The sequence below is a fragment of the Pinus tabuliformis genome, chromosome 9 (genome assembly GCF_031772625.1).
Source record: "Pinus tabuliformis cultivar Carrire ecotype Pingquan chromosome 9, CPIR1, whole genome shotgun sequence".
Classification (NCBI taxonomy): domain Eukaryota; kingdom Viridiplantae; phylum Streptophyta; class Pinopsida; order Pinales; family Pinaceae; genus Pinus; species Pinus tabuliformis.
Window position 1 is genome coordinate 848,111,932 of NC_142307.1, and position 72,089 is coordinate 848,184,020.

The following is a 72,089-nucleotide window of genomic DNA, read 5'->3' on the forward strand; positions in this document are numbered from 1 at the left end:
AGGTAAGATGGAGATGGAGCTTGTGATGGCTCAGGAGCAGAGAAATAAGATGGAGAAAGAGTGCACGAAGTTGGTTGGTGGATAGAAGGATGGGAGCAACGAAAGGTCAAGAAAATGGAGCTACGTGGGCAATGGAGGAGTTGGAAGGTAAACGAACTGAACAGAGGTCGAGTAGATGGCTTTTAGGCGTGGCTAAGAAGAAGAAGAAGGAAATGGAATGATACTGAGCAATGTAAATAAAACAAATTGCTTATGTCTTGCACCAAAAACGAGAATCCATTAACCTGTGCTACCTGTGCTATTTAACCAATGAACAGCTATGTAAATCGTGAAGAGAAGTCGTGCATGGAGTTAGAATGAAGAAGTATGGTTCTAGAGAAAAATGCATGGAAGGATCTACGATTGCAATGACTGTGTGGCAGCTTGCATGAAAGCATAAGACTGCGTTTTTGGTGGTTGGTACAGCCCACACCCCCAATCTCTAGACAGAGATGGCAGCGAGTGCACTATCAACCTTTTTTGAGCTCTAATGAATTACAATCCTCCTACTCTAATCTATGCAACTGAAAGCACTTGAACTGTAAATGAATCCTACTCAATCACATACAAGAAATCAAATCAGCAGACTGTAAATTCTAAATGCATCTCAAAACAGAGGAAATAAAGTGCTGCAAGGAAACAAGTAACAATGCAACAAAGAGGAGGTCTATTGCTCTCAGGTTGGGCCCTAACCTGAGAGCTATAGCTCCCTTAAAAACTCAGAATTAGATCCAAATCTGCTTGCCTTTATTCATAATCAAGAGTCTAATGTCATGCCAAAACTGGCTTACAAAACAAACAAACACCGAGCTGTAACTTGTGCTTAGAAATTACAATAGTAATTCGAAAGGTCAAAAAGCTCCTATCAAAGGCTACGGCCTTCATATTTATACACAATGAAGATCAAGTTGGCTTCCTCCATTCGTGGAGCTTGGATGTCCAACTGAAAGTTAAACAGCTGATCCTGTAGAATCTGTTGGCTGCCTTTAAGCTCGGTGGCGAGAGCTGTTGGAGCTCGGAGTTAAGGTGAAAATCACGAGGGAGGTTATTTAAAGTTGTAGACAACCTCCCTATAAACCTGCAATGCCACCTTTGCTGTCTCCTTGTCTCCTTCTGCGTGGTCTTTTGCTCTCTTTAATGCCAAAAACCTGAAATCATCATGTATTAGCCACATAGATATAATGCCTGCCCTTCTTCCTACAAATAACACGAATATACTAAGAAATGAATGCATAAGTGATAAAAGATGAATGGTTGAGCAAGGTAAGTAGGCCAAATGAGCCCAAATTGTACCAAAAATTGGGGCTCATCACTTACTGTTAGGGCCACAAGACACATGTTCATGTCCTTATCGTTTTAGTTAAATTTAATGCACAACCAACTCATTTATGCTTCTCGGCCAACCTATGGTTAATGTATTTAAATCAACCAATTCCTCAAGCAACTGGAATCCATGTCCCTTTCTCTCGGTTGTTTTAAATAATTACAATTATTCACAATGAGGGAATATTAACCAGGTGCTATCACAGGGCTCCCCCTCGATCTCCAATGTCTTAACTTCCAACACCTTGATCTAGGGAAATAATATAAATAGTAATTAAGTAAAAAAAAAAAATGAATTAAAATGAAAATGAAAATTTCCTTTATATTTTAAGAAAATAATAAAATTAAATAACATAAAGTTCACAAAATTATTATATTTCAATTTGATTTTTTTAATATGAGTATTTTTAAATTTGGTGAGCTAGCTTTAATGATTAGTGTTTTACACTTAACATAAAATGTTTTCAATTCAATTTTCAACTTATGTCAAGGGCCATTATAGCAAAATTTTCCTAACTGTGTAGAATTTTTTTAAATAACTTATTTTGACTAGATTCAATAGTAATCGTAATGTAAATGATATAAACTCTAATGATCTTGATATCGAGTATATTTTTTTAGAGGCTTATAATAACATTTCATCTAGAGAAGATCACGTTTAGAATGTAGAAAAACAGGACCAATATGAGAATTGGAAAATTGATAAACCCCAAGATTATGTCTAGTCCAATATACATGAGACCCTTATTTTGGTATAGATATTCCATGGCTCATGCAAGAAATAGTGACTGTAATTGCACAAAAGATGTGATTCTTGTTATTTGATTAACTTCATTGTTCCTCTATTTTTGGAGTAGTTGGAAGTTCTTCGTTATTCTTGTTATTTAATTAACTTCAATGTTCCTCTCTTTTTATTTGATGAACTTCACCATTCCTCTATTTTTTGAGTAGCTGGAAGTTCCTCATGGTAGTATTATTGCTATATTTCACTTTGAGGTTGTATTTCCATTAATAAATAATCCAAATAAAAGTGGTAAAGAAAATATCAATGTCTCTTGAGCTTGACAAAAACGATGGTCAAGAATAACACATATAGGAATTTTGCGGTGAAATATCATCAAAACTGAAACAAGGATATGCAATCAAGTATGGTAACAAACCTTGAAAAACACAATTGTGGATGTTTGTAGTGTTCTCTTGAGGAGAATTTTTTTTGTTTATTTGTTTGTTTTTCAAACATGTAAAATGATTATATATTCCAATTTAATGAATATATTTTCTTATTATTATACATGGCTTTATACATTATCAAGAAATTTATGATGTTTTATAATTTAGTAAAATATTCATTGAGACTAATTACAAATTTTTATAATTCAATGATCGGTTCACTAAGAATTTACAATATTTTATAATTCAGTGAAAGATTAGCTTATATATTTATATATATTTATATCTATATCTATCTATATATATATATATATATATATATATATATATATATATATATATATATATATATATATATATATATATATATATATATATATATATATATATATATATATATATATATTATGATAAAATAACCTTAAAATTTTCCTACGTATCATATGTATTTACCTATTTAATATACAACTAATTCTAATAATAGTAGTAATAATAATAATAATAATCTAATTTTAAGGTCATGGCCAAGCTAGACACCAAATTGGTGTATGATACCCCATTGTTTGTGGGAAAAGGGACCCACCTTCGTACAACTATTTGACTGCTAAAGTCTATGGAGGTGTACATAGTCTATCCCCCTCTGGATTTGGACTTGTGGCATATTAAGAGGAGCCACATATTCTTAACCATTAAGCCCAATCAAGTTGCACAAGAATCAGGGGGTGGGGGGGGAGGGGGGATGTTGACTCTTAATTTTTTACTTAATCAATAATGGTGATGGGACTTATTGATAAGGAATTGATATATCCAATGACTATGAAAAATTCTTCTGGATAAAATTGGTTGTGGAAGTGGTAGCAATAATATTCTTGGAAGAGAATTCTATGCTATTGCTACAAGCTTTGCCCTTGACTTAATGATGTTGGGATGAGGGAATGATTCCATCTATATTTGTAGAACCTACTGATGATAATTTATTTCATTACATGTCAAGAATCATATACTATGGAGTATGTATTACCTCTAGTTAGTGATAATCTAGTAATCGATTATTTATGTGACTACATAGACACGTGGACTAAAACCAATTGAATCACCTACAAACTTTGGGAGAATCTTGAGAATTTTTTTGGAGCAAGCTTATTTGAGTATCCAAAGATATTATAAATATCTAGTGCGGAAAATTATACACAGAAATCGCAAGGAGCCATTTTTCACCCATGTAATCTTCAACCATGAAAATTCATATTTGACAATAAATGTAATTTGTACCTTTTCACACTAGAGTCACCAAAGTGAGTTTTTAATGCCTTCACAATGATGCTTATCTCATCTCACAAGTATCAAGTCTTCAAAATATTCAAAGAACAAGGTTTTCATTCTTCCAATGGAGTCATGTAGAAGAGATCATTTCTAATTTCGCTTAGGTATAAATAGAAAGGATGGCTCAAGCACTCTTGTAGTTTGAAGAGTATACCTTCTCTCAAAATTCTCATTAAAAGTCTTCTTAGACATTATGGCCCTAGATTGTAGAAGCATGTTGATACATATCAGGAAGGATTAGTAGTCGTATGGGAAGAGGGTCTTCTTGGTCTCTTTGCAGGTCATAACGACATTGTTTTGGATAAAGAAGAAGCATTAGAAGAAGGAGATCCTCTTGAATTCCTTCAAGATAATGTTGCTCTAGATTAAGAAGAAAATTCAAAAGGTGAGGTGACAATTTCCGCTTTTTAATTACATAGGGTCTCACACTTGAGCCTTAGGAATTTATCTTGATAAGTGTGAGATTTTACTAGAACATATTTATAATCACTTAAATAAATAAAAGAATAGGTGATATTAATTAGAAAAAGGGATGAAGGAAGTTAATTATTGTTAAAAGAACTATGTGGACCTACATGGAATACCATGGGAATTCAACATGTAAGAGACAATTTTCAACAACACAAAAGATTAATTAAATAGGAAAGTAGTAAATTAGCACCTATATATGGTGTTTGTTTTGATAATTATATTAAAAGAATTAGCCATGATTCGTATTGATTAGATTTACCATCTACACTGGCTAGTATTTATAATGTCTAAATCACATTTTTATTTTGGGAGAATATCTACAAGATATTTCACATGTTTTGGACTAATGTGATGTGAAGGTACAAGACCCTATAATGTTTGGAACTAATCTAGATATGGACAAGTGACTCTTTCGTCACAGAATCCTACCATAAGATAGTCTAAGGTTTAGCAGGACCAATATAACATAGAGGATACTACTTCAGATGATTCCCAATTTTTTAAAACATTAATTAGACTTGATTATTTAAGTTTGAGGACAAGGATTGGTTGATGGGGGCCAAAGATGTCACAACCATTTTTAGATCTCAATTTCTTATTTACTTTTAGTGGTGCTAGTATTAGCATGAACGTAATTATATTAACATGTTTTTTTATTGTGTCTTAACAATTAAAAAATGTTGTGTGATTGTGTAGGAAACACTCATAAAGGGGACCAAGGAAATCAAATATGTGTAGGTGACACTTTGCTCTTGAATTGACCATGAAACTGCAAATCATGCATGAATTGATCCTTATGATTTTAGAGATTAAGATTTTGAAGTGTTGTTGCATAGTGTGCTTGAATGTCTTGTGAGTAAATTGAGTTTATGCACCCTTTCATTTTGGATGATTATGCTTGTGCATCATGGTATGGGAATGTGTTAGGCCCTTTTTGGGGTTTTAGGATTGGGTTGAATTTTACTTGTAAGAGCATTCCCACATGGAAATGAAATGTTTAAAATGACTACATTTTTAATATGCTTCCATAATATCATTGTTAAGAGAATCCATCACATCTCAAGAGGTGGGATGCCACTTATACTATGAAAGCCACATAACCACTTAGCACAACTTAAAGACCACTGGTGGGATTAATGATCCTTTTGTGAGTAATGTATTTTCAAGGTTATTATGAAGATCAAACAAGTTGGTGGTGGCTATAAGGACATCCTAGACTAGTGTTTCAACAAGCGTCCTCTTTTTATGTATGATATGTTTACACATGAGTTAGAGGCTAGAGTTCATATGTGTTTAGTATCATTGTATAATGGTAGGGGTAAGGAATTGAAAGATAAGGTTGGTTGAGAGTATTAATGGTGACATGAATTATAAGTTATATGGAGTAAAACTATAAGAGTTAACATATGCATATTAGTACTTAGGTGTTTAGGGGGTTAGGGATTAGGAATTGTAAGAGATATCATAAATTATAGATATTATGGGATATAACATTTATTATTTAAATATTTTTCTGTTTGAACATATGTATTTTTCTAAACTTTACTCTACCTTTAGTTTAGAGCACAAATCTCGTTCCAAACAACTTGAAAGACTCATTTAGTTCTCAAATGAAAATTTCCCCATAATTTTTTTTTTTGGTGTATATATATATATATATATATATATATATATATATATATATATATTTTGGTGATATTATTAAGTAACGAAACCATTATTAGAAAAACTTCAAATACCAATGGTTTCAATTGAGATGGATAAATCTACCACTACATAATTTAAAAAAAAAAACAAAACAAAAAACAAAAACTAACTTTCCAACTCACACTCAATTTTAACCAAATACTCTCTCCATTTCATCTCCCAAATATTCTTTATCACTGAAGAGATACCAAATATATGTTGCATAGAAAAACCCTTGTGAATTTAAAAACTTAACGAGATGAACTTGGACAACCCAGGGGGATATTACTCATTTCGGGGACGAATGATTTTAATCACCATTTTTCTAAGTTAATTAAGTTGTTTAAATTCTTACTCTTTGCATTATATAATATCAACCGAGGGGATATGATTCATTTTGGGGACAAATGATTTTAATCACCCTTTTTCTACGTTCATTAAGTTGTTTAAATTCTTACTCTTTGCATTATATAATATTTTTATATGATTAAGTTATTTAAAAAGTAAATAATTACAAATAAAAATAAAAAATAAAATATTATATTTATATTTATATTGAAAATAAAAAACACAAGAATATTAAAAATTATAAAATTTGTGGGTTAGTTTAAAGGGTCGAGTGTTTATAGTTAAAGTATTTTTGTTATCTAGAGTTTATAAATTCAATTTTTTCGACACTTTTGGGACATCTTAAGGTTAGGCTTTTTGGTTAAATCGATATAAAATGATCTTTTCAGATAAATTTGTCCAATATAAATATTCCATAAACATAACTATATATATATATATGTAAAAATTATTACATCACGTAAAAATAAATAAATATTATTATTATTAATTATTATTAATAATTTTTTTAAACTCCCTGTAACGACACTGGGTTGGAGGAGGAAGTCGAGAAACCTGAATTCGATTGCCTGCCTACCTATTGCACTGGCTGGGGAACTCTTGTCCGCCATTGGATATTTTCTAATAATTGTTTTGTTACTTTCTAATATCACCAAAAAAAATAATGCATATCACAAAAATTTCTTATGGGGAGACTCTCATGTGAGAACCAAATAGGTCTTCAGGTTGCTCGGAGAGAAATTTGTGTTCTAAAGCAAAAGTGGGGTTGGGTTTAACAAAATACATATCTTTCAACACAAAAACCCTTAAATAATAAATATTATATTTCATAGTATTTATAATTCATGACCTCTCTTACCATTCTGAATCCCTATCTCCCCTAACACTTAATTACTAACATGCATATGCTAATTCTTATAATCTTATTCCATATAACTTATCATGCATGTCATTATTATTATTATTATTATTATTATTATTTTCTTGAATTGGTCTACTTCTATATTGATACAAAATATGCTTACAGCAAGGCAAAGGCCTCGAGAGTTCTAGCCCATGAAATGGCATACTGACAAAAAACGTTTGACAAACTGTCCCGAGGACTTACATAAAGACTAGCTTCAGGACTTGAAATATCTGAAATCCATAACGAAAGACTTAGTGTCCGGACAGTGACCAAAATCGGACTTGTAGACCACCTTAGCCAAGACAAATACCAACAGATAGGGAAATGCCGCCCACGCAGGGGAAACTGGCCCTCAAAAAGTTGAAAAAACCTGATACTGGGAGCTACAAACATCAGATGACCTTGTATCCTGAGAGGATTGAACAACCGCATTCATCATTTGAACAAAACCAAAAAAACGCAAACCTGTTCAGTCTTCATGCTGTGTTGAAGGCTGCTCTTCAATAATGCGGCACCCATAATGATCTGGTTCTTCAAACTCCGCGGATTGACCCTCATTCCTTGCAAGTTCTTCTGCTACAAGAGTGCTCGGGCCAGCAAGAGTGGGCGAATCCTAAATAGCAAAGCCCCCAATGTCCCGTCTCTGCGAAGTTACATTCGTCGAGGGAACATTCTGGTGTTCCATTCGTTAGCGCTGAGGAACTCCTGAGCTGACTATCTCCGAACCCCCAGCATGCTCACTCAGCGCTACAGTGACCGAAACAATGAAGGAGGAACTGCCCAAACTACAAGGGAGGCAGAAGCGAGCCGTGTGCGTTCTGGAGTGCTGAGAGCTCACCTCTGACATAAACTGCCTCCTTCCTCTGCCACGCCCACTTCTGGTCGCAGGATAGCAGTAAAAACTGAAATCCGAAGCCTCAGACGAAGGGTCCGAGGTTGTTGAGGACGCCTGGCGAGGGACCCGGCCACGAGAGTTGCCTCTTCTGCAGCCCATTCTGGTGCGCTCTCTGGGCATGTTGAATTGAGCTAGGGAAGCAGAACAAACAGTCAAAGAGGGGAATGCGTAGTGGCAACAGAGGAGAATGCGAAACGGATAAAGTGGAGCATGAAAGCCTGGAAGAGTGTTAGCTCCTCGAACCAAAGCCAGACAGTGCCCTGAACTGTCTCTAGCACAAGAAGCGACGACCTTTCTTTGCCAGCATGAGAAGATGGGAAGGGTAAAAATGAGAACCGTGCCGAGCGCCATTGCAGTTTGGCTATCAAAGAGATACCAAATATATGTTGCATAGAAAAACCCTTGTGAATTTAAAAACTTAATGAGATGAGCTTGGACAACCCAGGGGGATATTACTCATTTCGGGGACGAATGATTTTAATCACCATTTTTCTAGGTTAATTAAGTTGTTTAAATTCTTACTCTTTGCATTATATAATATTTTTATATGATTAAGTTATTTAAAAAGTAAATAATTACAAATAAAAATAAAAAATAAAATATTATATTTATATTTATATTGAAAATAAAAAACACAAGAATATTAAAAATTATAAAATTTGTGGGTTAGTTTAAAGGGTCGAGTGTTTATAGTTAAAGTATTTTTGTTATCTAGAGTTTATAAATTCAATTTTTTCGACACTTTTGGGACATCTTAGGGTTAGGCTTTTTGGTTAAATGGACATAAAATGATCTTTTCAGATAAATTTTCCCAATACAAATATTCCATAAACATAACAAAATATATATATATATATATATATATATATATATATATATATCTATTTCAAAATCATTTTTTAACAAAACTTAATAATAATATGTAAAAATTATTACATCACGTAAAAATAAATAAATATTATTTATAATTAAAAATAAAATTATATATTATTATTTTCATTTTATTAATAATCATTTTAACTAATTAAAAATAAAATATATAAAAATTTAAAATATAATTTAAATTAATTATTATTAATAATTTTTTTAAACTCCCTGTAACGACACTGGGTTGGAGGAGGAAGTCAAGAAACCTGAATTCGATTGCCTGCCTACCTATTGCACTCGCTGGGGAACTCTTGTCTGCCATTGGATATTTTCTAATAATTATTTCGTTACTTTCTAATATCACCAAAAAAAATAATGCATATCACAAAAATTTCTTATGGGGAGACTCTCATGTGAGAACCAAATAGGTCTTCAGGTTGCTCGGAGAGAAATTTGTGTTCTAAAGCAAAAGTGGGGTTGGGTTTAACAAAATACATATCTTTCAACACAAAAACCCTTAAATAATAAATATTATATTTCATAATATTTATAATTCATGACCTCTCTTACCATTCTGAATCCCTATCTCCCCTAACAGTTAATTACTAACATGCATATGCTAATTCTTATAATCTTATTCCATATAACTTATCATGCATGTCATTTTTCCATATAACTTATCATGCATGTCATTTTTTATTTATTTATTTTTCTTTTTTCTTTTTTCTGAATTGGTCTACTTCTATATTGATACAAAATATGCTTACAGTGAGGCAAAGGCCTCGAGAGTTCTAGCCCATGAAACGACATACTGAAAAAAACGTTTGACAAACTGTCCCAAGGACTTACATAAAGACTAGCTTCAGGACTTGAAATATTTGAAATCCATAACGAAAGACTTAGTGTCCGAACAGTGACCAAAATCGGACTTGTAGACCACCTTAGCCAAGACAGATACCAACAGACAGGGAAATGCTGCCCACGCAGGGGAAACCGGCCCTCAAAAAGTTGAAAAAACCTAACATTGGGAGCTACAAACATCAGATGACCTTGTATCCTGAGAGGATTGAACAACCGCATTCATCATTTGAACAAAACCAAAAAAATGCAAACTTGTTCATTCTTCATGCTGTGTTGGAAGGTGCTCTTCAATAATGCGGCACCCATAATGATCTGGTTCTTCAAACTCCACGGATTAACCCTCATTCCTTGCAAGTTCTTCTGCTGCAGGAGCGCTCGGGCCAACAAGAGTGGGCGAATCCTGAATAGCAAAGCCCCCAATGTCCCGTCTCTGCGAAGTTACATTCGTTGAGGGAACATTCTAGTGTTCCATTCGCTGGCGCTGAGGAACTCCTGAGCCGACTATCTCCGAACCCCCAGCATGCTCACTCAGCTCTACAGTGACTGAAACAATGAAGGAGGAATTGCCCAGACTACAAGGGAGGCGGAAGCGAGCCATGTGCATTTTGGAGTGCTGAGAGCTCACCTCTAACATAAACTGTCTCCTTGCTCTGCCACGCCCGCTTCTGGTCGCAGGATAGTAGTAAAAACTGAAATCCGAAGCCTCAGATGAAGGGTCCGAGGTTGTTGAGGACGCCTGGCGAGGGACCCAGCCATGAGAGTAGCCTCTTCTGCAGTCCATGCTGGTGCGCTCTCTGGGCATGTTGAATTGAGCTAGGGAAGCAGAACAAACAGTCAAAGAGGGGAATGCGCAGTGGCGACATAGGAGAATGCGAAATGGATAAATTGGAGCATGAAAGCCTGGAAGAGTGTTAGCTCCTCGAACCAAAGCCAGACAGTGCCCTGAATTGTCTCTAGCACAAGAAGCGACGACCTTTCTTTGCCAGCATGAGCAGATGGGAAGGGTAAAAATGAGAACCGTACTGAGCGCCATTGCGGTTTGGCTATCAAATTGACGTGCCTAAGAGAGTCGCATTAATTCAGTGATAAAGGAAATTGTGTGAACCATTAACTGCTGCATCCTGCAGCTCCATCTGGCTGCGGTAAGCGGCCACGCGCCCGCCCGCCAAGCCATCATCGTACTATATTCCAGATTGTTCACCCGCATTCGGGATATCATGCATGTCATTACTAATACGTTCAACTAATTTTATCTTTCAATTTTTTACCCCTATCATTATATAATAATAGTAAATCAATAAATAATTTTCTTTATAAAAATAAAATTATTTTAAATTAATTATACTAAAACCAAAATAGCATATCAAATAATTTATTTTTATTAATAATTTGAAAAACAAAACTTAATAATAATATTTGAAAATGGTTAGAGCTTAAAATTTTTTTTTATTAATTTTAATAAAAAATAAAATTATTTATTAATATTTACATTTTATTAAGGAATTGTTTATAGTGGTGTTTTTGGAAAAAATTGAGGTGAAATCTTGATTTGTGTTATTTAAACCCGGGTTTTCACTATATATATATATATATATGGATTCAACACCCTCAAAAACTAGTAGGACACTTCAATTGTGCAGGAATTACCTATCAAGCTTGTGATTTCAATAAATCCCTGCCAGATTTTAAAGAAATTAGACCAGACAAGCTTCCAAAAAGTCTCACTAAAAACAACTAGTTTAAATTGTAATAATCATTTAACAATGAAATATATAAAATTTAAAATCGTTTATTTTTTTAAACACAAAATTTAATAATTTTAAATTAATTATTATTATTGTCATTATTATTATTTTAAAACACAAAATTTAGAAAATTTGTGATACCATTTAACAAAAAATCATATATATATATATATATATTACAAATCTAGAAGATCAATGACTACCATATCTACTAAATATTTGTACTAGGAAGATCTATCCAAAGATAAATCCAGCATAAGGGCTAGCTCTCTGCAAGCTCAACTACATAGCCTAAATCTAACCTAAGAGTTTAAATAGAATCATACTTACTAACTCTTAATAGAAAAAGTACTCTTTGCACGCTCAACCACATAGCCTAAATCTAACCTAAGAGTCCAGATAAAATCATACCTGCTAACTTTTAATAGAAAAAGTACTTTAATAACAGGGACTCGACCAATTAAACAAATCCTCCAAACTAGAAAAAAATATTTATTAATATTTACATTGTATATTGAATATATCTTTAGTTAATAAAAATAAAATATATAAAAATTTAAAATATTTTTTTATTTCAAAAATAATTTAATCAATGATATTTACTTAAGAAAAAATAGAAAATGAGTACACGGGGTCAATTTCTGACCGCTACCTCTATAACCACTGGGAGCTGCGCCCGCCCCTCTATACAGCTGCAGGGTATGTCCGAATAAGCCTAAGTGATTGACCTGTGACTGACACAGACACACAGTGGGAGGTGTCGTCTACTGTGGGTGATGGTACATTTGATTTGTCTTGCTGTCACATGGTTTATTTTAAAGGGGGTCTACGAAATTTTCAAATGGGACCTCATGGTGTGGAAGCCACTCAACTCTACCCAGATCTCAAGTGCACTAATGTTGTTGAAGAGTACCTCCGCCCTTATGCTTCCGAGCCTATGAAATGTAGCCATTAATGGATGTGTAGCAACTAGTCTCTTAGTTAGTTTAGATATGGCTTGTGCCAAATTTAAGTCGAATTGTTCAATAATTTGAACTTTATGGTCTATTTTGATTATTTGAGAAAACCAAGGTCGCATGAGTTAAAGAATATGATATATAATTGATAAATTTGCTGTAAACAATAATTTCAATTTCATGGTTTATTTGATTATTATAATAAAAGAATTGCATGAAGCAAGAATATATGATAAATTTGTTTAATTTTTTTTTTTTTTCTTCAGATTATATTGTTTTGTTTACACATTAGCAAGGTAGGAATTTCACCTCTCAACCACCCATCAAATTTAATGGTTTAGCCAACTCTAACACTCGTTTTAGTCATTTTAACCAAAAATATTGAGGGTTATGAAAAATTTTAACTAGCATCACCAATAAAATAATGTTGAGTATTAGAATAAAAGGAAGCCACCCGACTTAAGAATATGATATATATAATTATATTGAAGGTGTCTTTTTGAAATTGGTTAGGCTAGGTATTGTTTACCTTTTTCATCTTTTTTTTTGAGATCCATCTTCTGTTTGTGGTTTTGACATATGCTTTGTAATTAATGAAGAAGCAACATTTGCCAAACATGCATCGGCACAAGTGTGACACTGTTGCAACCTTGAACACATTTCCTCCCCTCCATACTCCACCCTTTAAATTTGCTACAACATTTTTGCAGTAACATCATAGGCATATTCAAATCCTTCGGTGTATCTTTACACCTTTAGAAACAATTGCTAATTGACAAATTTACTTAAAAAATATTGTCAGAATATATTACTTTACTTACTCACCACATCTCCAATAAAACAATATTTAGTATCAATACAATAAATATGAATATAATAAGTGTCAAATTAATTATTTTTATATTAATTAATAAATTTTAAAAATACTCCGATTGATTTTTTTATATTCTCAAAATTGCTTTTGAAATAAATATAGTAATTAATATCAAAACCACTATTTTTTTAACATCATATTAAAAAAAGATTCTGTTATATATGGATAAAATAAAGTCAACTCTTCTTCATTGAAATATTAAAAAAATTAATGAAAACTTATAATCAATAAAACCAACTATAATAAAATTAAAATATTCTTATAAAATATTTAAAAAACATTCCACTTAATGCGCATGTGATATTCATATAACGTCCATTGAACGTTACATTCAATTATTTGGCAGGCCAGAAATAAATATTTATAGATGGCATAATCTCTTTCAAACCAAACTCATATCACTTCACGTCAAATCGATTATTATATTATTTTTAATAATAATAATTTTTTTTAGTTCGTGATATTATTTTTAAATAATAATTTATTTTTAAAGGTATAACTAAATATTAAAATATATATGGGGTAAGTTTATGGTAACTTATATAAATTTGAATTTTGACTTTATAAAAAGAAATATATGTATTTAATTATTAAAATATATGTATTTAATTATTAAATCTATTCAGATGGTATATATAATTAGTATACATTTATTTTAACTATAATTTAGCATACATAAATTTAAATTTTTTTGAGATGCAAATTATTTTTATAATATTAAATTTGAAAAATTATTTGTGTTTCTAGAGATTTGATCTTTTTGGTGCATAATCCTCTCTCTATATAATTTTCATTATTTAAATTGCATTTTTGAATGTATAAATAGTTTTAATGTTTTGAAAATCTCTTTGGTACTTGATTGTGTAATTTCAACAAATCTTTGCCGATTTTAAACAAAATTTGCCAAAAAATTATACCGCTAAAATGTAAAATAGTAAGATAAGAAATAATTTTTTCCAATTGCTTTATATATATAATTACATTGAAATCAAAGAGATATTTTATTTACAAATTACATCATACACACTAAAATGCTTTTATGTTATATATATATAGCTTGGCAACACTACATCTTCATTATGTCCAATATATCACCTCATTTAGACCAGTGGCTTCACATCACCCTCTATCCAAGCCTCGTGGACAAATACATGATAATATTATCTAATTATGTGTATTGAATTTTTTATTATTTATGATTCATATTTAATTTTACAATCCACTTAATAGAACATGTGGGATACCACTTGAGATGAATTCCTTAGATTTTTTTACATGATAATATTTTTTAATGCATATTAATTTTTAATTTTTAAATTTTAATTTGATTTATGACTTTCATTGAATTTTTTATTATTATTAATATTTTAAATGTAACATATTAATTTTGTATTAAAAATTTGAATAAATTACACATCTCCATTTTTTTTTATAAGAATGTAATTGAAATTTTTTCCTTACACATCTCAATTACTTCCTCTTTGCAAATTGAAATATTTTATTATGGTCAACATTTTATATGCATATAATGTAACTGAAGATTTTTCCTTACACATCTCAATTACTTCCTCTTTGCAAATTGTAATATTTTGTTATGGTCAACATTTTATATGCATATAAACAGTCTTTTAACACTCTCAAGAAAAATATAGGATTTTTATTTTTAATTACTCTATCTCTTATAAAAGCATGTTTTTTTATTCTTCTTAAGTTAGGCATTGGTGAGGCTACATCATGGTCAAATCTAAGAATTGAACTGTGACTTAACATCTAGGAGTGCCTTACAAGGAACCAGGTCACTGTCTCTCCAATACCCCATGGACCTCTTATAAAATTATGTTACTTCATATGGATATCGAAATATTTTATTTATGGCTGAGAGTGAGTGAATTTTTTTTACATCTCTTTAATACTGGCTAGTAATATAACTAACCTTGCTATATCAACTCAGTGAGAGAGTAAGTGAGATAATTAAATTTAACAAAAGTTAAAAAATGTATATTGATTATTATTTTTAGCAAGCGTGATAATTAAATTTAGCCAAACATGTATATTCATTATTATTTTGTATTATAGGCGAATTCATATTTTTATTCATAGAATTATTTATTTTTAAATCGCACATTGCCCTCATATTAGGTTTTAGGACCTCGGGTTGATAATCTAAGTTGGTAGCCTTGGGATTTGTAGAATTCTTGTTGCAATATTGAGGTTCATCAAACCTATATCCAATCACCTTTCCACCTGGTCTAGGTTCCATTGGTCCCAACCCTTGGTGAAAAAACAAAAATTCCATGTTATAATGATTTGGCCCCTTTTTATGGTTTCCAGCCTTAAGGTCTCCATCCCTATAATTTCCATCATTAATTGTGTTTGGGCACCACCACACAAGCCTGAGGCCTGAACTTAGCGATCATTAATTGTGTTTGTAGATGAACTCAGTGATCATTTATCTGCAGCGCTTAGAGGTGATCATGGAACATACAAATCAATTCCAAGGTTGAATACGTGAATAATAGACCCAACAATGTCACGATGAGGAATTATACAAGTTACAGACATTTAACATGGCCAGTGAATGGCACCGCTCCATTCACTAGTTCATGAAAATTTCCACATCATCAAAGAAAAGCATTACGGTTTCAACAACCCTACTCATTCTCCTCACAATTACTCTTTTGCCAATATGTACATACTTCTCATCATAATTCCCACATCTATGTATAGATCGATTTGGGCATGTAACAATCATTTGGATGGAGAAAGAAGTGGCTAAGCTCAAGAGTCATGAGGGTAGTTGAATGGGCATGAGGGGAGGTCAAAGGTCATGTAGGTGAATAGTCACCTCATCTCTATGTGCCCTCATGCTTCATTAAGGAGGGACTTTAGCACTTGAGTTGAGGTTGGAATTAGATAGATGATTTATGCCTGAGAGCTAGAGACACTCGACTTTTGGCAGTTAGTATAATGGAATTGCAGTGAGGCAAGTTTTTTTTTGCATTGGGCAATGGTATGTATAGTCCATGTTCCACTATTGGGTTTTGACCAACTGCAAGGTATGTACCTGAAGTTGCAAAAAAATTAATAATATTTTCTTCATCTTTAGCATGGATTCCCATGCTTACTCATGTTGGTTTTATTGGTTGTCTAGTATTTTCATTGTATTTGTATGTGTGATTTCATGTGTGCAATATCTTATGGACTAATTCATAGTTGCTGTGTGTATGTTTTTCTTTCAAATCCATGTTTACTTAGTTCTTGCCATGTTAGTGATCTATTTTGAACTATTTTGCAATTAACTTCTCGCATGTTCCTGTTTATTTCATGTCTGGTTGGGTTTTAGCTCACTAATCCCTCTAATGGCATACCTCTTATTATTGCTACTAAGACTTGTTTGTACCTCTTTTTGCAATATGTCAGCCTTGGGTTGATTTTTTTCACTGTCTGGGCATTTCTCCCTTGTCCCCACTCTAACACCTTCTCATTTGATAACCAAGAGTAGAAACATTCATGGTGGCAGTCGGGCCCACATACCGAATGGGGCTGCTATCCCAAATGGTGTGAGGCCTAATTGGGACTTCACACAAGGGAGACCCCCTAGTTGTTGGCGATACATTTCAACCCATCAATAGTAGGTAAACCCCATTTAAATCCTACCAGTCATCCTCGTGAGTATCCTTAAATAACCAAGCTTCCTCTAATTTCCCAAGAAACCTTCTCCCCAAAGCTTTGAAATTTGTGTTCCATCTCTCAACGGTTTTAATTATGCTTATATTTTTCATAATTTGATTACAAGAAAAAATTTACAAGAGGAGATTCACCAAAAATGGTTTTCATAGTAAGATTGGTCATACAATCACCCACTATGAACTTATAATTGTTGTCCTGCACCACCGGTAAATATGTTAACAAATTCTTGGTTGTACTTCCCTAAAGCTTCTATTGCTCTAGTCTACTTGCAGACTATAAATCTATTATCAAGAACTTGAGTTCGGATGCTCCTACCACCAATGGCTTCAACTTCCAAACCAACACTCACTTTTATAATCTTTGCTTTTAGTACTCACCGGAAAGCCTGTTCTTGGAATATTTCCTAATAATTGGGATATTTAATCGAAAGACCTACAAATGGTGATGAAGCATCAAATATTAAATTTTTTGGTTTATCTGAAGCCAAAGAATTGTAGAAGTATCTAGCTATTAGAGAAGCAATGTATGAAATACCAAAATATATTTATGTAAAGATTCATGATTTTGAGATAGTTATATATATACCTTATTTTCATGTGAAGCCTCTAGAATATGGATTACATAGAATATGAGTGAGTTGTATGGATGTGTCAAGACCTAATTTGAGCAAATGAACCTTTGCAATTCAATATCACCCACTTTTGGTGGTGCCTCTCCAACTAGTTGCCCCTTGGGAGGTAATAAGACTTTTCTAGAAAAAAAGTGATAAAAACATACAAAGATATTTGCAAGAGTGTATAGTAAGAACCTGGAAAACATAACCCATGATGTTTTTTTTTCCAAACATGGAAAATGAGGATATTATAGTTTAATTAAATATTTTTCTCATTACTATATATGATAATACTATGGATTAGCTACGACTTTACAATGTTTTCTAATTTTCTGAAAAATTTGCCAAGACTTGATATTGTTTTATAATTTAGTAAAAGATTTGCCAAGATTTTATAATTGAGTGAAATATTTACCAAAAATAAATATTCATATTATATTATTGATAAAATAGCATATAAATTTTCCTAGGTATCATGTGGATTCACCCATTTATTAAACATATAAATTTGGGGGGCTTTCTTAAAATTTTAGGGGCTAATATTGGCAAGTGGATTGAATTTTTATGCCTTTTCCAAAAAAGATTTACTAATATTAGAATTTTAAATATTTTTACAAAAATATTTCCTAAAATTTTATAAATTGCATATTATAAACTAGTAAGATTGGCCAAGTTTTCTTTTTCATTCTAAAATTTTTCGGTGTGTTAAGTATTTCACTTCATTATCTCCAACAACTCACTCATTAGAATATATATGTGACCCAACATCACGAAGGGTTGTGCCATTCTATTATGGAACAAGTTGACCACACAATGCGTCCACTCATGGCCTCTTTATGACGCGCCGACCATGCTACTCACCCATGCACACATACTTGAGCCATCCTTCCATCATGCATTTTGTCTCTTAGCCAATGAGTTAACTTTCCTTCACTATGGACATATGTAATTGTCATGTGTTCCCCCACATAGCACGTGATTGCATCATGTGATCACCTTTGCAAATTTGCGTGTCCATGGTATCCCCTTAATTGATATAACTATCCATATGCTCCTCTAATGGACTGACCATTCTATTGACCTTAGTCATGTGACATCTCATCTCAAGATATATAGGTGCACCACCATGGGTGTTATAGATGAATTTTTGTTGAATGCCCTACTCTTTGATCACTTGTGAAATGCTATATTTAGTGTGCTCGTGGAAAATCCTTACTATGAATGAATCCAATATCTAGTACCCAATCCATTAATTTGACATCATAACCTATAATGATGTGCTAACTTGTTTCTCCCAAATTTTTACTCAATTCTTATAACCATAACCTTGATTTCTAGATGGAATCTTTGTTGGTAGCAAATTATAGTCTCTTTAGCTTCCATCTTTGCCTTAGTTGAAAAATTGGAATACGAACCCAAACATTTTCATTATTTAGGCATACTTATACTCACTTTCATAATCAGATTCTTTACTTGGTCGCCCTGTTAAATCCATATTTAAATATCGGTTTTGATCCCTCCTCGCTTACAAAGTAGGAAACTTGTAATTGTTGTAATTGTGAACCAAAAACTCATTATTATGGAGCTCGTCTCCTTTTGCCAAGATAGTCGTTACACTTCCCTATCTCTATGTACCTCTAACCTAAAGACAAATTGCCCAAAAATACACCTACCTTTAATTTGCATCTATGATACCTTTAACATCTTATAAAAAGTCTTTAATATTTTAATTTTACGTTAAAAATAAATCGGTATATTTTTAATTTATATAAATATAAAAATATTCTTATATAAAAGTTTAATATTTTAATAACCAACATAAATCTATTTTAATAAGTAACATAATGTTGAGAAATGGCAACAAGGAATTTTAGTTTAATTTGTCATTGAATTAAACTCTGAATTAAAATAGAATCCTTTTCTCATAGCAATTTGAATATAATTAATTAAGTTTAATTAACTTAATTAATTTAGGAAATTTGAATTGGAAGTCTTTTAGAAGACATGTATATGTTCTCCCAAACTTATAGGAGTTCAAGATGAGTTATGAATGAGTTGTAATTAGTTAATTCAGTTTATTGAGTTAAGCCCAGTTAAATTAGTTTCAATCAGTTTCATGAACTAATAGTGAGTAAACAGTCAGTTGTGACACTAGTGACCTAATTAGTGCTACTCTAGTTAATTGAAGATTCCACCATCAGAAACTCATGCATGTCTATTCCGAGAAAGACCCAGTTGAGACTAGAGTGCAGGGACAATGTACTATTTGTTTTAGATTTTTCTGAGTTGCACTGACAGTGCGTGCAATCAAAACTGATCCTTGAGGGATTGCACTATTTTTAGAGGATTTATTTCCCTTTAAATACAAGCCATCCTTCATAGGAATTACACATTGGAATAGAGACTTGGAGAGCTTGTGAATTGGCTAAGCTTTGGCCTTGAGATTGCTTATGAGTTGGAGATTGAATTTGCTGAGTGCTGGGATTGTTCTAGAGAGAACAAGCATTGTAATTTCATCTTGATTTTCCGAATTAATACAAAACAAATAGTAGGGTTTTGATATGTGGCTTTCCCTAGATATTTATTGTGTTATGTGCCTTTTATTCTCTTCCTCTATCGATTATTATTTGCTCGATGTTTATGGGATTCCTTTGTAAAGAGTAGAAGTAGATTCTTGTCTCTTGTTTTAATAGATTACATGAGCTTGAGAATCTACAAGTTTTTATACACATAGATCCATCTTAACTTTGAAACTATCAAAAGAGATCAAATCTCTTGAGGTGCAAACTTTTCTTTAGGTTTTGCACTAAAACAAATTATTGCTTCTTAAGAGATTTGATCTCTCAGCGCTTGGTAGATACAGAACTAACATGGATCCATACTAGTTTATATACCTGAAATACTTATTATTTTTTACTTTGAGAAAATTTAACTCACACAAAAATATTTTTAATATGATATCAATTTACTTAATTTATAGCTCTGAAATACTCATTATTTTTTACTTTGATAAGAATTACCTCACATCCACACAACTCAAATTTTAGGCAACATGTTAGTTTTGTAAGTATTACAATTTCATGCAACATTTCACACATAATAGGAGTTGACCGCTATAATCATTTAAACTTTTGGAAAATAATGTTATATGGTTTTTTACATTGCATACAAAACCTAATCTAATATTTTATATGTAATGTCCATCAGGGATCAAAGAAAAGTGGAATAAGAAATGAGGTGTTGGTAAGTTTTATAGTTGGGTGAGTTTGTTGTCCCAATGTGAAGAGGCAGAATTTATAGACAAATAATCTTATTTCATTATTATAGGGTACATTTTATACAATTTGAATTTTTGAAGTACTCCATAGCTAAACCAACCTTATACTCTTTTTATTTTATTGAATTTTGTTTAGGGTTAGTTTCCTTTTTTGGATCAATATTATTATTGTATATATGTTCTTATTATTATTAAATGTTCTTATGTTGTATATATATATATATATATATATTTACAACATATTAAATATTATTCTTTATTTTTAATTCATTATCCTAGATACATTAAAAAAAATAAATTAATGTTATGTTATGTTTTATATATATATATATATATATATATATATATATATATATATATATATATATATATATATATATATATATACAACATATTAAATATTATTCTTTATTTTTAATTAATTATCCTAGATATATTTAAAAAAATAAATTAATGTAATGTTATATATGTTCCTTTTTGTGACAATTCCCTCAAATAGTGTGTTGTAGAGCTGACTCTTGGCGCAATCATAAAGATTCATCTTAACTCTGGATCTACTAAGCCCTGAGAGGGATCAAATCTATTCAAATGCAAACCTCTTTTAGAGTGAAAAGGGATTTGATCCCTCTCGTAGATTCAAGTTTAACATGGATCTAGGTTGGTATGATATATATGTAGTTGAAATTGAAATATTTTATTTACAATTCATGTTCTCCATATTAAAATGTTAAAACATGTCCCGCATATTTTTTCCTGTATGCATATATTTAATTATTTTTATTATTAATATTTTTTTAAATATTACATATCGAATCCATTTTAAGCATTGAAAGAATAAAAAATATCCCTCATATATTGAATTAGAAAGCACCGATTAATAGAACAATAATTCTCTGAGTCTTTCTCTCTCTCTATATATCATGTAAAAAAATTTTACTCAACCTATATATTGAAATATTTTATTTATAACCCATGTCAAACTTTTTATTGATATTTTTAAAATCTTATATATCAACTCCATATTAGAAGTGAAATAAATTACACATCTCCCTAATTATGGAATGTGAAAATATAAGAATTTTTTTTATTTAATTACTTTATTTTTCTCTATACAAAGTAGATATAAAATTATGTTATTTAATATGGACATTGAAATATTCTACTTATGGTTGACCATAAAATATTTTTTGTTAATATTTTTTTCTTTTAAATATCACAAGCAAATTAAATGTAGAATGAATTACACTTCATGTAATATCAATAATATTATTTCTTATTATCTCCATATTAAGTAATGAAGAAAATACATTTATTCTTCCTAGTAAGGAGTAATTTTTTTTTGGTTCATCTTCCCTATTAAGTTAGTGAATAAATTACACTGTTCCTCATACTAAAAGGTAATTTTTTTTAACTTTCTATTACTTTATATCTCTATATAAAGTTGTGTAAATTAAGTGCAAATAGAAGTATTTTAATTATGGTCGACATCAAATTCTTTTGTTATTACTAATTTTAATTTGTTAATTTAAAGCACTATTTTACTATTTTTAAATGTAACATCCTGTGACAACATCTCTCCCATAATTGTTGTAGAGGGCCTCTCAGCCCAAAATTTTTAAGATATTCTTTTAAAAAAATTGATTTTGTTAAATTATTATAATACCAACATAGATCCATTTTAAATATGGATCTAACATGAGCCAAGAGGGATCCAATTTTTTCACGTGTAGATTATTTTAATGAACTGACATTATTTGAATATTTTGTATAGTTTATTAATTATTTTTAAATTTTAAACTTTAAAAATTTTAATTTTTAATTTTTTTTTATTTGGGCCGACATGAGTAATATTTCAACTTTGACGACAGATGTATAGGGTTACAAATCATACTAGGCTATAGAATGAGCCTCTCAGCTCAATAATAATTATAACATTAAAAATTATAAAAGTTTTAATGAGATTACATTTTTTAATATTTAAAATACATTTTAGAATGTATAAGTAAATTCAACATTATAAATTTTCTACAAGCCCAAATAAACTCCACAATGAAAGAGCATTGTATTAATGATAAAATTACTTATTTATACATGTGAAATCTAGGTACAAGACAGTTGTGTCTCGGTAACTTATTAATTGTAAAAACAAAATGTAAAACTAATTACATATTATACAATAACAATCCTGAAGGATTAGTTAACATTGCCCCCTTAATCCGATGGGACATCTAACATTCCGAGTAACATTCTGAACTTTTCAAACTTTTCACTTCCAAGTGGCTTTGTAAATATGTCTACGATCTTCTCTAAAGTAGGACAATGTGTCAGATGAATAACTTTGGCCTCTACATAATGTCGCATCAAGTGATATTTGGTGTTAATATGCTTGCTTTGATCATGAAACTTGGGATTCTTGGCTAGATGGATTGCAGAAGAGTTGTTGACGGGTAGTGGAGTTGAAGCCTTTTGTTTCTCCTACAAGTCTTCAAGTATTTTGTGAAGCCAAATGATTTCTTTTGTAGCTTGAAATGCTGCAACATATTCGGTTTCGTTGGTAGAATCAGCAGGAACAAATTTATTGCGTGATCTCCAACCGATGGTTGCTCATCCAATACTCATCAATTAACTAGAAGTAGAGACTCCATTCTCCTTATCTCCATCAAAATCAGAATCTAAATAGTTGGTGAGATGGAAATCTGCAACTTTGGAATATTTGATGCCATATGTTTGAGTGCATTTCAAAATCTTGAGCACTCGCTTTGCTGCATTCCAATGACCTTCACATGGCTTGTGCATGAACCTGTAAAGTATCCCTATAACAAAATCTATGTCAGGTCGAGTAGTAGTTAGAAAATTCAAACTTCCAACAAGTTGCCTGTACTTTGTTGGATCTTAAAACATAATTCCTTCAGTGGAAGTAAGTTTCAAATTCTGCTCCATAAGAGTAGTGATAGGATTATAATCTTGCATCCCAAATTTGTCCAATAGTTGTCCAATATGCTTTTTCTGAGAAATGAAAATATGTTTAGGTTTCTGATCAACTTCAATCCCTAAATAGAAATGTAATAAACCCAAATTTGTCATGTCAAAAACTTTCAATAATTCTCTTTTAATAGATGTTATATAGTCATCGTTGTTTCTTGTTATCATCAAATCATCCACATACACAACCAAATATAAAATTGACTTTCCAGTTTTCTTAACAAAAAGAGTTGCATCATCCAGATCAAATAACTTATATTTCAACCTGAGAAGGTGTTCATTTATTTTCTCATACCATGCACAAGATGCTTGTTTCAGTCCATACAAAGCCTTCACTAACTTACATACCTTTTTCTCTTTGCCTTTGACAACAAAACCTTCTGGCTAAAACATATAAACATCCTCCTTCAAATCACCATTCAAAAAAGTTGTTTTAACATCCATATGGTGTATCTTCCAGCTATTTTGAGTTGCAAGAGAAAACAAAGTTCTAATTGTGCCCCATTTTGCTGTAGGAGAAAATGTCTTTGTGTAGTCAACACCTTCCTTCTGAGCGTAGCCTTTTGCTACAAGCCTTGCCTTGTATTTATCAAGCAAACCATCTGCCTTGTATTTGATCTTATACACCCATTTGCAACCAATGGGTTTGACACCTGCAGGAGGATCCACTAACCTCCAAGTTCCATTCTTGATAAGTGAATCATAATCCTTTTGCATTGGATCCTTCCATTCATCACACTTTGCAACTTCTTCAAAACAATTAGGTTCACTAATTATACAATGATTGAATTCATGCTCATGAGAAACATTATCTGAATCACCTTCATAGGGCATTCTTGTTTCAAAACCATCATACTTGCTTGGAATGTTTTGAGCACGTGTAGATCTTCATAAAGGTTGTTGAAGTGGTTGTGATAGTTGTTCATCCTAAAGTACAGGTTCTTCATGAACACATTCTGACCCTGCAGAAATAACACTATCCTCCAAATTTTCTTCAACAGTAACATCCTCATCATTCTCATGTGTCAAAGAAGGAAAAACCACAGACTGGTCCAGAATGGGAACCCCCCCTTCAGTATGTGGAACATCATTATTAGATTCAAAATAGAACTTTTTAGATGCAAACTTCTCCAAATGAGCCAGTTGCCTATCAACAGTGGAATTATCTTTATCTAATTCAAGGAAAATAACATCTCTGGAAAGAATGAATTTTTTAGTTTCTTCATCTTGCAACTTGCATGCTTTGGAAGTAGCAGAATATCCCAAGAAAATACATTTGCGACTCCTAGCACCCAACTTTTTGTGCTGATGTTTAGGAATTAATGCATAACATAGAGAACCAAAGACTCTAAAGTGTTGAACAACACGAAGACAATTATATCACATTTCATAAGGAGATTTATTATTGATGATAGAAGAAGGACACCCATTACGAATATAAGCTACACAAATCATTGCTTCTCCCCAAAACATCAACTTAGCATTCTTAAAGAACATCATAGATCTAAATATAATAAGAAAAGTTATATTCATACGTTCTGCAATGCCATTCCGTTGTGGATTATAAGGTATGGTAGTCTGATGTTTGATTCCATTGTCCTTCAAATATTGTTCAAAAACATGAGAAGTATACTCGCCACAGTTATCAGTTCTGAGAATTCCTATATTCTATTGAGTTTCATTTTTAACCATCAATGAAAAGTTTTAAAAACTTCAAACACTTGTGACTTATCCTTCAACAAATACACCCAAAACATTCTTGAGTAATCATCAATAAATGTTAACACATATTTATTTCCATCGGCAGTTACAATAGGCATAGGTCCACATAAATCTGAATGTATTGAGACATAATTTTCATGAAGATCTGAAAGAAGAACTATGAAAAGGTTGTTTACAATGTTTTCCCAAAATACAAGCATCACAAGGTCTAATTTTTCTTGGATAATTGTCATTTGTTGCAAAAGTATACATAGATTCGATATCAGTTGTTTTGTAATTTCTGTAGGTTGGTAGGCCACGATGAGCGCACTTGTCGCAGCTACGAGTTAATGATGGATCAGACCCCAACCTATAGAATGCAGACATAAATGCAAGGCCTTGACCTAGCTATGGGGATGGTGCATGCTGGATTTTAGGGGCGAGGTTGAGGATGAGGAGGAATGGGACTAGGAAGGGGCCGCAAACAGTTAATTTGCTACAATTGCAGAGGAACAAGGCACTACGCCCGCGATTGTACCAACCCGACGAAAATATCTTGTTCATACTATGCTTAGTTTGATCATGAGGCAGTAGATTGTCCTATGTTGATCGCATAGATGCACGAAAAAGGGGTACTCTAGCCTCCTCTAACTCAGAGTATTCAAATGATGAGGTTTGAACCACGCGAAGAAGACCCAAATGTGAACTTGATGCTCAGAAGTAGTGCAACCATAGGGGAGGATAAGGGGAAGCAGCCTGAGGAAGATACATGGGTTCGCAAGGCTCCTACAAAGGAACCTGAGTTTGACTTAGAATGCGCAAAGGAGATGTTCATGGAAGCTAAGAAGAGCTTCACGGAGGCCTCTACTTTAGGTAGTAAGGATCAACCAGAGCCAGGGATGGATCCTTCTATGCTTACTACCTTTTTGGAGACATGCATGAAACTGATACACGAAAAAAGGAAGTTAAGGGACTATTGGAGTTGATCACTAGGTGCGTAAGTTCAGAAGAACCGCGCATAGTCTAGAAATTAGGGAAGCATACATTGCGCAGTGGGAGGGAAATGACATTGACAGTGCAGATTGGTGAGTATGAAAGGGATCAGGTGATCCTAGACCTGGGTTCGGACGTGAATGTATTACCGAAGCAAACATGGGAACATATGGGTAGGCCCACATTACAATGGTCCCCTATTCAATTACGAATGGCAAACCAACAAAATATTTTGCCCTTGGGGAGGTTGCAAGGGGTGACAGTTGATATCTAAGGCGCAAGCACACAGACTGACTTTGAAGTAATAGAGATTGTCAATGACAACAATCCCTATCCCGCATTGCTAGGAATAGACTGGCCACTGAAATGAATGGAGTCATCAACTTGAAGAAGCAGAAGATGATATTCGAGCAAAATTCCCTATGCATAGTAGTCCCACTAGACCCAGCCAAAGGAGTGCGCTACACTGAACTAGTGCGCAACGATGAAAGCGATGATGAGCTAGAGTGTATTTACCAAATAACGATGCGAGACTAGGATTGGGTGAACTCGACTGCAGATGGGAGAATCTCGTGGGAGTGCGACAGCTCCTATACTTTAGATTCAGATGAAGAAGTAGAGCGTTGGTAGAACCGGTTACACGAAGTCACAAAGCTAAATTGCAACATGATGATTAGATCACTGCGTTGCGTGATGACAGAGGCTAGGGAATTGCCAACATATGATGGAGTGACAATGGTGGATGAATTCCTAAACAAATTTGAAAGCGCAGTACTGGAACAACAGCAGTACGATGCGCTGGAATGGGCACTGTGCGCAACACCTGCGCGATGGTGGAGTACACATCAGGAGACCATTGTAAACTGGCACGAATGTAGAAGGCGGATGTACTTATGGTTTAGAAGCCCCTAGCGTCGAACAAGAGCTGGGCAGCCAGGATGAAGTAGCTTGTGCACCCACCTATATTGATGGGTGCAGATGGGTACCATGGAGTCCACACAAACACACCCCAAACTAAGAATCGAAAACCGGAACAGGACGTAGTAGCAGGAAAAGTGATGCACCCCATAGAAGTTCCACGTAGAAGCATTCAAGAAGGTATGCAAAATCCTGAATAGGGTTTACCAAGTGGGACGAACTAATTAGGACCTGCACGTACCAGCGGTCTGATGGGCCTATAGGGCCATGCACAAGAACCTGAGCGCAGGAATCATTCCAAAGACGACGAACAGAGTTGAGTCCATAGCTTTGGACAAGAATCCTCACATAATAAATCCCATAATTGGGACAGCATGCGAGGACCAGAACGAAGGGATTATGCAGCTACACGAGGGTGAACATATGCAAATTCAAGATGTCATTCGGCAAGGGAACCTTGAGCTTTGCGAACTCGAAGAAGATTGAGTACGACTAAAGTAGAAAAGCATGTTAATGGATGTGGAAATTAGAAAACTAGAAACTTAAATCGCGCAAGCATGTCGTGTTGATAGAAGGACAGGACAAGATATGGGCAGCCATACCACCGCATTAGAAGATTGTTACCGAGAATATCTTTCTCAGCTACCATTGTTGTGACCGCACCTTATCAGACAAAGTAACCAGGGAAACACACCGCATAAGGAAGAACGCAAGGTGCTGACTGGCACGAGGGTAACTAAGGAAGGCCCATAGACTAGGTTGGAAGGTGACTTAAAGCCTCGCACCGGTGGTGTGACCACCTAACTATCCATAGGAGGCATAGTCTCAGCGCTCCAAGCAGTTGAAAGAAAGCGCAGGACTATAAAAGAGTCTGTATGGGAGCTGTGTGACAAGGAGGTTGCGCACAGGATTAGTATCACACACAGGTCGCGTCCGCGCAGAAGGGGTTGCCTTGCCACCCGGGTAGGCTGGGAAGTGACCGTTGGTGTCACTGTTCATGACAAGATATCCAATTTAAGGCAACAAGGAGTGAATGGCAGGCAATTAAGACAAGGAGTCAGAACTAGATTTGGGACGATCTGATGCCAAGAATGCATTAATGACTCAGAAATGGGGGGAACAGTCAAATTAAAATTCAAAGGAAACTATAAAACTACCAAGATGGGCCATGAGACAACACTTGTTTGTTTGAGATTTGAGCTATTAAAGAGAGCCCACAATGTTGAGCGTCAAGTATTGTTTGAGCCTCCAAAGTCGCGAACAAGTACAGACATCTCAGACAAGATGACAACTACCATGAGAGGTGTGGGCTTTGTAGAATGTACCACCAAAGAAGCCACCCAGAGCCCTTCACTGCAGGTGGGACTGGAAATTCCAAAATCACCCCGGACACTGAGGCCCAAGACGGATCCACAAGCAGTGGGACCAGTCCACATGTCCCCGCGAAATCCAAGGTTTGGTAAACTGTCTATGGAAGACAAGGGCAAGACAGTTAATCTTGAGAGAGATGATGAGGAGGAGAATCTATAGGCCTTCGTAGAAGAGATTGAACCAGATGAAAAAATGGCGGAAGACATTCAGCCAGTGCGCGTTGCAGCAAAACTGCCCAAATATGTCCCCCCACGGAGAGGGAAAGCAAAAGTACCCAAGGATGTGGATGTCGTTAAGAGCGCACTTGAAACCCCACTCCTCCTAGATGGAATTCTATTTGAGGGTTCAGTCCTGGGTCGCATGCCCACGATGAAATTTGAAGATTGGGACCTCGTGGATAGCAAAAAGTTCCCACATTTGGAGACTAGCCAACTTATGAAACAAAGAAAGGAAGGGTCAATTACAGCACTATAGCCACAGAAATGGTTACGTGGGGTGGAGGAGGCTGGGCTACTCCACCTACTATGGATTCCACACTTTCACCGGGCACCAATCACGATATTCGTCATCAGGCAACTACTTTGCCTAGTGCATGATGGGTACTTGTGGTTGGAGGAGTCGATTCCCATCACGGCGAAGCTTGCTCATAGGATTTCTTGGCTTCCCTATATGGGAAGGGACCCCACAAACATAGCTGGCCAAAGCAGAGACTTGGAACTCGCAGACGCCATGAAGAAGAAATGCAAGTTGGAGAAGAAGCAAAGGGGTTATGTCATTACTAGCATTCAAGACAAAGGGGTGTGTGTAGCCACCCAGTTGCTGGCAGGAAAAGTGATAAGAAAATGTCGCGGCAACGAGTTACCAGCAACAATCATCGCATTGGTCGTGAAATGCACCGAGGGGGTACAGTTCAACTGGGCGCAGTTCCTCTACGAGGATTTCCTAACGAACTCCAAGGAGGCCCAGGAGCAGGCTAAGACCTTCCACTATGCGTGGTTGCTCTTATCCATCTTGTTGGTTGCAGGGGAATTGCCGGAGGATAGTCAGTTTCCTCCTCTTGGTCAGGACTTGCCAGAGGTAGCAAAATACGTGTTGCTATGGGCGATAACAGATGCCACGTGGATCCATGAGACCAAGATATTCTGGATATTCCTGGAGGCAAGCGTACGAATGTGGATCAAAAAACGACCCCGCTTATCCCTGTTAGGCCCCTATACTACTAGTGTAACCCCTTATTGTTATTAGTACAACCCCCTTATTATATTGTTTTACCCATGTAGTCCCCATATTGTTATTATTGTGCCCCATATAAGCCCATTATTCTTATTATTGTTATGTCAGCTCTGATTATATTATGACCCCTTAGACTCCTATATATAGAAAGGAGGCCTTGCCATTTGTATCATCCAAGAATTGTTCATTTTTGTAATGTAAAGGAGGCTTCCCCCTCGAAGAGGCTTATTTCTAAGGCATTCATCTATCTTTTCTATCTTTTTGTGAGCTAGTTTCATAACATTTTGTATTAGAGCTTTGGATTCTAGGGTTTTTACTGCTCGAAATAGGTCATCGTGGCATTTTCGCTATAACTTTATTTTGTGATGTTTCAGAAGCTGAAAATAAAACCCATTTGAGAGATATCTCCCTGAACCTCGGATCCAAATTTCAGAGCTTGTCTTGCTATAGTTTTGGAGATATGATCTGAGGAAGTTATAGTTTTTGCAAGCTCCATAATTTCATCTAAAACAGGTCATCATGGAATTTTCATTATAACGTTTTTTCTATGAAGTTTCAGAAGCTAAAACAAAAACCCATTTGAGAAGACATTGGTCTAAACCTCGGGTCTGAATTTCAGAACTTTTCTTGCTACATTTTCGGAAATATGATCTGAGGAAGTTAGGGTTTTTGCAGACTCCCGAATTACATCTTAAACAAGTCACCCTAGGAAAATCATCATAACTTTCTCTCTAAGCAACAAATTGAAATTTCATAAGAAGTTACAGAAAGAGGATGGACAGTAGTTTTCTGTGCATAGTTTTCAGATCCGAAGGTCGAAACAGTGACATGTGGCATGTCATACAAGTTCTCTCTACTGAAACATTATATAATCAAGTCATCTTAGGAGATTGGGCATAACTCTTTCTTGGAGAATCAAATTCTGATCATACTATGGGGTTAGAAAGAGGACTCAGAGGGCTACTGCACAATACAATTTAAAAACTTTGAGATCTAAAAGTATAGAGTTACAATCATTTCAAGATCGAGCTCCTGAAATCAAGAAAAGGCAATATGAGGAAGTTTGATGGAAAGGATCCAATAAATTGGATACTATAGATGGAGCAATATTTTGATCTACATGGTGTACCACTGTTACAAAAGTTAGGTATTGCATCTTCGTATTTAGAACCGGATCAATTTTTATGGTATAAAGGGATTTGTTCTCGTAAACAACTTGTTGCATGGTCAACTTTCATGGAGGAAATGCTAGCACATTATGAGGATACAAAGAGAAACACCTTCTTTAGAGCAACACCACAACAATTGGAAGAAAAAAGAGAAAAATGACTTTGTTACAAAGTGGAAAGAAAAGTTATGGCAACAAGGAAGTCTACCCCTCACAACTATAGAGATGGAAGTGTTGTTTCTCCTAGCCTTCCACAACCTACAAGGGTTACACTGCAACAATTGGAAGAAAAAATAGAAAAAGGGCTTTGTTACAATTGTGATAACAAATACATTAAAGGTCATAAGTGTGCTGAGAAGAAATTATTTTACATTGATTGTGGGGAGGAGGAATAAAAGGATCAAGAAACGTCAAAAGAAGAGTATATACACCAGTAACCAACCCCATAGAAAGAAGAAATGAATCCGACCATATCTTGTAAAGCATTGGAAAGAATTACCACTCCTAAAACTCTCAAGAAGGAAGGACATATCAAGAAGAAAAAGGTTTAAGAAGTGAAAGATCACATCAAGAAAGAAGAAAGGAATTTGACCATATCTTGTAATGCATTGGATGGAATTACCACTCCTCAAACTAGCAATACAGAAGGACATATCAAGAAGAAAAATGTTCAAGAATTGAAAGATCATATCGAGTCTCAAGAAATCAATCCGACCATATCTTGTAATACATTGGAAAAAATTACCACTCCTCAAACTATCAAGATAGAAGGACATATCAAGAAGAAAAAGGTAGGAGTGTTGATTGATTTAGGTAGTACCCATAATTTTATTGATTGTAAGATAGCCAAGGAATTGAATTGCTTCCTATATCCAGCACCAGAGTGTCAAGTGATGGTTGCAAGTGGAGGAATCATAAATTGCTCTGGAAAGTGCCATAATATCAAGCTATCCATGGGAGAATATGTATTGAATAGCGCAATGCTTTCCATTACAATGGGTGGTGCTGATGTTTTACTAGGAGTCCAATGGCTACAATCTTTGGGTACGATAGCTTTTAATTTTTAAGAACTTTTCTTGAAATTTTTTTGGGAAGGAAAGGAAGTTGAATTGAGGGGTATCAAAGGAAAACCTAGAAAGATAATCAACTCTAACAGCATGACAAAGCTTCTAAATAAAGAAAAATGGGGTGTAATTACACAATTATGTTCACTAGAGGATCCCACATCGAAATCATGTATTTCTCTAGATCTCCAAAATGTTTTGGACAATCATTCCAAGGTATTTGAGACTCCCAAAGGCCTCCCACCTATTAGTGATCATCATCATGCTATTCATTTGATTCCACGAAGTGTTCCTCCAAACATTAGGCCTTACATATATCCATATTCCCAAAGGAGTGGGAACTCATTCAAAAGTTGCAGAGGATCCCAGTTCAAATAGTATTGCGAGAACTTGACAAAGAAGGAAAAATCATATTGGAACCTGAAGCAGTCACAGAACCGAGAAATCAAAAGCTACGAAATAGATCAATTTCAGAGTATCTGATCAAGTGGAAGAACTTACCCACTGAATATTCCACATGGGAGGACAAGAATTTATACAGAAGCATCAAGAACTACTCAAGCGTTGAGGACAAAACTTTTTGAGGGAGAGGGGCATGTTAGGCCCCTATACTACTAGTGTAACCCCTTATTGTTATTAGTACAACCCTCTTATTATATTGTTGTACCCATGTAGTCCCCATATTGTTATTATTATGCCCCATAGAAGCCCGCTATTCTTATTATTGTGCCCTTACATTATTATTGTTATGTCGGCTCTGATTATATTATGACCCCTTAGACTCCTTATATAGAAAGGAAGTCTTATCATTTGTATCATCCAAGAATTGTTCATTTCTGTAATGTAAAGGAGGTTGCCCCCTCGAAGAGGCTTATTTCTAAGGTGTTCATCTATCTTTTCTATCTTTTTGTGAGCTAGTTTCATAACAATCCCCCACTGTATATTACAGCCTGCAGAGCTTTGCAGACTTTAAGGCAGATATGCACAATGTGTATATTAGGGCGCGGAAGGATCCAGAGAAGAAATGGACCAAACTCCCTTTCATCGCGAGTGATGACGCTGTTTTTGCGGTGCTTAACTCATGGCCACTAGAGTGGCGCACCCCAGATCTGGCAGCGCGCGATGAGACGGTGATTCAAAGACAGAAGGATGCCGCCAAGCTGCTGGCACAATAGAAGTGGAACGAGAAGTTTGCCAAGGAGGTAAGGGCTTCCCACAAGGTAGTGAAGGCTGCCATGGAGCAGACCAAGGCCGTGAACAAAGAAGCAACAGCACCAACAACTAGGGAAACCACGACGCAGGAGGGAAGAGGCCCAAATTTGACCGTAGGACAGGGGACAGGAGACACGGTGGAAGGCGTGGACTCGATCACGACACCAACACAATTGAAATGGTAGCACAATATGGAACAAACAGGGCCACAGAAGAAGACCAAGGCGTCGAAACTAGATGGGGAGCCTATTACATTGATAGAGGGCGATCTATATGACATTGGCGACACAATTCACAAGGTCACCAGGGAAGCGCTCCAGGAGGTAATGACAAAGCAGCAGAATGTGTTGGGGGCCCTCAGGGTACAACTCCGGGGACTTCAAGTATGACCCCCACAAGAAGGAACGGTAGTCACTTACGGTGCCGCGGGAACATTGGCAACAGAGTAGCTATTGCGGGCCAAAATGGCTAACACCATCACGCTGCTACAAGGAGCACTGACAGTGGAAAACATGGAGGATAGAGTCGTCGTAGGACAGATCAAGGGACTCAGCGTAAATTTGGCCGCCCTTCCGCGAGATATTTTATACCAGTTGTAGGATGGAGTGACAACAAAACTCCGCGCTAGGGAAGGACGCGTAGTACAAATGCTAAGTGAACAATGAATCAACATCGAGCAGCTTAGCCTACAACACGATGAAGTAGTGGCGCAGAACCAACAGCTAGAGCAAATCGTAGAGGAAGAATGTCATCGCACCCGAGAGCTGGAAATTGTGACAGACCTACCAATCGGAAAGCGGATCCACAAATTAGCCAGTGGATTCTGCGAGGAAAAGGAGGAAGCTACGAGGATCCAGCTAGACCTAAACCTGAATATTGTTGAACTATGATTAAAGGTGTAGCCATCCACTCCTTTGGAAGTTCGAGAACAACGCGCGGATGCTATCCAAAAATGGTTGGAGGAAATAAGACAGGAAGTGCACACTTGTACGAGTATGTTGGAATAATCCTTCACGGTCCTCACTTCCTTACAGGAGGACCCCACCATACAACACCTAGAAATAGAGGGGAGGGAGCTTCAAGTAACAGTGTGCGTGGAACAGTGTAGACAGTTGTCCTGACCAAGCGACTGGCAAAGCTACAATAGACGAAGGCATTGAAGGAACAGGTGGATGCCGCACGATAGAAGGAGGCAGTACTTAAAGCATGCATCTAGCCTTGGATTTATGAGGCATTCCACATCACTGCCGATATCGAACGGATGCTCGCAAAAATGAAGGTGATGCATGCTTTAAGACAGGGATTTTCCCCTAAAAGTGAGCATTCGGCAGAAAGAGTAGATCAGATCCAGCAGATAGTAGAATAGTGCGCTGTGGACCTTTGCGTAGCATAGACACAGCTGGAGGAGCTTCGTACAAAGATCGCCACACCAACAGTGACTCGGGATGAGTCACAGTGATTGTGTTGGGGGCCTGTTGGGCCGTAGATCCCCCCATAGCATGTTTTTGGGGCTTAAAGCCCGAGTTTTGGTCAATGTAATGTAAAGACTCTGTGAAATGTGAGTGCGGAGCATGAGAGTCTAGGGTTTTCTGCCCTAAAATAATGTAATTTAATGTAAAGTCTATCAGCCTACCCATGGTCCACAGACCATGGGATTGTATAAATGGAGCAAGGCTCTAAGTGTAAAGACAGTTTTTCTGAGTTTTTGAGAAGAAATAGATAGATGCGAAGGCATGGTTAGAAGATAGAAGTGAATCTGAAGTGTATTTGGTTGTAGTAGTAGGTAGAGGCTCTGCAGTTGAGTGTGCAGTGGCCTAATAGAGTCCGCATCTGAGCGCGCGGACCCTGCAGCTGAGTGCGCAGGGAGGAGTCAGGTCTGTAACTGAACTTAAGTATTAATAAAGATAAGATTGATTCAGAATATTGTGTGTCTGTTCGTAGATCTGTATTTCTATGTTCTGGTTATCTTTATGCACTTATATTGTTTTTGAGTACGCGCACTTATCTGAAAGTTGAATAAGTAATAAGAATATTAGGGCCGCACAAACTAAGTTAAGCACTAATATAATAACACAGTAAGGATCGGATCGGAAGAATACTGTATTCTCAAAGGTACAAATAGGGTGCGAAGAATAGAAAGCTGCACAGAACAACATAGCGTGCAGATTAGATCGCGAACCTCCAGAACCCTCATAAGGACATCCCTAGGGTGTGGAAACCTGGTTCCAACACCCTCCCATACTACTTCAAGTGAGACCTCAGTCCGCGCTCCGCGGACTATTGTCAAAAGGGCCAGTAGTACCGAGATTTGCTTGGCTAAACTCACTGCTGAACCTAGGCCAGGCCCCACATAGCCAACATTACACCTCTGATCCCTTGGAGGAATTTCTTCCAGTGTTCTTCAATATGTGTTTGTTCCATTATGCATGTGTTGATAGAATGAGTTCTCTTTTATTCACTGCATATGCAAGCTCCCTTCCTTCTTTGCCTTCTGCCCACTTCTCTTCATGCCTCGTAATAGACCAAGCCTCTATCTTCTCCCAAGGCTCCACACATTCAACCTCCTTTGACAATGAAACCCATTCCTATGCTTTAATTTTTATCCTTTGTTACTTGTTGTTAGGGCCACAAGACACATGTTCATGTCCTTATCGTTTTAGTTAAATTTAATGCACAACCAACTCATTTACGCTTCTCGGCCAACCTATGGTTAATGTATTTAAATCAACCAATTCCTCAAGCCACTGGAATCCGTGTCCCTTTCTCTCAGTCATTTTAAATAATTACAATTATTCACAATGAGGGAATATTAACCAGGTGCTATCACAGGGCTCCCCCTCGATCTCCAATGTCTTAACTTCCAACACCTTGATCTAGGGAAATAATATAAATAGTAATTAAGTAAAAAAAAAAAAAAATTGAATTAAAATGAAAATGAAAATTTCCTTTATATTTTAAGAAAATAATAAAATTAAATAACATAAAGTTCACAGAATTATTATATTTCAATTTGATTTTTTTAATATGAGTATTTTTAAATTTGGTGAGCTAGCTTTAATGATTAGTGTTTACACTTAACATAAAATGTTTTCAATTCATTTTCAACTTATGTCCAAGGCCATTATAGCAAAATTTTCCTAACTGTGTAAAAAAAATTTAAATAACTTATTTTGACTAGATTCAATAGTAATCGTAATGTAAATGATATAAAATCTAATGATCTTGATATCGAGTATATTTTTTTAGAGGCTTATAATAACATTCCATCTAGAGAAGATCATGTTTAGAATGTAGAAAAACAGGACCAATATGAGAATTGGGAAATTGATAAACCCCAAGATTATGCCTAGTCCAATATACATGAGACCCTTATTTTGGTATAGATATTCCATGGCTCATGCAAGAAATAGTGATTGTAATTGCACAAAAGATGTGATTCTTGTTATTTGATTAACTTCATTGTTCCTCTATTTTTGGAGTAGTTGGAAGTTCTTCATTATTCTTGTTATTTAATTAAATTCAATGTTCCTCTCTTTTTATTTGATGAACTTCACCGTTCCTCTATTTTTTGAGTAGCTGGAAGTTCTTCATGGTAGTATTATTGCTATATTTCACTTTGAGGTTGTATTTCCAGTAATAAATAATCCAGATAAAAGTGGTAAACAAAATATCAATATCTCTTGAGCTTGACAAAAACGATGGTCAAGAATAACACATATAGGAATTTTGCGGTGAAATATCATCAAAACTAAAACAAGGATATGAAATCAAGTATGGTAACAAACCTTGAAAAACACAATTGTGGATGTTTGTAGTGTTCTCTTGAGGATAATTTTTTTGTTTTATTTGTTTGTTTTTCAAACATGTAAAATGAGTATATATTCCAATTTAATGAATATATTTTCTTATTATTATACATGGCTTTATACATTATCAAGAAATTTATGATGTTTTATAATTTAGTAAAATATTCATCGAGACTAATTACAAATTTTTATAATTCAGTGAAAGATTAGCTTATATATATATATATATATATATATATATATATATATATATATATATATATATATATATATTATTGATAAAATAACCTTAAAATTATCCTACGTATCATTTGTATTTACCTGTTTAATATACAACTAATTCTAATAATAGTAGTAATAATAATAATAATAATCTAATTTTAAGGTCATGGCCAAGCTAGACACCAAATTGGTGTATGATACCCCATTGTTTGTGGGCAAAGGGACCCACCTTTGTACAACTATTTGACTGCTAAAGTCTATCGAGGTGTACATAGAAAATCCCCCTCTGGATTTGGACTTGTGGCATATTAAGAGGAGCCACATATTCTTAACCATTAAGCCCAATCAAGTTGCACAAGAATCAGGGGGTGGGGGGGAGGGGGGATGTTGGCTCTTAATTTTTTACTTAATCAATAATGGTGATGGCACTTATTGATAAGGAATTGATATGTCCAATGACTATGAAAATTCTTCTGGATAAAATTGGTTGTGGAAGTGGTAGCAATAATATTCCTGGAAGAGAATTCTATGCTATTGCTACAAGCTTTTCCCTTGACTTAATGATATTGGGATGAGGGAATGATTTGATCTATATTTGTAGAACCTATTGATGATAATTTATTTCATTACATGTCAAGAATCATATACTATGGAGTATGTATTCACTCTAGTTAGTGATAATCTAGTAATCGATTATTTATGTGACTACATAGACACGTAGACTAAAACCAATTAAATCACCTACAAACTTTGGGAGACTCTTGAGAATTTTTTTGGAGAAAGCTTATTTGATTATCCAAAGATATTATAAATATCTAGTGCGGAAAATTATACACACAAATCGCAAGGAGCCATTTTTCACCCATGTAATCTTCAACCATGAAAATTCATATTTGACAATAAATGTAATTTGTACCTTTTCACACTAGAGTCACCAAAGTGAGTTTTTAATGCCTTCACAATGATGCTTATCTCATCTCACAAGTATCGAGTCTTCAAAATATTCAAAGAACAAGGTTTTCATTCTTCCAATGGAGTCACGTAGAAGAGATCATTTCTACCTTCGCTTAGGTATGAATAGAAAGGATGGCTCAAGCACTCTTGTAGTTTGAAGAGTATACATTCTCTCAGAATTCTCATTAAAAGTCTTCTTAGACATTATGGCCCTAGATTGTAGAAACATGTTGATACATATCAGGAAGGATTAGCAGTCGTATGGGAAGAGGGTCTTCTTGGTCTCTTTGCAGGTCATAATGACATTGTTTTGGATAAAGAAGAAGCATTAGAAGAAGGAGATCCTCTTGACCTCCTTCAAGATAATGTTGCTCTAGATTAAGAAGAAAATTCAAAACGTGAGGTGACAATTTCTGCTTTTTAATTACATAGGGTCTCACACTTGAGCCTTAGGAATTTATCTTGATAATTGTGAGATTTTACTAGAACATATTTATAATCACTTAAATAAATAAAAGAATAGGTGATATTAATTAGAAAAAGGGACGAAGGAAGTTAATTATTGTTAAAAGAACTATGTGGACCTACATGGAATACCATGGGAATTCAACATGTAAGAGACAATTTTCAACAACACAAAAGATTAATTACATAGGAAAAGTAGTAAATTAGCACCTATATATGGTGTTTGTTTTGATAATTATATTAAAAGAATTAGCCATGATTCATATTGATTAGATTTACCATCTACACTGGCTAGTATTTATAATGTCTAAATCACATTTTTATTTTGGGAGAATATCTACAAGATATTTCACATGTTTTGGACTAAAGTGATGTGAAGGTACAAGACCCTATAATGTTTGGAACTAATCTAGATATGGACAAGTGACTCTTTCGTCACAGAATCCTACCATAAGATAGTCTAAGGTTTAGCAAGACCAATATAACATAGAGGATACTGCTTCAGATGATTCCCAATTTTTTAAAACATTAATTAGACTTGATTAATTAAGTTTGAGGACAAGGATTGTTTGATGGGGGCCAAAGATGTCACAACCATTTTTAGATGTCAATTTCTTATTTACTTTTAGTGGTGCTAGTATTAGCATGAACGTAATTATATTAACATGTTTTTTTATTGTGTCTTAACAATTAAAAAATGTTGTGTGATTGTGTAGGAAACACTCATAAAGGGGACCAAGGAAACCAAATGTGTGTAGGTGACACTTTGCTCTTGAATTGACCATGAAACTGCAATTCATGCATGAATTGATCCTTATGATTTTAGAGATTAAGATTTTGAAGTGTTGTTGCATAGTGTGCTTGAATGTCTTGTGAGTAAATTGAGTTTATGCACCCTTTCATTTTGGATGATTATGCTTGTGCATCATGGTGTGGGAATGTGTTAGGCCCTTTTCATGGGAAATTTGGGGTTTTAGGATTGGGTTGAATATTACTTGTAAGAGCATTCCCACATGGAAATGAAATTTTTAAAATGACTACATTTTTAATATGCTTCCATAATATCATTGTTAAGAGAATCCATCACATATCAAGAGGTGGGATGCCACTTATACTATGAAAGCCACATAACCACTTAGCACAACTTAAAGACCACTAGTGTGATTAATGATCCTTTTGTGAGTAATGCATTGTCAAAGTTATTATGAAGATCAAACCAGTTGGTGGTGGCTATAAGGACATCCTAGACTAGTGTTTCAACAAGCATCCTCTTTTTATGTATGATTTGTTTGCACATGAGTTAGAGGCTAGAGTTCATATGTGTTTAGTATCATTGTATAATGGTAGGGGTAAGGAATTGAAAGATAAGGTTGGTTGAGAGTATTAATGGTGACATGAATTATAAGTTATATGGAGTAAAACTATAAGAGTTAACATATGCATATTAGTACTTAGGTGTTTAGGGGGTTAGGGATTAGGAATTGTAAGAGATATCATAAATTATAGATATTATGGGATATAACATTTATTATTTAAATATTTTTCTGTTTAAACATATGTATTTTTCTAAACTTTACTCTACCTTTAGTTTAGAGCACAAATCTCATTCCAAACAACTTGAAAGACTCATTTAGTTCTCAAATGAAAATTTCCCCATATTTGTTTTTTTTTTTTGTATATATATATATATATATATATATTTTGGTGATATTATTAAGTAACTAAACCATTATTAGAAAAACTTCAAATACCAATGGTTTCAATTGAGATAGATAAATCTAACACTACAGAATTAAAAAAAAAACAAAACAAAACAAAACAAAAAACAAAAACTAACTTTCCAACTCACACTCAATTTTAACCAAATACTCTATCCATTTCATCTCCCAAATATTCTTTATCACCGAAGAGATACCAAATATATGTTGCATAGAAAAACCCTTATGAATTTAAAAACTTAACGAGATGAGCTTGGACAACCCAAGGGGATATTACTCATTTCGGGGACGAATGATTTTAATCACCATTTTTCTAGGTTAATTAAGTTGTTTAAATTCTTACTCTTTGCATTAATTAATATTTTTATATGATTAAGTTATTTAAAAAGTAAATAATTACAAATAAAAATAAAAAATAAAATTTTATATTTATATTTATATTGAAAATAAAAAACACAAGAATATTAAAAATTATAAAATTTGTGGGTTAGTTTAAAGGGTCGAGTGTTTATAGTTAAAGTATTTTTGTTATCTAGAGTTTATAAATTCAATTTTTTCGACACTTTTGGGACATCTTAGGGTTAGGCTTTTTGGTTAAATGGACATAAAATGATCTTTTCAGATAAATTTTCCCAATACAAATATTCCATAAACATAACAATCTAAATCTTATATATATATATATATATATATATATATATATATAGATATGTGTGTGTGTATATATACATATACATATACATATACATATATATATATATATATATATATATATATATTTCAAAATCATTTTTTTTAACAAAACTTCATAATAATATGTAAAAATTATTACATCACGTAAAAATAAATAAATATTATTTATAATTAAAAATAAAATTATATATTACTATTGTCATTTTATTAATAATCATTTTAACTAATTAAAAATAAAATATATAAAAATTTAAAATATAATTTAAATTAATTATTATTAATAATTTTTTTAAACTCCCTGTAACGACACTGGGTTGGAGGAGGAAGTCAAGAAACCTGAATTCGATTGCCTGCCTACCTATTGCACTGGCTAGGGAACTCTTGTCCGCCATTGAATATTTTCTAATAATTTTTTCGTTACTTTCTAATATCACCAAAAAAAATAGTGCATATCACAAAAATTTCTTATGGGGAGACTCTCATGTGAGAACCAAATAGGTCTTCAGGTTGCTCGGAGAGAAATTTGTGTTCTAAAGAAAAAGTGGGGTTGGGTTTAACAAAATACATATCTTTCAACACAAAAACCCTTAAATAATAAATATTATATTTCATAATATTTATAATTCATGACCTCTCTTACCATTCTGAATCCCTATCTCCCCTAACACTTAATTACTAACATGCATATGCTAATTCTTATAATCTTATTCCATATAACTTATCATGCATGTCATTATTTATTTATTTATTTTTATTTATTTCTTTTTTTTGAATTGGTCTACTTCTATATTGATACAAAATATGCTTACAGCGAGGCAAAGGCCTCGAGAGTTCTACCCCATGAAACGACATACTGGCAAAAAACGTTTGACAAACTGTCCCGAGGACTTACATAAAGACTAGCTTCAGGACTTGAAATATCTGAAATACATGACGAAAGACTTAGTGTCCGGACAGTGACCAAAATCGAACTTGTAGACCACCTTAGCCAAGACAGATACCAACAGACAGGGAAATGCCGCCCACGCAGGGGAAACCGACCCTCAAAAAGTTGAAAAAACCTGATACTGGGAGCTACAAACATCAGATGACCTTGTATTGTGAGAGGATTGAACAACCGCATTCATCATTTGAACAAAACCAGAAAAACGCAAACCTGTTCAGTCTTCATGCTGTGTTGGAGGCTGCTCTTCAATAATGCGGCACCCATAATGATCTGGTTCTTCAAACTCCACGGATTGACCCTCATTCCTTGCAAGTTTTTTTGTTGCAGGAGCGCTCGGGCCAGCAAGAGTGGGCGAATCCTAAATAGAAAAGCCCCCAATGTCCCGTCTCTGCGAAGTTACATTCGTCGAGGGAACATTTTGGTGTTCCATTCGCTGGTGCTGAGGAACTCCTGAGCCGACTGTCTCCGAACCCCCAGCATGCTCACTTAGCTCTACAGTGTCCGAAACAATGAAGGAGGAATTGCCCAGACTAAAGGGAGGCGGAAGCGAGCCGTGTGCGTTTTGGAGTCCTGAGAGCTCACCTTTGACATAAACTGCATCCTTCCTCAGCCACGCCCTCTTCTGGTCACAGGATAGCAGTAAAAACTGAAATTCGAAGCCTCAGACGAAGGGTCCGAGGTTGTTGAGGACGCCTAGCGAGGGACCCGGCCACGAGAGCTGCCTCTTCTGCAGCCCATTCTGGTGCGCTCTTTGGGCATGTTGAATTGAGCTAGGGAAGTAGAACAAACAATCAAAGAGGGGAATGCGCAGTGGTGACAGAGGAGAATGCGAAACAGGTAAATTGGAGCATGAAAGCCTGGAAGAGTGTTAGCTCCTCGAACCAAAGCTAGACAGTGCCCTGAAATATCTCTAGCACAAGAAGTGACAGCCTTTTTTTGCCAGCATGAGCAGATGGGAAGGGTAAAAATGAGAACCGTGCCGAGCGCCGTTGCGGTTCGGCTATCAAATTGACGCGCCTGAGAGAGCTGCATTAATTTAGTGATAAAGGAAATTGTGTGAACCATTAACTACTGCGTCCTGCAGCTCCATCTGGCTGCGGTAAGCGGCCACGCGCCCGCCCGCCAAGCCATCATCGTACTATATTCCAGATTGTTCACCCGCATCCGAGATATCATGCATGTCATTACTAATACGTTCAACTAATTTTATCTTTCAATTTTTTACCCCTATCATTATATAATAATAGTAAATCAATAAATAATTTTCTTTATAAAAATAAAATTATTTTAAATTAATTATACTAAAATCAAAATAGCATATCAAATAATTTATTTTTATTAATAATTTGAAAAACAAAACTTAATAATAATATTTGAAAATTGTTATAGCTTACAAAAAAAATTATTAATTTTAATAAAAAATAAAATTATTTATTAATATTTACATTTTATTAAGGAATTGTTTATAGTGGTGTTTTTTGGAAAAAATTGAGGTGAAATCTTGATTTGTGTTATTTAAACCCAGGTTTTCACTATATATATATGGATTCAACACCCTGAAAAACTAGTAGGACACTTCAATTGTGCAAGAATTACCTATCAAGCTTGTGATTTCAATAAATCCTTGCCAGATTTTAAAGAAATTAGACGAGACAAGCTTCCAAAAAGTCTCACTAAAAACAACTAGTTTTTGTAATAATCATTTAACAATGAAATATATAAAATTTAAAATTGTTTATTTTTTTAAACACAAAATTTAATAATTTTAAAATATAATTTTAAATTAATTATTATTATTGTCATTATTATTATTATTATTTTAAAACACAAAATTTAGAAAATTTGTGATACCATTTAACAAAAAACCATATATATATATATATATTACAAATCTAGAAGATCAGTGACTACCATATCTACTAAATATTTGTACTAGGAAGATCTATCCAAAGATAAATCCAGCATAAGGGCTAGCTCTCTGCAAGCTCAACTACATAGCCTAAATCTAACCTAAGAGTTTAAATAGAATCATACTTACTAACTCTTAATAGAAAAAGTACTCTTTGCACGCTCAACCACATAGCCTAAATCTAACCTAAGAGTCCAGATAAAATCATACATGCTAACTTTTAATAGAAAAAGTACTTTAATAACAGGGACTCGACCAATTAAACAAATCCTCCAAACTAAAAAAAATATTTATTAATATTTACATTGTATATTGAATATATCTTTAGTTAATAAAAATAAAATGTATTTTTTAAAATTTTTTTTTTTTTTATTTAAAAAATAATTTAATCAATGATATTTACTTAAGAAAAAATAGAAAATGAGTAAAGCCAAGATTAAACTTAAGCGAAGATTGAACCTGTGAACCTGTGATTTGCGCAATCGCACAAACGCTTTAACAAAATATTCATTAACCAATTAAAATATAATATTTAATTAATTATTATTATTATTATTATTTTAAATTTTTTATTTTTATTTACATTGGAATTGGCAACAGGGACAGCCTCGCGACTCACGTTACACGAGGTTGATTTCTGACCGCTACCTCTATAACCACTGGGAGCTGCGCCCACCCCTGGACAAATAGACAAATATCCCACTATGGTAGATTACTTTTCCATCCAATAAACAAGATAGCCACTACCTAAGTTTAAAGTAGTTTAAAGAAAAAATATATATTTTGAATTTGTAATAAATATATTGGTATATCTGTCTGGTTCTATCTTTGATATCTATCTGTGTCTCTAAAGGGATCTGATATTTGTCTCTGTCTATGTAGGGATCTGTGGAGGACTATACAAGTCTGGTGAGGGCAATACGAAAAGCTGATGTGGTCATCTCAGCTACAGGATGCTTACAGCTAATGAGTCAAATGAACATTGTCAAAGCCATTAAGGAGGTTGGAACCATCAAGGTATATTGTCTGGTATATAGAACTGTATGAGGTATATTTTGTGATATATACGCAACTATATGAATATGAGCAGTAGACTATTTTAAAATGTTGTATACTCATAACTAACTACCCGGGGTGATGATATATACAGAGATTTATACCATCGGAGTACGGGGTTGATTACGAGAGAATCTATGATCCAGCAGGGCCTATAAAAGTCGTTGTTGATGACTCTCTAAAAATTCAGAGGGCAGTTGAGGCAGAAGGCATCCCTTACACATATATCATTTCCAACTTGTTTGCAGCATATTTTGTGCCAAGTTTAGGGTAGCTGATCCTGAATGGCATCCCTCCAAGGGATAAAATTGCTATTTATGGAGATGGAAATTCCAAAGGTTTTTGAATCAAACTCTTTGCTCAAAATTTAGTTGACATTATATTTTGATCTGGACTGTATAATAGTCTACGAGGAAGTAGTTTTTAATTCATTCCACAATGTCAAATTTGATTGCAATGCAGTTTCTTTTCTGAAGGAGGAGGATGTTGTAAAATTTACCATCAAGATAGTGGATGACCCCAGAACTCTCAATAAGTCTCTGCATTTCATGCCTCTTGCCAACACCATGTCTGTGAATGAGCTTGTGGGTATATGGGAGAAAGTGATTGGCTGAACTATGGAGAAGACCTATGCATCAGAGGAAGAGTTGCTGAAAAATATGGCAGGTTGGTTAGGTTCTGCAACTTTTTTCCTTCTTCCCTTAGACTAAAAGATGAATTCCCATTAATGACTTGTATTCATCTATTATTCATTTGGTTGCTATATGTGTGCTCTGTATAAGCCTAAGTGATTGACCTGTGACTGACACAGACACACAGTGGGAGGTGTCGTCTACTGTGGGTGATGGTACATTTGACTTGTCTTGCTGTCACATGGTTTATTTTAAAGGGGGTCTACGAAATTTTCAAATGGGACCTCATGGTGTGGAAGCCACTCAACTCTACCCAGATCTCAAGTGCACTAATGTTGTTGAAGAGTACCTCCGCCCTTATGCTTCTGAGCCTATGAAATGTAGTCGTTAATGGATGTGTAGCAACTAGTCTCTTAGTCAGTTTAGATATGGCTTGTGCCAAATTTAAGTCGAATTGTTCAATAATTTGAACTTTATGGTCTATTTTGATTATTTGAGAAAACCAAGATCGCATGAGTTAAAGAATATGATATATAATTGATAAATTTGCTGTAAACAATAATTTCAATTTCATGGTCTATTTGATGAGTTAAAGAATATGATATATAATTGATAAATTTGCTGTAAACAATAATTTCAATTTCATGGTCTATTTGATTATTATAATAAAAGAATTGCATGAAGCAAGAATATATGATAAATTTGTTTAATTTTTAGTTTTATTTTTATTTTTATTTTAGTTTATTTATTTATTTAATTTTTATTTTTATTTTTATTTTTATTTTTTTTCAGATTATATTGTTTTGTTTACACACTAGCAAGGTAGGAATTTCACCTCTCAACCACCCATCAAATTTAATGGTTTAGCCAACTCTAACACTCGTTTTAGTCATTTTAACCAAAAATATTGAGGGTTATGAAAAATTTTAACCAGCATCACCAATAAAATAATGTTGAGTATTAGAATAAAAGGAAGCCACCCGACTTAAGAGCATGATATATATAATTATATTGAATGTGTCTTTTTGAAATTGGTTAGGCTAGGTATTGTTTACCTTTTTCATCTTTTTTTTTTAGATCCATCTTCTATCTGTGGTTTTGACATATGCTTTGTAATTAATGAAGAAGCAACATTTGCCAAACATGCATCGGCACAAGTGTGAGACTGTTGCAACCTTGAACACATTTCCTCCCCTCCATGCTCCACCCTTTAAATTTGCTACAACATTTTTGCAGTAACATCATAGGCATATTCAAATCCTTCGGTGTATCTTTACACCTTTAGAAACAATTGCTAATTGACAAATTTACTTAAAAAATATTGTCAGAATATATTACTTTACTTACTCACCACATCTCCAATAAAACAATATTTACTATCAATACAATAAATATGAATAGAATAAGTGTCAAATTAATTATTTTTATATTAATTAGTAAATTTTAAAAATACTCTGATTGATTTTTTTATATTCTTAAAATTGCTTTTGAAATAAATATAGTAATTAATATCAAAACCACTATTTTTTTAACATCATATTAACGCGTAGCTTGGATATTGATTGAAAGAGAATACAGGGGCGATTTTCCTGCTACCATTGATCTAACGTGGGAGCTGTCAAAAGTTCAGCAGCGCCTTGACTACTGGGGCGTGCCTTTCAGGTGCTCCATATGTCACAAAACTGGGCACCTCTCCTCAAATTGTCCTCGGCGGCCGAGCGGAAAAATGAAGAAGAAGGCTGTTTATATCTCCTCTCCTGCACATGAAAGAGTTTCGGCGGCTTTTGATTGGCCTCTCCCTCCAGAGAATTTTCGGGCACCTGGTAATTCTGAAGCCATTTCTCCTCCTCTGATGGGCAGGGCCCTCAATCGTTCTGCTAGCCTCCCTCTTTCCCGTTCTATCTCCATGGACCCTCCCTTCCGATCCTCGAATCTGTAGACGGAACATCTGAGGTCTTCTATTGTTTCCAAGTCACCTTCTTTGCCCGTCATTGACCCTCCGGGTAATACTTCGTGCACATTCTATTCGTCGCTGCCTCCCGAACCGGATTTGGACCCTGAGATCCCTCCTCCTCCCACTACTTCCAAACCATCCGGTATTGATTCTACGGCTGCCTCCACCATATACATTTCTTCTTCTCCCCATTCGCCCCCCCACCTTGCCCTCTTCCTATCCCGGAACCCTCGCCCATCCCCTCACATGGGTGATTTTATGAGATTATACCACTTCCTCCCTTTTCGGCCCCCTCGCCCTACATCCCTAAATTGGATGACCGTAAGGGAAAAGGGCCTATTATCCCGGTTTCCCCTCCACCTTCTCCCCAGGCCTCTCCTCATAATTCATTCGACCGCGACATCGATCTCCTCCTTCAAAAGGCTTCACTTAATCTCCAGTCTCTTACTGTCCATCGACCTTCCCATTCCCCCTCGCCCCACATCAGCCCAACATCTGCAGGGAACATTACAGTCCGCCGGAAGGAGAACTGCGGCAGTCGGCACTTTCGTGGTAGAAAAGGAAGGCGGGACTCGTCAATCCGAGATCCTACACTGATTGACATTCCTGTGACTGAAGTTGCTGTCGACGTCTTTTCTGAAAATAGGCCTCTTAGAGCTGGTCGGCCTCTTGAAGGTCTCAAATGATTGACATTTTGTCCTTGAACATTCGGGGCCTTGGCGCTGAACACAAATTTCTGGCCCTTAAACAACTTTTTGTCTCTTCGAACTCCAAAATGCTCCTCATTCAGGAAACCATGCATGACAGCGCTCAGACCATCTTATATTTCAGGCGAATGATGCCGACTTGGCATATGGTCGCTACTAATGCTGAAGGTATGTCCGGGGGACTCGCTGTCTTGTGGGACCCAAAGTGGATCTCTGTTGCTGCATTCCAGTGCTTTGCAGGCATCCTTGTTCTGGCACATCTCCGGGGTTCCCCAGACCCCTTCCATATATTAAATTTATATGCTCCATATAAAAATCATTTTCCTTTCTGGAATCAATTGTTTTCATCTGAGCTCCTTGACATTGACTCTTTGATTATTGGCGGGGATTTTAACTGCACATTTTGTAATGAAGAAATCTGGGGAAACGGCAGGAAGCATGATCCGATAGGAAGATTCATCAGGGAATCTTTTTTTCAATATGACTTCATTGATGTCCTGCCGGTTGAACAGGGGCCTACCTGGGATAATGGCCGATCAAACAACTCCTATCTGGCGAAGAGAATTGACAGATTTATTTTCCATGAACGATTGATTGGAAAATTTGGGCCTCCATCTATGAACATCATCCCGTCCTATATATCCGATCACAGACCCATTACCTTTCAATGGAAAAAATCTGGTTGTAGATTCGGTTACCCCTTCAAGTTTAACCGTACTTGGTTGGATGATGAAAAGTTCAATATCTTTATTAAGGATTTCTGGAAGCAATCACATACGCAGGCGATGGACCCTCCTTGTCATTTTATCGAGTGCCTACAATCCCTCCGATCGGAGGTTAAAAAATGGCAAAGACAGAAGGCTGCCTCCAATAGAAAAGAGATAAAAAATATTTGCACAGAATTAAAACGCTTATCTCTCCTGTTTAAAAATCCTTGTTTGCCGTCTCACATCAGGCATAGGATTTGGATTCTGGAAAAAAAAAACAGAAGATTTTAAAAGAAGAAGAGCTTTCTTGGAGGCTCAAAAGTCGGGCTTTATGGCTCAGGGAGGGTGACCATAACACCAAGTTTTTTCACAGGTATGCAAACAAGAGAAGGGAGATCAACGCCATATGGGAGATCAAGGACGAGCATGGGAATTCTCACTCCACTCAGGATGCTATTTCTAAAGAGGCTGTCAAATACTTCAAGAGGGCATACAATGAAGAATCGGCCTGCGATTTTGCGGATATACTATGGGGACTAGACCCTTATCCCATCATGTTTGACGAAGATCTGAACAGTGCCCTCTTTGCAGCAGTTTCGGAGGAAGAGTTATTAGCTACGATGAAATCTTTCCAAAAGGACAGATGCCCCGGGCCGGATGGTTGGACCATCGATTTCTTCATTCATTTTTTTGAATTATTCAAGGACGATATCCTCAGTTTGGTTGAGGAGTCCAGAACTCAAGGCATCATACACCAGAAGATCTCCTCTACATACATTGCCCTTATCCCTAAAAAGAAGACCTCTTCTACATTCTCAGACTATCGGCCCATCTCTCTATGCAATGTTTTATACAAGATCATTTCTAAGACTATTGCTCTCTGCATCAGGAACACCCTATCTCTTCATCTGTCCACCGAACAACATGGATTTCTTAAAGACAAAAATATCTCTGACGCTGTGGCCCTCACGCAAGAATGCCTTCATACTATACACAGTCGGAACATCCATGCGGCCCTCCTGAAAATCGACCTTAAAAAAGCATATGATTGTGTGAGCTGGGGCTTCATTAGATGCCTTCTGTCTAGGATTGGTCTGGATGTCAGGTGCTCTCGGTGGATCATGGCTTGTGTGGCGGATATAAATTTCGTTGTCCTGATCAATGGCATTCCTACCCCCTTTTTCAAGGCGGCCAAGGGTTTACGACAGGGTTGCTCCCTGTCACCGCTCATCTTCATATTGGTTATGGAATCATTGAGTTTGCACATCAAGAATGCTGCTCAACAGGGAAAAATCAAACCTCTCCCCATATGCAGGGGTATATATTTGTCACATTCACTCTTCGTTGATGACATTCTTTTGACGGCCCTCCTGTGCAGAGAAACATGGTTATGCATCTTTAACATATTGGAGTGTTTTCAAAAGGCCACCGGCCTGATCATCAACGACATCAAGTCCTCGTTTTATGTCGCCGATGTCAGTGGTGATATTGTTGCTTATATTTCTGAAATTTTTCGCATCAAAGCTCTTCCTATCAAAGAGGGCCTCAAATATCTTGGCTTTCATTTGAAACCTGTGAGCTATAAAGTGGCGGACTGGGCATGGATACTGGATCGGATTTACCACAAAATATCCTCATGGGAATTTAGAAGCTTATCGATGGGTGGGCGTGCCATCCTCACCCAAGCCGTTTTGGTTCAATCTATGGTTTACTGGGCTCTCCTGTTCTATATCCATGCATCTATCATTAACAAATTAAACAGAATGATAGCATGTTTCATTTGGGGCGGTCAGAAGGAGAAACACAAAATCCATCTCTGCAAACTCCCGAAGCTGACTCGGCCAAAATATATGGGAGGCTGGGGCATATTGGATCTTCACACATTTCGAAGGGCGCTCCTTTGCAAATCAATGTGCAAGGCGATTTTGGGGTCTTCCTTCTGGAGTTATGCTATCTGTGCCAAGTATATGAAAGGCCGTGATATTACTTACTGGATCAGACAGCAAACCATTGGCTCTGCTAACGGCTCGTTCATATGGAGGGGTTTTAAAAAATTGGAATCTTTTTTTAAGGAAAATTTGATTTGGAAATTTCAAACAGGGGCCTCGATCATTATAGGCATTGATGTCTTTGCTGGAATGGGAGAACAGATCCATATCCCCCCACGACTACTAAATATTTTACACAGGACTGGTCATTTTTTCTGGGACAGTGTTATCAAAAAGTGGGAAGGTGTCGTCCCTGTCTGGAAATCCGCTGTGGAAATTGGATTGCCTGATGTGCTGGCAACACAATGGAAGGATATCATATTGGCCTTACAAACTCGTGGCATTTTCCGTTCAACAGACAGCGACTATATCATATGGAATGGACTTGGGGGCTGTGCGGAAATACTTGCAAAACATATCTATCAACAGATGCTTCACTCTGAATTCGATCCTCCAGACCACATCTTTCCGCTCACTTTCTGGAAAACTGGATGTCCGATCAAAATCGTTATTTTTGCCTGGCTGGTATATTATAACAAGAATCTCACCTGGGAGAATCTCCAGAAGCGCCAATGGAGTGGCCCTGCAATTTGCCCCCTCTGTAGATCGGATTCTGAAAACAATTTGCACATTTTCTTTGAATGTCCACAGTCCCTTATAATCTGGCAGCGCTTAACTTCTAAATTGGGTTTCAACAAAGTCTTCGCTCCCACCATCCAGGAGACTTTCTATGAATGGAGCACCATGAGCTGCTCGCGGAGGCTGATATTTTTAATTACCATTTGGTACATCTGGAAATGGCGTAATCAAATAATCTTTGAATCAAAAAGGGAACCACATTCATATGTCATTGAATCTATTCTTTGTTTATATGGTGCCCTCGACCGATCCCTTGATCGCCAACAGAGACCCAAGGTCGTCAAAGGAAGGTATCATCAGACAAACGCTGTCTATGGATTTCCCCGCGCATATTTCGACGGCGCTGCCCAGAACAACATATGCACCTGCGGTGTATACATTAATACTCAAGAAGATCAAGCTATTGAATTATATTGGAACGGAGGTCCCGGAACCAGTAGCAAAGCTGAAATTATGGCTCTCGCCGGTCTCATCTATTTCTCCGACTTCCTGGGTATCCAAAACCTCCATATCTACGGAGACTCCAAGGTCACCATTGACCATGTTCTGTCCAGAAACAGCATAAAAAATATCCACCTATCCGGTTGGTTGAGCTGGATCGAGAAGCTGTGGCATAAACGGAAGGACTTCACAATCTCTCACATTGGCCGGGAAAAGAATAGTAAAGCTGATGCTCTGTCAAAACTGGGGCTTTCCGCGCCTCAAGGAGTATGGAGGATGCAGGTTATTTTGGACAACATCTCCTTCCAGATTCATGATTTTCAGTTGCCCGGTACATAATCATATTTTCTGGGCCGCATAGTCTGGTACCAATTTTGCTTCACATCCTAATACGTCTTATTATGTTTTTGCTGTTTATTTCCCACATACGTTATATTCGGCTCATGGTGCTGTTATTTTGGATCTGATAGGTAGATATACCTAACATACAATAGTTGTATCATGTCTGTATATTGGACCACATAATATAAATATTCTGCTTTTTTCCATGCTGAAAAAAAAAATGGATAAAATAAAGTCAACTCTTCTTCATTCAAATATTAAAAAAATTAATGAAAACTTATAATCAATAAAACCAACTATAATAAAATTAAAATATTCTTATAAAATATTTAAAAAACATTCCACTTAATGCGCATGTGATATTCATATAACGTCCATTGAACGTTACATTCAATTATTTGGCAGGCCAGAAATAAATATTTAGGTCATTCAATTATTTGGCAGGCCGGAAATAAATATTTATGTAGATGGCATAATCTCTTTCAAAACAAACTCATATCACTTCACGTCAAATCGATTATTATATTATTTTTAATAATAATAATTTTTTTTAGTTCGTGATATTATTTTTAAATAATAATTTATTTTTAAAGGTATAACTAAATATTAAAATATATATTGGGTAAGTTTATGGTAACGTATATAAATTTGAATTTTGACTTTATAAAAAGAAATATATGTATTTAATTATGAAATCTATTTAGATGGTATATATAATTAGTATACATTTATTTTAATTATAGATTTATCCTACATAAATTTAATTTTTTTGAGATGCAAATTATTTTTATAATATTAAATTTGAAAAATTATTTGTGTTTCTAGAGATTTGATTTTTTTGGTGCATAGTCGTCTCTATATATAATTTTCATTATTTAAATTGCATTTCTGAATGTATAAATAGTTTTAATGCTTTGAAAATCTCTTTGGTACTTGATTGTGTAATTTCAACAAATCTTTGCCGATTTTAAACAAAATTTGCCAAAAAATTATACCGCTAAAATGTAAAATAGTAAGATAAGAAATAATTTTTTCCAATTGCTTTATATATATAATTACATTGAAATCAAAGAGATATTTTATTTACAAATTACATTATACACACTAAAATGCTTTTATGTTATATATATATATATATATATATAGCTTGGCAACACTGCATCTTCATTATGTCCAATATATCACCTCATTTGGACCAGTGGCTTCACATCACCCTCTATCCAAGCCTCGTGGACAAATACATGATAATATTATCTAATTATGTGTATTGAATTTTTTATTATTTATGATTCATATTTAATTTTACAATCCACTTAATAGAACATGTGGGATACCACTTGATATGAATTCCTTAGATTTTTTTACATGATAATATTTTTTAATGCATATTAATTTTTAATTTTTAAATTTTAATTTTATTTATGACTTTCATTGAATTTTTTATTATTATTAATATTTTAAATGTAACATATTAATTTTGTATTAAAAATTTGAATAAATTACACATCTCCATTTTTTTTATAAGAATGTAATTGAAATTTTTTCCTTACACATCTCAATTACTTCCTCTTTGCAAATTGTAATATTTTATTATGGTCAACATTTTATATGCATATAATCACTCTTTTAACACTCTCAAGAAAAATATAGGATTTTTATTTTTAATTACTCTATCTCTTATAAAAGCATGTTTTTTTATTCTTCTTAAGTTAGGCATTGGTGAGGCTACATCATGGTCAAATCTAAGAATTGAACTGCGACTTAACATATAGGAGTGCCTTACAAGGAACCACGTCACTGTCTATCCAATACCCCATGGACCTCTTATAAAATTATGTTACTTCATATGGATATCGAAATATTTTATTTATGGCTGAGAGTGAGTGAATTTTTTTTACATCTCTTCAATATTGGGTAGTAATATAACTAACCTTGCTATATCAACTCTGTGAGAGAGTAAGTGAGATAATTAAATTTAACAAAAGTTAAAACATGTATATTGATTATTATTTTTAGCAAGCGTGATAATTAAATTTAACCAAACATGTATATTCATTATTATTTTGTATTATAGGCGAATTCATATTTTTATTCATAGAATAATTTATTTTTAAATCACACATTGCCCTCATATTAGGTTTTAGGACCTCGGGTTGATAATTTAAGTTGGTAGCCTTGGGATTTGTAGAATTCTTGTTGCAATACTGAGGTTCATCAAACCTATATCCAATCACCTTTCCACCTGGTCTAGTTTCCATTGGTCCCAACCCTTGGTGAAAAAAACAAAAATTCCATGTTATAATGATTTGTCCCCTTTTTATGGTTTCCAGCCTTAAGGTCTCCATGCCTATACTTTCTATCATTAATTGTGTTTGGGCACCACCACACAAGCCTGAGGCCTGAACTTAGCGATCATTAATTGTGTTTGCAGATGAACTCGGCGATCATTTATCTGTAGCGCTTGGAGGTGATCATGGAATGTACAAATCAATTCCAGGGTTGAATACGTGAATAATAGACCCAACAATGTCACAATGAGGAATTATATAAGTTACAGACATTTAACATGGCCAGTGAATGGCACCGCCCCATTCACTAGTTCATGCAAACTTCCACATCATCAAAGAAAAGCATTAGGGTTTCAACAACCCTACTCATTCTCCTCACGATTACTCTTTTGCCAATATGTACATACTTCTCAACATAATTCCCACATCTATGTATAGATCGATTTGGGCATGTAACAATCATTTGGATGGAGAAAGAAGTGGCTAAGCTCAAGAGTCATGAGGTTAGTTGAATGGGCATGAGGGGAGGTCAAAGGTCATGTAGGTGAACAGTCACCTCATCTCTATAAATGTGCCCTCATGCTTCATTAAGGAGGGACTTTAGCACTTGAGTTGAGACTGGAATTAGATAGATGATTTATGGTTGAGAGCTAGAGACACTCAACTTTTGGCAGTTAGTATAATGGAGTTGCAGTGAGGCAAGTTTTTTTTTGCATTGGGCAATGGTATGAATAGCCCATGTTCCACTATTGGGTAACTACAAGTTTTTTTTTGCATTAGGCAATGGTATGAATAGCCAATGTTCCACTATTGGGTTTTGACCAACTGCAAGGTATGTACTTGAAGTTGCAGAAAAATTAATAAGATTTTCTTCATCTTTACAATGGATTCCCATGCTTACTCATGTTGGTTTTATTGGTTGTCTGGTATTTTCACTGTATTTGTATGTGTGATTTCATGTGCGTAATATCTTATGGACTGATTCATAGTTGTTGTGTGTATGTTTTTCTTTTTACTTAGTTCTTGCCATGTTAGTGATCTATTGTGAACTATTTTGCAATTAACTTCTCGCATGTTCCTGTTTATTTCATGTTTGGTTGGGTTTTAGCTCACTGATCCCTCTAATGGCATACCTCTTATTATTGCTACTAAGACTTGTTTGTACCTCTTTTTGCAATATATCATCCTTGGGCTGATTTTTTTTCACTGTCTGGGCATTTCTCCCTTGTCCCCACTCTAACACCTTCTCATTTGATAACCAAGAGTAGAAACATTCATGGTGGCAGTCGGGCCCACATACCGGATGGGGCTTCTATCCCAAATGGTGTGAGGCCTAATTGAGACTTCATACCAGGGAGACCCCCTAGTTGTTGGTGATACATTTCAACCCATCAACAGTAGGTAAACCCCATTTAAATCCCACCAATCATCCTCGTGAGTATCCTTAAATAACCAAGCTTCCTCCAATTTCCAAAGAAACCTTCTGCCCAAAGCTTTGAAATTTGTGTTCCATCTCTCAACCATTTTAATTATGCTTATATTTTTCATAATTTAATTAAAAGAAAACATTTACAAGAGGTGATTCACCAAAAATGGTTTTCATAGTAAGATTGGTCATACAGTCACCCACTATGAACTTATAATTATTGTCCTGCACCACCGGTAAATATGTTAACAAATTCTTGGTTGTACTTCGCTAAAGCTTCTACTGCTCTAGTCTACTTGCAAACTATAAATCTATTATCAAGAACTTGAGTTCGGATGCTCCTACCACCAATGGCTTCAACTTCCAAACCAACACTCACTTTTATAATCTTTGCTTTTAGTACTCACGGGAAAGCCTATTCTTGGATTATTTCCTAATAATTGGGATATTTAATCGAAAGACCTACAAATGGTGATGAAGCATCAAATATTAAATTTTTTGGTTTATCTGAAGCCAAGGAATTGTAGAAGTATCTAGCTGTTAGAGAAGCAATGTATAAAATACCAAAATATTTTTATGTAAAGATTCATGATTTTGAGATAGTTATATATATACCTTATTTTCATGTGAAGCCCTAGAATATGGATTACATAGAATATGAGTGAGTTGTATGGATGTGTCAAGACCTAATTTGAGGAAATGAACCTCTGCAATTCAATATCACCCACTTTTGGTGGTGCCTCTCCAACTAGTTGCCCCTTGGGAGGTAATAAGACTTTTCTAGAAAAAAAGTGATAAAAACATACAAAGATATTTGCAAGAGTGTATAGTAAGAACCTGGAAAACATAACCCATGATGCTTATTTTTCCAAACATGGAAAATGAGGATATTATAGTTTAATTAAATATTTTTCTCATTACTATATATGATAATAATATGGATTAGCTACGACTTTACAATGTTTTCTAATTTTGTGAAAAATTTGCCAAGACTTGATATTGTTTTATAATTTAGTGAAAGATTTGCCAAGATTTTATAATTGAGTGAAATATTTACCAAAAGTAAATATTCATATTATATTATTGATAAAATAGCATATAAATTTTCCTAGGTATCATGTGGATTCACCCATTTATTAAACATATAAATTTGGGGGGCTTTCTTAAAATTTTAAGGGCTAATATTGGCAAGTGGATTGAATTTTTATGCCTTTTCCAAAAAAGATTTACTAATATTAGAATTTTAAATATTTTTACAAAAATATTTCCTAACATTTTATAAATTGCATATTATAAACTAGTAAGATTGACGAAGTTTTCTTTTTCGGTGTGTTAAGTATTTCACTTCATTATCTCCAACAACTCACTCATTAGAATATATATGTAACCCAACATCATGAAGGGTTGTGCCATTCTATTATGGAACAAGTTGACCACACAATGCGTCCACTCATGGCCTCTTTATGACGCACCGACCATGCTACTCACCCATGCACACATACTTGAGCCATCCTTCCATCATGCATTTTGTCTCTTAGCCAATGAGTTAACTTTCCTTCACTATGGACATATGTAATTGTCATGTGTTCCCCCACATAGCACGTGATTGCATCATGTGATCACCTTTGCACATTTGCGTGTCCATGGTATCCCCTTAATTGATATAACTATCCATATGCTCCTCTAATGGACTGACCATTCTATTGACCTTAGTCATGTGACATCTCATCTCAAGATATATAGGTGCACCACCATGGGTGTTATAGATGAATTTTTGTTGAATGCCCTACTCTTTGATCACTTGTGAAATGCTATATTTAGTGTGCTCGTGGAAAATCCTTACTATGAATGAATCCAATATCTAGTACCCAATCCATTAATTTGACATCATAACCTATAACGATGTGCTAACTTGTTTCTCCCAAATTTTTACTCAATTCTTATAACCTTAACCTTGATTTCTAGATGGAATCTTTGTTGGTAGAAAATTATAGTCTCTTTAGCTTCCATCTTTGCCTTAGTTGAAAAATTGGAATACGAACCCAAACATTTTCATTATTTAGGCATACATATATTCACTTTCATGATCAGATTCTTTACTTGGTCGCCCTGTTAAATCCATATTTAAATATCGGTTTTGATCCCTCCTCGCTTACAAAGTAGGAAACTTGTAATTGTTGAAAATATTACTTTTACAACTTACATAAAAAAAATCTACCAATGGTCAATGTGAACCAAAAACTCATTATTATGGAGCTCGTCTCCTTTTGCCAAGATAGTCGTTACACTTCCCTATCTCTATGTACCTCTAACCTAAAGACAAATTGCCCAAAAATACACCTACCTTTAATTTGCATATATGATACCTTTAACATCTTATAAAAAGTCTTTAATATTTTAATTTTACGTTAAAAATAAATTGGTATATTTTTAATTTATATAAATATTTATATAAAAGTTTAATATTTTAATAACCAACATAAATCTATTTTAATAAGTAACATAATGTCGAGAAATGGCAACAAGAAATTTTAGTTTAATTTGTCATTGAATTAAACTCTGAATTAAAATAGAATCCTTTTCTCATAGCAATTTGAATATAATTAATTAAGTTTAATTAACTTAATTAATTTAGGAAATTCGAATTGGAAGTCTTTTAGAAGACATGTATATGTTCTCCCTAACTTATAGGAGTTCAACATGAGTTATGAATGAGTTGTAATCAGTTAATTCAGTTTATTGAGTTAAGCCCAGTTAAATTAGTTTCAATCAGTTTCATGAACTAATAGTGAGTAAACAGTCAGTTGTGACACTAGTGACCTAATTAGTGCTACTCCAGTTAATTGAAGATTCCACCATCAGAAACTCATGCATGTCTATTCCGAGAAAGACCCAGTTGAGACTAGAGTGTTGGGACAATGTACTATTTGTTTTAGATTTTTCTGAGTTGCACTGACAGTGCGTGCAATCAAGAACTGATCCTTGAGGGATTGCACTATTTTTAGAGGCTTTATTTCCCTTTAAATACAAGCCATCCTTCATAGGAATTACACATTGGAATAGAGACTTGGAGAGCTTGTGAATTGGCTAAGCTTTGGCCTTGAGATTGCTTATGAGTTGGAGATTGAATTTGCTGAGTGCTGGGATTGTTCTAGAGAGAACAAGCATTGTAATTTCATCTTGATTTTCCGGATTAATACAAAACAAATAGTAGGGTTTTGATATGTGGCTTTACCTGGATATTTATTGTGTTATGTGCCTTTTATTCTCTTCCTCTATCGATTATTATTTGCTCGATGTTTATGGGATTCCGTTGTAAAGAGTAGAAGTAGATTCTTGTCTCTTGTTTTAATAGATTACATGAGCTTGAGAATCTACAAGTTTTTATACACATAGATCCATCTTAACTTTGAAACTATCAAAAGAGATCAAATCTCTTGAGATGCAAACTTTTCTTTAGGTTTTGCACTAAAACAAATTATTGCTTCTTAAGAGATTTGATCTCTCAGCGCTTGGTAGATACAGAACTAACATGGATCCATACTAGTTTATATACCTGAAATACTTATTATTTTTTACTTTGAGAAAATTTAACTCACACAAAAATATTTTTAATATGATATCAATTTACTTAATTTATAGCTCTGAAATACTCATTATTTTTTACTTTGATAATAATTACCTCACATCCACACAACTCAAATTTTAGGCAACATGTTAGTTTTGTAAGTATTGCAATTTCATGCAACATTTCACACATAATAGGAGTTGACCTCTGTAATCATTTAAACTTTTGGAAAATAATGTTATATGGTTTTTTACATTGCATACAAAACCTAATCTAATATTTTATATGTAATGTCCATCAGGGATCAAAGAAAAGTGGAATAAGAAATGAGGTGTTGGTAAGTTTTATAGTTGGGTGAGTTTGTTGTCCCAATGTGAAGAGGCATAATTTATAGACAAATAATCTTATTTCATTATTATAGGGTACATTTTATACAATTTGAATTTTTGAAGTACTCCATAGCTAAACCAACCTTATACTCTTTTTATTTTATTGAATTTTGTTTAGGTTTAGTTTCCTTTTTTGGATCAATATATTATTATTGTATATATGTTCTTATTATTATTAAATGTTCTTATGTTGTATATCTATATATATATATATATATATATATATATATATATATATATATATATATAGATATACAACATATTAAATATTATTCTTTATTTTTAATTAATTATCCTAGATACATTAAAAAAATAAATTAATGTTATGTTGTATATATATATATATATATATATATATTTACAACATATTAAATATTATTTTTTGTTTTTAATTAATTATCCTAGATATATTTAAAAAAATAAATTAATGTAATGTTATATATGTTCTTTTTTGTGATAATTCCCTCAGATAGTGGGTTGTAGAGCTGACTCTTGGCGCAATCATAAAGATTCATCTTAACTCTGGATCTACTAAGCCCCGAGAGGGATCAAATCTATTCAAATGCAAACCTCTTTTAGAGTGAAAAGGGATTTGATCCCTCTTGTAGAACCAAGTTTAACATGGATCTAAGCTGGTATAATATATATGTAGTTGAAATTGAAATATTTTATTTATAATTCATGTTCTCCATATTAAAATGTTAAAACATGTCCCGCATATTTTTTCCTGTATGCATACATTTAATTATTTTTATTATTAATATTTTTTTAAATATTACATATCGAATCCATTTTAAGCATTGAAAGAATAAAAATATCCCTCATATATTGAATTAGAAAGCACCGATTAATAGAACAATAATTCTCTGACTCTTTCTCTCTCTCTATATATCATGTAAAAAAATTTTACTCAACCCATATATTGAAATATTTTATTTATAACCCATGTCAGACTTTTTATTGATATTTTTAAAATCTTATATATCAACTCCATATTAGAAGTGAAATAAATTACACATCTCCCTAATTATGGAATGTGAAAATATAAGAATTTTTTTTATTTAATTACTTCATTTTTCTCTATACAAAGTAGATATAAAATTATGTTATTTAATATGGACATTGAAATATTCTACTTATGGTTGACCATAAAATATTTTTTGTTAATATTTTTTTTCTTTTAAATATCACAAGCAAATTAAATGTAGAATGAATTACACTTCATGTAATATCAATAATATTATTTCTTATCATCTCCATATTAAGTAATAAAGAAAATACATTTATTCTTCCTAGTAAGAAGTAATTTTTTTTTTGGTTCATCTTCCCTATTAAGTTAGTGAATAAATTACACTGTTCCTCATACTAAAAGGTAATTTTTTTAAACTTTCTATTACTTTATATCTCTATATAAAGTTGTGTAAATTAAGGTGCAAATAGAAGTATTTTAATTGTGGTCGACATCAAATTCTTTTGTTATTACTAATTTTAATTTGTTAATTTAAAGCACTATTTTACTATTTTTAAATGTAACATCCTGTGACAACATCTCTCCCATAATTGTTGTAGAGGGCCTCTTAGCCCAAAATTTTTAAGATATTCTTTTAAAAAAATTGATTTTGTTAAATTATTATAATACCAACATAGATCCATTTTAAATATGGATCTAACATGAGCCAAGAGGGATCCAATTTTTTCACGCGTAGATTATTTTAATGAACTGACATTATTTGAATATTTTGTATAGTTTATTAATTTTTTAAATTTTAAATTTTAATTTTTTTTTATTTGGGCCGACATGAGTAATATTTCAACTTTGACGATAGATGTATAGGGTTACAAATCATACTAGGCTGTAGAATGAGCCTCTCAGCTCAATAGTAATTATAACATTAAAAATTATAAAAGTTTTAATGAGATTACATTTTTTAATATTTAAAATACATTTTAGAATGTATAAATAAATTCAACATTATAAATTTTCTACAAGCCCAAATAAACTCCACAATGAAAGAGCATTGTATTAATGATAAAATTACTTATTTATACATGTGAAATCTAGGTACAAGACAGTTGTGTCTCGGTAACTTATTAATTGTAAAAACAAAATGTAAAACTAATTACATATTATACAATAACAATCCTGAAGGATTAGTTAACATTACCCCCTTAATCCGAAGGGACATCTAACATTCCGAGTAACATTCTGAACTTTTCAAACTTTTCACGTCCAAGTGGCTTTGTAAATATGTCTACGATCTTCTCTAAAGTAGGACAATGTGTCAGATGAATAACTTTGGCCTCTACATAATGTCGAATCAAGTGATATTTGGTGTTAATATGCTTGCTTTGATCATGAAACTTGGGATTCTTGGCTAGATGGTTTGCGGAAGAGTTGTTGACGAGTAGTGGAGTTGAAGCCTTTTGTTTCTCCTACAAGTCTTCAAGTATTTTGTGAAGCCAAATGATTTCTTTTGTAGCTTGAAATGCTGCAACATATTCGGCTTCGTTGGTAGAATCAGCAGGAACAAATTTATTGCGTGATCTCCAACCGATGGTTGCTCATCCAATACTCATCAATTAACCAGAAGTAGAGACTCCATTCTCCTTATCTCCATCAAAATCAGAATCTAAATAGCTAGTGAGATGGAAATGTGCAACTTTGGAATATTTGATGCCATATGTTTGAGTGCATTTCAAATACTTGAGCACTCGCTTTGCTGCATTCCAATGACATTCACATGGCTTGTGCATGAACCTGTAAAGTATCCTTATAACAAAATATATGTCAGGTCGAGTAGTAGTTAGAAAATTCAAACTTCCAACAAGTTGCCTGTACTTTGTTGGATCTTCAAACATAATTCGTTCAGTGGAAGTAAGTTTCAAATTCTGCTCCATAAGAGTAGCGATAGGATTATAATCTTGCATCCCGAATTTGTCCAATAGTTGTCCAATATGCTTTTTCTGAGAAATGAAAATATATTTAGGTTTCTGATCAACATCAATCCCTAAATAGAAATGTAATAAACCCAAATCTGTCATGTCAAAAACTTTCAATAATTCTGTTTTAACAGATGTTATATAGTCATCATTGTTTCTTGTTATCATCAAATCATCCACATACACAACCAAATATAAAATTGACTTTCCAGTTTTCTTAACAAAAAGAATTGCATCATCCAGATCAAATAACTTATATTTCAACCTGAGAAGGTGGTCATTTATTTTCTCATACCATGCACAAGATGCTTTTTTCAGTCCATACAAAACCTTCACTAACTTACATACCTTTTTCTCTTTGCCTTTGACATAAAAACCTTCTGGCTAAAACATATAAACATCCTCCTTCAAATCACCATTCAAAAAAGTTGTTTTGACATCCATATGGTGTATCTTCCAACTATTTTGAGTTGCAAGAGAAAACAAAGTTCTAATTGCGCCCCATTTTGCTGTAGGAGCAAATGTCTCTGTGTAGTCAACAACTTCCTTATGAGAGTAGCCTTTTGCTACAAGCCTTGCCTTGTATTTATCAAGCAAACCATCTGCCTTGTATTTGATCTTATACACCCATTTGCAACCAATGGGTTTGACACCTGTAGGAGGATCCACTAACCTCCAAGTCCCATTCTTGATAAGTGCATCATAATCCTTTTGCATTGCATCCTTCCATTCATCACAATTCGCAGCTTCTTCAAAACAATTAGGTTCACTAATTATACAATGATTGAATTCATGGTCACGAGAAACATTATCTGAATCACCTTTACAGGGCATTCTTGTTTCAAAACCATCATACTTGCTTGGAATGTTTTGAGCACGTGTAGATCTTCATAAAGGTTGTTGAAGTGGTTGTGATAGTTGTTCATCCTGAAGTACAGGTTCTTCATGAACACATTCTGACCCTGCAGAAATAACATTATCCTCCAAATTTTCTTCAACAGTAACATCCTCATCATTGTCATGAGTCAAAGATGGAAAAACCACAGACTGGTCCAGAATGGGAACCCCCCCTTCAGTATGTGGAACATCATTATTAGATTCAAAATAGAAATATTTAGATGCAAACTTCTCCAAATGAGCCAGTTGCCTATCAACAGTGGAATTATCTTTATCTAATTCAAGGAAAATAACATCTCTGGAAAGAATGAATTTTTTAGTTTCTTCATCCTGCAACTTGCATGCTTTGGAAGTAGCAGAATATCCCAAGAAAATACATTTGCGACTCCTAGCACCCAACTTTTTGTGCTGATGTTGAGGAATTAATGCATAACATAGAGAACCAAAGACTCTAAAGTGTTGAACAACACGAAGAGAATTATACCACATTTCATAAGGAAATTTATTATTGATGATAGAAGAAGGACAACGATTACGAATATAAGCTACACAAATCATTGCTTCTCCCCAAAACATCAACTTAACATTCTTAAAGAACATCATAGATCTAAATATAATAAGAAAAGTTATATTCATAAGTTCTGCAATGCCATTCCGTTGTGGATTATAAGGTATGGTAGTCTGATGTTTGATTCCATTGTCCTTCAAATATTGTTCAAAAACATGAGAAGTATACTCACCACAGTTATCAGTTCTGAGAATTCCTATATTCTGTTGAGTTTCATTTTTAACCATCAATGAAAAGTTTTAAAAACTTCAAACACTTGTGACTTATCCTTCAACAAATACACCCAAACATTCTTGAGTAATCATCAATAAATGTTAACACATATTTATTTCCATCGACAGTTACAATAGGCATAGGTCCACATAAATCTGAATGTATTGAGACATAATTTTCATGAAGATCTGAAAGAAGAACTATGAAAAGGTTGTTTACAATGTTTTCCCAAAATACAAGCATCACAAGGTGTAATTTTTCTTGGATAATTGTCATTTGTTGCAGAAGTATACATAGAGTCAATATCAGTTGTTTTGTAATTTCTGTAGGTTGGTAGGCCACAATGAGTGCACCTGTCGCATTTATGAGTTAATGATGGATCAGACCCCAACCTATAGAATGCAGACATAAACGCAAGGCCTTGACCTAGCTGTGGGGATGGTGCACACTGGATTTTATGGGCGAGGTTGAGGACAAGGAGGAATGAGACTAGGAAGGGGCCGCAGACAGTTAATTTGCTACAATTGCAAAGGAACAAGGCACTACGCCCGCGATTGTACCAACCCGACGAAAATATCTTGTTCATACTATGCTGAGTTTGATCATGAGGCAGTAGATTGTCCTACGTTGATCGCATAGATGCACGAAAAAGGGGTACTCCAACCTCCTCTGACTCAGAGTATTCAAATGATGAGGTTTGAACCGCGCGAAGAAGACCCAAATGTGAACTTGATGCTCAGAAGCAGTGCGAACATAGGGGAGGATAAGGGGAAGTAGCCCAAGGAAGATACATGGGTTCGCAAGGCTCCTACAAAGGAACCTGAGTTTGACTTAGAATGCGCAAAGGAGACGTTCATGGAAGCTAAGAAGAGCTTCGCGGAGGCCTCTACTTTAGGTAGTAAGGATCAACCAGATCCAGGGATGGATCCTTCTATGCTTACTACCTTTTTGGAGACATGCATGAAACTGATGCGCGACAAAAAGGAAGCTAAGGGACTATAGGAGCTGATCACTAGGTGCCTAGGTTCAGGAGAACCGCGCCTAGTCCAGAAATTAGGGAAGCATACATTGCGCAGTGGGAGGGAAATGAGATTGACAGCGCAGATTGGTGAGTATGAAAGGGATCAGGTGATCCTAGACCTGGGTTCGGACGTGAATGTATTACCGAAGCAAACATGGGAACATATGGGTAGGCCTGCATTACAATGGTCCCCTATTCAATTACGAATGGCAAACCAACAAAAGATTTTGCCCATGGGGAGGTTGCAAGGGGTGACAATTGATATCGAAGGCGCAAGCACACAGACGAACTTTGAAGTAATAGAGATTGTCAATGACAACAATCCCTATCCCGCATTGCTAGGAATAGACTGGGCCACTAAAATGAATGAATTCATCAACCTGAAGAAGCAGAAGATGATATTCGAGAAAAATTCCCTATGCATAGTAGTCCCACTAGACCCAACCAAAGGAGTGCGCTACACTGAACTAGTGCGCGACGATGAAAGCAATGATGAGCTAGAGTGTATTTACCAAATAATGATGCGAGACTAGGATTGGGTGAACTCGACTGCAGATGGGAGAATCTCATGGGAGTGCGACAGCTCCTATACTTTAGATTTAGACGAAGAAGTAGAGCGTTGGTAGAACCAGTTCCACGAAGTCACAAAGCTAAATTGCAACATGATGATTTGATCACTGCGTTGCGTGATGACAGAGGCTAGGGAATTGCCAACATATGATGGAGTGACAACGGTGGATGAATTCGTAAACAAATTTGAAAGCGCAGTACCGGAACAACAGCGGTACGATGCGCTAGAATGGGCACTGTGCGAAACACCCGCGCGATGGTGGAGTACACATCAGGACACCATTGTAAACTGGCACGAATGTAGAAGGCGGATGTACTTATGGTTTAGAAGCCCCCAGCATCGAACAAGAGCTGGGCAGCCAGGATGAAGTAGCTTGTGCACCCACCTATATCGATGGGTGCAGACGGGTACCGTGCAGTCCACACAAACACACCCCAAACTAAGAATCGAAAACTGGAACAGGACGTAGTAGCAGGAAAAACGATGCACCCACAGAAGTTCCACGTAGAAGCATTCAAGAAGGTATGCAAAATCCTGAATAGGGTTTACCAGGTGGGACAAACTAATTGGGACCTGCACATACCAGCGGTCTGATGGGCCTATAGGGCCATGCACAAGAACCTGAGTGCAGGAATCATTCCAAAGACGACAAACAGAGTTGAGTCCATATCTTTGGACAAGAATCCTCACATAATAACTCCCATAATTGGGACAGCATGCAAGGACCAGAACGAAGGGATTATGCATCCGCACGAGGAAAAACATATGCAAATTCAAGATGCCATTCGGCGAGGGAACCTTGAGCTTTGTGAACTCGAAGAAGATTGAGTACGACTAAAGTAGAAAAGCATGTTAATGGATGTGGAAATCAGAAAACTAGAAATTTAAATCGCGCAAGCATGTCTTGTTGATAGAAGGACAGGACAAGATATGGGCAGCCATACCACTGCATTAGAAGATTGTCACCGAGAATATCTTGCTTAGCTACCATTATTGTGACCGCACCTTATCAGACAAAGTAACCAGGGAAACACACCACATAAGGAAGAACGCAAGGTCCTGACTGGCACGAGGGTAACTAAGGAAGGACCATAGACCGGGTTGGAAGGTGACTTGAAGCCTCACACCAGTGGTGTGACCACCTAACTATCCATAGGAAGCATAGTCTCAGTGCTCCAAGCAGTTGAAAGAAAGCGCAGGACTATAAAAGAGTCTGTATGGGTGCTGTGCGACAAGGAGGTTGCGCACAGGATTAGTATGACACATAGGTCACGTCCGCACAGAAGGGGTTGCCTTGCCACCCGAGTAGGCTAGGAAGTGACCATTGGTGTCACTATTCATGACAAGATGTCCAATTTAAGGCAACAAGGAGTGAATGGTGGGCAATTAAGACAAGGAGTCAAAACTAGATTTGGGATGATCTGCTGCCAAGAATGCATTAATGACTCAGAAATGGGGGGAATAGTCAAATTAAAATTCAAAGGAAACTATAAAACTACCAAGACAGGCCATGAGACAACACTTGTTTGTTTGATATTTGAACTATTAAAGAGAGCCCACAATGTTGAGCGTTAAGCAGTGTTTGAGCCTCCAAAGTCACGAACAACTACAAACATCTCAGACAAGATGACAACTACCAGGAGAGGTGTGGGCTTTGTAGAATGTACCGCCAAAGAAGCCACCCAGAGCCCTTCACTGCAGGTGGGACTGGAAATTCCAAAATCACCCCGGACACTGAGGCCCAAGACAGATCCACAATTAGCGGGACCAGTCCACATGTCCCCACGAAATCCAAGGTTTGGTAAACTGCCTATGGAAGACAAGGGCAAGACAGTTAATCTTGAGAGAGATGATGAGGAGGATAATCTCCAGGCCTTCGTAGAAGAGATTAAACCAGATGAAAAAATGGTGGAAGACATTCAACCAGTGCGCGTTGCAGCAAAACTGCCCAAATATGTCCCCCCACGGCGAGGGAAAGCAAAAGTACCCAAGGATGTGGATGTCGTTAAGAGTGTACTTGAAACCCCACTCCTCCTAGATGGAATTCTATTTGAGGGTTCAGTCCTGGGTCGCTTGCCCACGATGAAATTTGAAGATTGGGACCTCATGGATAGCAAAAAGTTTCCACATTTGGAGACTAGCCAACTTATGAAACAAAGAAAGGAAGGGTCAGTTACAGCACTATAGCCACAGAAATGGTTACGTGGGGTGGAGGAGGCTGGGCTACTCCACCTACTATGGATTCCACACTTTCATCGGGCACCAATCACGATATTCGTCATCAGGCAACTACTTTGCCTAGTGCATGATGGGTACTTGTGGTTGGAGGAGCCGATTCCCATCACGACGAAGCTTACTCATAGGATTTCTTAGCTTCCCTGTATGGGAAGGGACCCCACAAACATAGCTAGCCAAAGCAAAGACTTGGCACTCGCAGAGGCCATGAAGAAGAAATGCAAGTTGGAGAAGAAGCAAAGGGGTTATGTCATTACTAGCATTCAAGACAAAGGGGTGTGCGTAGCCACCCAGTTGTTGGTAGGAAAAGTGATAAGAAAATGTCGCGACAACGAGTTACCAACAACGATCATCGCATTGGTCGAGAAATGCACCGAGGGGGTACAGTTCAACTGGGCGCAGTTCCTCTGCGAGGAGTTCCTAACGAACTGCAAGGAGGCCCAGGAGCAGGCTAAGACCTTCCACTATGCGTGGTTGCTCTTATCCATCTTGTTGGTTGCAGGGGAATTACCGGAGGATAGTCAGTTTCCTCCTCTTGGTCAGGACTTGCCAGAGGTAGCAAAATACGTGTTGCTATGGCCGACAATGGATGCCACGTGGATCCATGAGACCAAGATATTCTGGATATTCCTGGAGGCAAGCGTACGAATGTGGATCAAAAAACGACCCCGCCTATCCCTATTAGGCCCCTATACTACTAGTGTAACCCCTTATTGTTATTAGTACAACCCCCTTATTATATTGTTTTACCCATGTAGTCCCCATATTGTTATTATTGTGCCCCATATAAGCCCATTATTCTTATTATTGTGCCCTTACGTTATTATTGTTATGTCAACTCTGATTATATTATGACCCCTTAGACTCCTATATATAGAAAGGAGGCCTTGTCATTTGTATCATCTAAGAATTGTTCATTTTTGTAATGTAAAGAATGTTTCCCCCTCGAAGAGGCTTATTTCTAAGGCATTCATCTATCTTTTCTATCTTTTTGTGAGCTAGTTTCATAACATTTTGTATCAGAGCTTTGGATTCTAGGGTTTTCACTGCTCGAAATAGGTCATCGTGGCATTTTCACTATAACTTTATTTTGCGATGTTTCAGAAGCTGAAAATAAAACCCATTTGAGAGATATCTCCCTGAACCTCGGGTCCAAATTTCAGAGCTTGTCTTGCTATAGTTTTGGAGATATGATCTAAGGAAGTTACAGTTTTTGCAAGCTCCATAATTTCATCTAAAATAGGTCATCATGGAATTTTCGTTATAACGTTTTTGCTATGAAGTTTCAGAAGCTAAAACAAAAAACCATTTGAGAAGACATTGGTCTTAAACCTCGGGTCTGAATTTCAGAACTTTTCTTGCTACATTTTCGGAAATATGATCTGAGGAAGTTAGGGTTTTTGCAGACTCCCGAATTACATCTTAAACAGGTCACCTTGGGAAAATCATCATAACTTTCTCTCTGAGCAACAAATTGAAATTTCATAAGAAGTTACAGAAAGAGGACGGACAGTAGTTTTCTATGCATAGTTTCAGATCCGAAGGTCGAAACAGTGACATGTGGCATGTCATACAAGTTATCTCTATTGAAACATTATATAATCAAGTCATCTTAGGAGATTGGGCATAACTCTTTCTTGGAGAATCAAATTCTGATCATACTATGGGGTTAGAAAGAGGACTTAGAGGGCTACTGCACAAGACAATTTAAAAACTTTGAGTTTTAAAAGTACAGAGTTACAATCATTTCAAGATCGAGCTCCTGAAATCAAGAAAAGGCAATATGAGGAAGTTTGATGGAAAGGATCCAATGAATTGGATACTACAGATGGAGCAATATTTTGATCTACATGGTGTACCACTATTACAAAAGTTATGTATTGCATCTTCGTATTTAGAACCGGATCAATTTTTATGGTATAAAGGGCTTTGTTCTCGTAAACAACTTGTTACATGGTCAATTTTCACGAAGGAAATACTAGCACATTATGAGGATACAAAGAGAAACACCTTGTTACACAAAAATATCGTCACCATGATTATTTGCAGTCAGTATGAGTCTGTCATCACTTGTATTGTCCTCCTAAGCAAGTCTCAGACCTCAGCTCTTCAAGTCAAGCTTTGAAAATGAGAGAAAGACATTAAAAATCAATAAAAGCTCTGGTTCCGCACTTTCTCTCACTGTCACCTGTGGTCCCGCACCTTCTATTTGCAAAAACTGCGGACCTGCACACTCTGTCCCTAACGGTGTAGGTGCGGACCCCTGTGAAAGTCAAAAGGCACAAGTTTTATCTTAAAAAACTCACTTTGGGTTAATTCTAGAGGATTCTAGAAGGAATTTTGACGTGGATAGTTCGCTCTGAGGTGGTTCATGCATCCCAAAAGAGAGGGAGCTAATCCCTTGATGAGAGGAGCTATCCCTTTGAAGGAGGGCTTTATCCCTTTGAAGGAGGACCTAGTAACTTCCCTCCATTGCACTATAAATACAGGCATTGGGGTGAGGACTAGAGAGGTTAGAAGCTGAAGATTTTGAGGGTAAATGCTGGTGAAATTAGGACTTCTTAGTTGAGCTTGAGAGGAGAGATCACACACCTCTTGGTTCCATTTGGAAGTGAGTGAAGCTTGTCAAAGTAGGGGAGAACTCTTGCTGGACCCTGGGAGGAGCTTGTACAGCATCAAGGCACAGGTTGTAAAGTTATTCTTCTTTTGAATTAATGCAATCAAACTCATTTTTCTCAACAAGTATCTCATGTTATTTGTTTCATGGACTCCTTGACTTTCATGTTAAATATGTTTTATGCTAGTGGCTTTTCAAGTGCTATTTAATTTGTTTGCCTTGTTTGTGTTTGCAGATTCGCAACAAAGGAGCTCATTTGGATCGAAGAAGCGAGGGCATCCACAAGCTTGCGTTGGACCTAAGGTAGGCCCTAAAAACACTTGTTTTCCATTGTTTATTAAAGCATATTTAGAGAAAGATATTGTCTGGTTGGTTTGCTTGTCATTAGGTCTTCTTTAGATTCTAGGAAGGTCTATCTTGTCCGCAAGATTGACTCATTCCGTGTGACAAAATGGCGACCATACTGGGGACTTGATTGCTTTCCTTGTTT

At 35.1% G+C, this 72,089-nt stretch overlaps 1 pseudogene; it reads left to right on the forward strand.

Annotated features, from left to right (window-relative positions):
* Positions 1-43,458: 43,458 nt before the first annotated feature.
* LOC149151442 (phenylcoumaran benzylic ether reductase PT1-like) lies at positions 43,459-46,571 on the forward strand (annotated as a pseudogene).
* Positions 46,572-72,089: the final 25,518 nt, after the last annotated feature.